We start from the raw sequence: 72,089 nt of genomic DNA, 5'->3' as shown, positions 1-72,089 counted from the left end.
GTGAAATATAGCCTAAGAGACCCACACGGTGCACACACTGTCACCTTTACACACGTGGGACAAGGAGTCTCCGGAGATCACATAAGTAAAATCCACTTGACTAGCATAATGACATCTAGATTACAAGCATCATCATATGAATCTCAATCATGTAAGGCAGCTCATGAGATTATTATATTGAAGTACATAGGAGAGAGATGAACCACATGCTACCGGTACAGCCCCGAGCCTCGATGGAGAACTACTCCCTCCTCATGGGAGACAGCAGCGTTGATGGAGATGGCGGTGGTGTCGATGGAGGAGCCTTCCGGGGGCACTTCCCCGTCCCGGCGGCGTGCCGGAACAGAGACTCCTGTCCCCCAGATCTTGGCTTCGCGATGGCGGCGGCTCTGGATGGTTTCTCGTACCGTGGCTTTTCCGTATCGAAGTTTTAGGTCGAGGGGGCTTAAATAGGCGAAGAGGCGGCGTCAGAAGGTCAACGAGGTGACGACACCATAGGGGGGCGCGGGCCACCCCCAGGCCGCGCCGGCCTATGGTCTGGTGGGCCTGTGGCCCCCCCTCTGACGACTCTCGGGTGTTCTGGATGCTTCCGGGCAAAATAGGACCCTGGGCGTTGATTTCGTCCAATTCCGAGAATATTTCCTTACTAGGATTTCTGAAACCAAAAACAGCAGAAAACAGCAACTGGCACTTCGGCATCTTGTTAATAGGTTAGTTCCAGAAAATGCACGAATATGACATAAAGTGTGCATAAAACATGTAGATATCATCAATAATGTGGCATGGAACATAAGAAATTATCGATACGTCGGAGATGTATCAGTCCACCATCTCGAGATCCTCCGCGTAAGACAGCGTCCGTTAAGCGGAACGGTACGCCGCCTAGGAAGAAAGCTAGAAAGGAGAAACAACTGCCGCCTACTGAGAAGTTACCTTGGGAAAAAACTCCCGAGGAAAACGCGGAGGCCGTTCAGGCCGAGTTGAAATTTTTTTTTGCACCGAAAGTGCCAGAGATACCTTTCGAGAAGACACTAGATCCGGTGAAAGTTGTGCGTACCGTTGAGAATCTATATGACCCTGTACCATCGCCGCCATCTGACTATGCGCGTTCTATTGAAAGGTCGTATGACAAGATGATCGAGGCGACAAAACCCATTCAATCGGGTATCAGGGAGATAAAAGGGATACACCAAGTCTACCAGCTCGGACAACAACCCATTCAATCGGTCGCCCCTCTCAAGGTGTTTGACGGGAAGACCGTTCAAAGTTCTCGACAAGACACAACTGATTACGCCTTCGCTGAACGAGCATATCAATTTGTTCAAGGGAAAGATTTGGTCGAGAATCTCAGGAAGGTACCAACATGTATGCGTAACTTGCATTCGTGGTACCTTAATGCCTCAAAGGAAGGGATCGAGACTATCATGGTGCGAGTTAGGGAAGAGCACTACTTCCAGGAGTACTGTGTGAACGTTGACTTCGGCGAACTCTTTCAGTTATACAATCTCCAGGCCCTCGACAAATCAATCATCAGTTGCTATTGTCTGTAAGTGATTTATTTATTTAATCTGAGAAGTATTTAGCTCAGCTCGTTCATTGTCTGCAGATTATAATCTTTTGTGCGCTATATTATGCAGATCGAAGATGCTCGAATGCAAAAGGGACAAAATCACAGACATTGGGTTCATTGACCCGCACACAATGCATGTTAAAACCATAGAAGATCCCCTCTATAACAAGGATACACCGGAGACTTTGCTAAGGTTTTTGAAGAGACAACGTGACAAAAAGCTAATAATTTGGCCTTACAACTTCGAGTGAGTCTTACTGTCTTATAACACATTATATTTTGCTCACCGTATGTCAAAATTTTAACTAATGACTTATATATATGACACTACATATTGAAACGTGCGTAGGTTTCACTTTATTCTTCTCGTCATCAATATGGAAATTGGAGAAGTTGAAGTCTTTGACTCACTAAGCAAAAAATCGGAACTATACGTGTCTTGTTATTTAATGCTTAGAAGGTAATTTTAATTCTTATCAGTTTGTTTCGTTAATTTCCTGCTATGAACTAATTGATGACTCTTTTATGCATTTTCTTTTGTCGAGCAGCGTATGGCAAACTTTCATCAAGGAAGATAAGTCCCATGAATGGACACCGAAGCTGCGATGGCGTGCAAAAGTAAGTAGTACTACCTAGGTCCACACACCTTTAATTATCATACTTGACTATTGTTTGATTGAATTATATTCTTGTAAAGAAATACCCGCAACAACCACAAGGGACCGATCTTTGTGGATTCTTCGTTTGCGAGTACATCCGCAGAATTGTCAGCGAGAGAACGAATAATGAAAGAAATAAAGAGGTACAAAAACAATCTTCACAAATTTGTTTTCTTATCATAAGTTGTGCTGAGTTTCAGTAATAGTTGTTTCATGTATTCATTTGTATCTTATTCTTTTATAGTTGGCAAGAAAGCGGAACAAGCTCTCAATCGATGACCGCTTCATAGCAATAGGCGAGGAATTGGCGGGATTTTTCCTTCGGGACGTCATACCACCATTCGCAGAGTACCACTATGAATGAAGATGTACATGTTACATATATAGTTGACTCGAAGAGTACCACTATGCTACATGTAATAGACATATATAGAGTACGCCTCGGAGAGTACCACTATGCATGAAGATCGATCTTCATGCATAGTGCTACTTAATTTGCGATCTTATGCAATTACATGTGTGTTATATTATATGCACCAACTTGCTATGCATCATCTTGATCTTCATGTACTACCTAAACCCAAACGCGTTTCTGGTGCATCGACGCGATATGAAACAAACCGATATCCCTAAACCCCTCCAAAAACCCTAAAAATTCAATTCTCTGCCGCGGCAGAGATTTGGGCAAATTCCCTGCCGCGGGTGGGAACCTTTGGTACCGGTTCGTATTACCAACCGGTACCAAAGCTCCTTGGCCCTGAGCTCTCCTGGTGGCCCACGTGGAGGCCCCTTTTATACCGGTTTGTAAGCAACCGGTACGGAAGGGGGGGGGGGGGCTTTAGTGCCGGATAATTTATACCGGTTGCTCAACCGGTACGAATGCCCCTCTGGAACCGGTATAGATGAGCGTTTTTCTACCAGTGGTTTTCTCGAGGCGCTGCTTCTATGGAGGAGACTGCGCCACATCGAAATAATTTGCTTCTGCTCTTCCTCCATCTCGACGTTGATCCAACCGGTGGCGTCAGGGGGCAGATGGCCTGGTCGTCTCGCTGGTCTCCGGATCCGGTGAGATTTGTTGTCGGTGGTCGGTGTTCGATACTTTCGCGGGTGGCAGCCGCGTCGACTACTGCAATTGTGTGTGGTGTCTTGCACTTGTGCACGTGGATGATGGCATGCGACGACATTTCTCTTCTTCGGCTATGTCAAGTGTGTTAGAATATGTAATAGGTTCTCTTTTCATGTGTTCTACTCCTATACGGTTGTGTATTTGGAGCCCTTCCTTGTATAAAACTCAGTCATATTGTGACGCATATAATTAACATGAAACCGTCTAGAGACGACCCAGGCGTTCCGATCTATTTGTTGACATGGTATCAGAGCCGCCGTCTTCCTCGACAACCTAGTTGCAGCCGCCGCTGCCCGTCAGCCGCCGCCGCCAAGAAAAACCGCTGCCGCCGCAGATCTCCCGATCATCTGCCGTCGCTGCCTTACATCCAAGAAAACAGACGCTGCCGCCGCAGATGATCCCATCTTCTGCCGCCGCCAGACAACCAGAAAAAAAACCAGACACCGCCGCGCCGACCTTCTGTCGCCGCCGGTCACAACCCTACAATCAACAACAACCTCCAAAAACCCCTAGCCACCAAACAACCACCAAAACAGCCACTATATTACCAAATCCTAGATCGTCTCCGCCATGGCATCCTCGTCGACCTCAAGCTCCGGTCTTGCTGCAACTCTCGGTGCCCCGCTAGCGCAACAACTCACGCGGGGGAATTTTCTCCTATGGAAAGCCCTAGTGTTCCATGCCTTCCGCGGTGCGAACATGATGGCACTACTCGACGGTACTGACGCTGCCCCATCCAAGACCATTGAAGTGGAGGATGCTGAGAAGAAGAAGATCATTGTTGAGAACCCTGCCTATGTTGGGTGGCTTGCTCGCGATCAGTAGGTCCTAAGGTTTCTCCTCAATACGCTTTCACCTGATATTCTCTCCCATCTCCTTGATGTAAGCTCCACAGCTGAGGCCTGGTCTGCCATCAACTCCATGTTCAAGAAAGCTTCACGCACCAAAGCTCAGCATCTCCGTGAGAAATTGAATGACACGAAGAAGCTCTCCATGACAACCGATTCTTATTACACCAAGATGAAAGGGTTTGCCTCAGAATTATCCGCTCTTGGTAAGCCTGTTGGAGATGGTGAGATGCTTGGTTATCTGGCATGGTCTTGACAAAACTGAATACAATGCACTCATTACCTCTGTCAATGCAAATCCTAGTACTACACTTGATGATTTTTATGAGCAGCCGAGTTCTTATGATATGCGCAATGGAGTTGAAGAGAATGGAGAGTTTTTCTCCTCGACAAATCTTGCTCGTCGTGGTCGTGAGTAGCAACATCGTCCACGAGGTCACACTCCGCCACCCCGCGGCCACACTTCTCCACGTGGTCGGTCCCCTGATTATGCCCCTTACCGTGGTGGTGGAAGTGGCAACTATCGAGACAGAGAGGATGATCGTGGCCATTGGCGCCGTGATGAGCGCCCGCATGATCGTCGTGATGACCGTCATGACAGACACCGAGATGATGGCCGGCGGTCTGACAATGGTCGTCGCTTTGACCGCACTCCTACTTCCTATGTCGACACTGATTGCCAGATATGCACCAAGCATGGTCACCCTGCTAGCAAGTGTTGGTGGCGCTACTCAGATGACAAGAAGAACAAGGATGATGGTGAGAAGGGTGCTAATCTTGCCTCATATGGTGTTGATACAAACTGGTACACTGACACATGGGTAACGGATCATATCATGGCGAGCTGAATAAACTCCTTGTCGCCAATAAGTATCATTGACAAGACAGTCTTCGCACTGCTGAAGGTACAAGTATGAACATTACTCACATTGGTAATTCAATTTTGCGCACTCCTCATGGTTCCTTTGATCTTAAAAATATTCTCCATGTTCCTAGTGCTTCCAAAAATCTATTGTCAGTTCATCGCTTTACACTTGATAATCATGTCTTTATTGAGTTTCATCCTTTTTTCTTCTTAATCAAGGACCAAGCAACACGAAGAGTTCTGTTTAGAGGACCATGCTGGGGTGGTCTCTATCCCTTGGTGCCCATGTTCCATGAGACTGCCAAGCATGCTTTTATTTCAATAAAGCCATCATCCTCCACATGGCATCGCCGCTTAGGACATCCATCTTCATTTGTGGTTCAGCAAGTTCTTAGAAGAAATAAAATAGCTTACACTCCAGAGAGTACTCCATATATTTGTGACTCTTGTCAGTTGGCCAAGAGCCATTAGTTGCCATACACCATATCCTCTAGTGTTTCTACTGCTCCCTTGGAGCAAGTGTTCTCTGATGTATGGGGTCCTGCTCCTCTCTCTGTGGAAAAATATAAGCTTTATCGATGATTTTAGTAAATTCACCTGGATTTATTTGCTCCAAAAGAGGTCTGATGTCTATCAAGCTTTCCTTAATTATCAACAATATGTTGAACGCAAGTTCGATAGAAAAATTGTTACTATGCGAACTGATTGGGGAGGAGAGTATGAAAAATTGAATGGATTCTTTCAAAAAGTAGGCATTACCCATCATGTATCATGTCCTCATGCTCATCAACAAAATGGTTCAGCTGAAAGAAAACACCGTCATATAGTTGAAGTTGGTCTTGCTTTGCTTGCCAATGCCTCTATGCCTCTCAAGTTCTGCGATGAAGCCTTCATCACCGCTGCCTTTCTCCTAAATCTTCTCCCTAGCAAGGTTCTTGATTTTGAAACACCCACTGAACATTTACTTCATGTAACACCACACTATGATGCTCTTCGGACTTTTGGTTGTGCTTGTTGGCCTAACCTCCGTCCCTACAACAAACGAAAACTTGCGTTTCGTTCCAAACGGTGTGTGTTTCTTGGGTATAGTCCTCTACATAAAGGTGTCAAGTGTCTAGATATATCTACATGCCGCATCTACATCTCCCGTGATGTTGAGTTTGATGAAAATGTTTTCCCTTTTGCCTCCTTGCATCCAAATGCCGGTGCACTTCTTAAGAAATAATTTTTGCTCCTTCCATCTTCCTCTAATTCCCATGAGAGTGCCCATAATTGCGATGACCATATTGTGCATATTGTTTCTGTTACTAATGTGGAACAGGAGGATGCAACTGCAGAAGAAAATTCTGCTGCAAACAGTGAAGAAACCAGTGAAAACTGTGCATACAATGATGCTGAATCAGCCTCAGAAATAGACGAAAATGGCGCGGAGCACGAGGAGGATCTGGGAGAACATTCCCCTGGCCGCAGCGATCCCGAGGCGCGTCCGCCCGAGATAGATTCGCCCGCCAGGTCCTCCGCCCGTCCCGAGGTGGATCCCGCCAGTCCCGCGTCGCGCCATGCGCAGGCGCGTGCCGGCCACACGCCCGGTGGGGACCAGGTGCATGCGGCCAAGTCTTCTCCGCCACATGCCGGTGCTGGGCAGGATGAGCAGGGCTCTGCCTCCCTGTCCCCCTGCCCGTCCCCTAGTGGATCTTCTGTGAATGGTGGGGGTGAGGGTGAGTACTTGGTACAGTCTAAAAATTCTGAAAATTCCGAAAGCGACAATGATTCTAGCTCCTCACATTCTGCCCATGCTAATGCTGCTCCGCCATCATCATCACCACCTGGAGTTCACACTCGGTTACAACAAGGTATACGTTGTCCAAAGAAATATACTGATGGTACAATTCGATATGGTATGTTTTTCTCCACAGGTGAACCACATACTCTCACAGAAGCCTTGAGTGATCCAAATAGGTGTCAAGCTATAAAGGAGGAATATAATGCTCTCATGGAGAACAAAACTTGGCATCTTGTTCCCCCAAACAAAAATATAAATTTAATTGATTGCAAATGGGTGTATCGTATCAAGAAGAAGGCAGATGGTTCCATTGATAGATACAAGGCTCGACTAGTTGCAAAAGGGTTCAAGCAAAGATATGACATTGATTATGAAGATACCTTCAGTCCTGTAGTAAAGATTGCCACTATCATAATTGTTTTGTCTCTTTCTGTTTCTTGTGGCTGGAGTTTACGGCAGCTAGATGTCAAGAACGCGTTCTTACATGGTGTTCTGGAAGAGGAGGTTTATATGAGACAACCCCCTGGTTTTGAAAGTTCTCACACTCCGCTTTATGTTTGCAAGCTTGATAAAGCTTTGTATGGACTTAAGTAGGCTCCTCGAGCATGGTAATGTAGGCTTAGCTCCAAGTTATGTGAGTTTGGATTCAAACCATCAAAGGCTGACACCTCATTATTTCTTCTCAACAAGTCAGGTATCACTATATTTGTTCTGATTTATGCTGATGACATCATAGTTACTGGTTCCTCTGATCATGCCATTAATGCTCTTCTTCAAGACTTAAAAGCCAATTTTGCTATAAAATATTTGGGCAACTTACACTATTTTCTTGGTATTGAAGTAAAGAAGATACACAATGGTTTACTTCTTACACAGGAGAAATATGCTACAGATTTACTGGACAAAGTTAATATGCAGGATTGCAAGTCAGCACCTACTCCTCTGTCTTCATCTGAACAGTTATCTCTGACAGATGGTACACCTCTTGGCTCCGAGGACAGTACTCAATACAGAAGCATTGTTGGAGCTCTTCAGTATTTAACATTAACACGTCCTGATTTAGCCTTCTCAGTAAACAAGATTTGTCAATTCTTACATGCTCCAACTACAGAACATGGACAGCTGCAAAGCATATTCTCAGATATGTGAAAGATACATTATAGCTTGGTATTACCTTCACAAAGTCCTCATCAACTTTCTTAAGTGCTTTTACAGATGCAGATTGGGCTGGATCTTTGGATGACAGACGGCTATATTTATTGGACCAAACTTGGTCTCTTGGAGTGTTAGGAATCAAGATACAGTGTCTCGGTCGGCAGAGTACAAGGCATTAGCAAATGCTACAGCTGAGCTGATTTGGGTTGAAGCTCTCCTGATAGAACTTGAGTTAAATTAAAAGAAAAACCAATTCTTTGGTGTGATAATTTAGGGGCAACTTATCTGTCTGCAAATCCAGTGTTTCATGCTCGTACCAAGCATATTGAGATTTATTTTCACTTTGTCAGAGAAAGAGTTGCAAATCAGAAGTTGGCCATTCGGTTTATCTCAAGCAAAGATCAAATTGCAGATGGTTTTACCAAGGCACTTCCAGTCAAGAAACTTGATGAATTCAAACTTAATCTCAACCTTTCGAAATGTTTAGATTAAGGGAGGGTGTTAGAATATGTAATAGGTTCTCTTTTCATGTGTTCTACTTCTATGCGGTTGTGTATTTGGAGCCCTTCCTTGTATAAAACTCAACCATATTGTGACGCATATAATTAACACGAAACCGTCTGGAGACGACCCAGGCGTTCCGATCTATTCGTTGACAAAGTGAATATGACGTCGTTGGCATTTGGTGACCACGGGGAAGATCCCCGGCCGACCTGCCACAAAGTCTTGGGTTCGTCGCTTGCGATAACCCGGTTCATCGGCTCAAAAAGCATCTGTGAATGCGATGGTGCTCTCCCAGATCTAGGTGTGGCGGTTATTCGCCTCTTTTTCCGGCGCTACCATAGTGGCAGTGGAGGAAGACGGACGATGTTTCGGTGAGGCACAGATTTCTCCAATGGTGAACTTGTAGTTTTACTTCTTGTGGGTTTTCTTGTGCAAAGTTGCTTAACACAAATGTTTATCTTATGTGGTGACCATATGTGTAATCTCTGTAAATAGATTGTCTAATGAAATATATGGTTACATCAAAAAAAAGTCCTAGCGTGGCATTGCTCGCCTTAGGCCGTTCCATTAATGCGTCTACAAAAATGCTAGACTTACGGGCAAAACTTACGGGATTGAGTTACGGGATGTATGGCTTGATTTGGAGGAAAGAGAGAAAACGTGGACCACCTTCTCCTTAATCTTTGCACCAACCGGTTGCTTCCACCTAATCCCGTAACTTTTAGTGCGTAGGTTTCAGCCCAAAAGCGTAGCATTGTTCTTGCGTCTACGCGTCGAGTCCTTCACCTAGCACTACCTGCTTATCTATCTATCCATCTATTTATTACCTAATTTTTGAAAATAATCTATCTATCTATAACTTAATATCTCTATCTATCTATCGAATCGAATTTCCGTATTTATCTCTACTACTTACTATCTCTATCCCTACTTCTCTACTGCTCCATTCGATTCATATTACTTGCCACTAATATGAATATATCTAGAACTAAAATGTATCTATATACATCCTATTAATATCAAGTAATATGAAGTAGATACACTTTCTCTATGACTTAAAAAGGAGAACGGGTTCCATCGTCAAACTAATACGTCGTCTATCGTCCGCTTCGCCGCACTCGCACCCTCCCTCACCAATTTTCTTGACCCCACTACCCCACTATTTTTTTTGCGAAACACAGTACAAATTTATACGCTCACAATTATCCACATACATTCATCCCTATAAACGCATGCACGTGCACCCTATTTCTATGAACATTGATCTGACGGATCTTGATATTGACGAAGTCACCACAACCACCTCGCTATCGACGAGAACGTCGCCTCCCACTGAAGAATATTTTATCTTTATGAAACACCGAAGTGTTAAATGTGGAGTTTAAACTCTGGTGATCGGAGTCAGGAGTGAGAACTCAGAAACTCAGGATGCTAGTATGCGACGATGGGTTCGATGGCTTCCTCGCCGTCGGCTCCTCCGGAAGACAACACACTCTCTTGATTCCAGGGCAGCTGACCTCCTGGCGTCACCGCAACCTCCATGTCCGTGGTCCATCGGCTCGAGGATGAAGACCGCCAGCACACACAGCAACATGCAGATGGCCTCCGCCGGTGGCCTTTTTTAGATCAAAAGGGAAATCCGTCCCTAGTTCCATTGATAAGCTCAATGAAACCCCAACAAAAGCAGGTCCGGAGAAACCAACACATTTCGAAGCATGTTCATGATAAATAAAAGAAACTAGGGGCCTAAAGCCATACGAACTAAGTCGATAACCAAAAGCTATTGAAGAGAAAACATTCCAGCAATTAACAACTAGGTGAACGCCTCCTCATTAGTTAGCAGATGGCAAGATGAGCGCAAAGGGCTCCAGTACACAGATAGGTGTGATCTAGGTGCCCTGAATCGCCGACCTCTTGGCATCCGGAAAAGAGCAGTATCCCGTCTGTTTCTCACCACTCCAGGGCTGGAAGGGTGTGGAGCATCGATGACACCTTGTCGCATAAGATCTCCACACCGGGATCCATGTGATCCTTGAAAAGAAGCCTCCATCTCTTCACAGTATGAAGGATCAGACGCCAAACCTGATTGACATCCAACCATGGCATGCCGTTAAAAATCATATTATTTCTAGTCTTCCAAATGCACCATAAGGAAGCATCACATATAGAATTAAGCACGACATGTGATTTGTTGGCTAACCACAACTTAGCCACAGAGAAATAATCCGCCCCAATAATAATATTGAATAATAGAAAAATAATTTGCCTAATCTCCTTAGCCACAATGCAATGAAAAAAAAAGATGATGAATAGACTCTTTTTCCGAACAGAAGATACAGTCCTTTGGTTTATTCAAATGTCTTTTCTTAAGGTTGTCTCTAGTCATTAGCTTGTTATGAGACAAAAATCAAAGAAAAATGTGAACATGAGGAGGAACATAAATTTGCCAAACTGCGGGAATATAAATAGGCTGCACACCTCGAAAGTTAATGATAGTAAAGGGATGAAGTGGAGCAAACTCCACTGTTTTTAAATTGCCAAATCAAGGAGTTAGGATTATCAGTGAAAACAATAATAGTGGCTACTGCCTCAAGCTCATTCCAAAGTTGCATAAGTGAGGAATTAAAATTCCTCCTAAAAGAAACCTTAAGTTTGGATCCATCCCAAATTTATTTAATGGTTTTACCCTGCTCATTGCAAATAGCGTAGATTTCAAAAAAAATGAACAACACAAGGAGGTACCGAACCAGGTATCCTCCCAGAATCTAATTTTATCACCACCACCAACAGAACATTTGTAGCCAAATTGAATGCTCTGTACAGCCCACATCACACCTTTTCAGAATTGTGACACTCCTAAAGATAGATGTGTTGTACTTGGCATCAACCATAGCTTTCCACATCTTTCCTTCATTTGTAAAATGTCTCTTAACCTAGGAGCTAAGGAGGCAAAGGTTAATATTAGCTAAGTCTCGAATGCTTAGACCACCAAACTCCTTTTTCTTGCAGATGAGCTTTCAGCTCGCAAGATGAAGCTTTCTATGACCCTCAAAATGGGTGTTGATAAGGTCCAGCGCCCATTTTGGGAATTTAAGAAGGACAATAAATATATAGAAATAATGGCCATGCAAGCTTTGATAAGGGTAATCCTAGAAGCATAAGAGAGCAACTTTCCTCTCCAGCCAACAATCCTTTTAAGAATCTTATCAATGATAGGTTAGATATCCTTCCTTCTCGGTTTATCATAATGAAGAGGAATCCGTAGGTATTTGATGGGGAAAGTGTGAATAGCACACCCCAGAAGCAATGTCCTCCTCAGAAATCTTATAGGGATGATCTCACTCTTATTATAGTTAATTCTCATACAAGAGACTTGCTCAAAACAAGTAAAAATCCATTTAAGGTTAGTAACATATGTAGGATCATGATCTGAGAAGAGGATAGTGTCTGTTGAGTGTATATGTGGATTTCTTAGCCCTTTCCATTAGTTTGAACTTTTGGTTGCGTTGGCTATTGCATGAAGCTTGGAATGTTATGAGAGCACAGGGTCTCGAGTTCGAGCCTTGGCTTTCGCAATTTATTCTAAAAATTGTTGCTGCCCTCCGTTGCCCTCCTCGGAATCCACATATATGCATCTTGAGATATACCTCTGAGTCTCCACGTGTCCTTGTCTCCCGTCACACGTGAGGGGGAGTGTTGAGTGTATATGTGGATTTCTTAGCCCTTTCCATTAGTTCTGACTTTTGGTTGCGTTGGATATTGCATGAAGTTTGACAGTGTCATCTGCATATTGGAGGTAGATGCCACCTCCATGCATCATATCACAACCCAAGCCTTTGATGATTCCAACATGAACAACTTTAATAAGCATCATGTTTAAACTAACCATATCAAAAGCTTTTCCATCTAGCTTGAGCATAATGCCAGTAGAATCATTATGCTTTACAGAGTGAATAATCTCATGTGCAGTAAACACACCTTCTAAAATGAATCTACATTTGATAAAATAAGATTGATAAATAGTTGTACTGTCATTCATAATATTGAGCTTGTGCGCAGGTCAGCCGCGAGGATGGGTGCCGGGTCGGGGGGGGGGGGGGGGGGTTCACCAACACTCCGGACTCTGGGGCGGCAACGGTTGCTCAAACTCCCTCCATCAAAACCACTGATGCACCCCACGTATAAGAACATGTCCATTGCCCCATGTGTGGTTTTGGTAATTGATGACAATCCCTATGGACTAACGGTTGTATTGAGAATCTATCTTAGGTCGAGTCCATAGCCATGTGTTGGTCTCAAGGTTGCAAGATGGAGAAGATGGAGTACAATGACGAAGACGGTGTCGAAGAGAGACGAAAACGGTGTTGAAGATGAAGAGAGATGAAGACGGCATAGAAGATGGATGAAGACGGTGCCGTGCGTACAAGATCGAAGAAGATGGTGGCACGTACAAGATTTATGAAGATGAAGACGGAGCTTGCCGACTCGAGACGAACACGCAAAGATAAGGTTTAAGCTCGATAGGATAGTAGGTCGCATCATCGGAGAGAGCTCAAACCTTGCATGCATTGCATCGTGTTTCTTGGTTGCTCTTGGTTCTTATCCATGAGATGGGTTAGAGCTTGTGTTCATTCTCATGACAAGCTCTAGCTCATCGGAAACGGATTCCGGATGCATCGCATGTTGCATGTGCGAGGGTGATGATTTTCCCGATATACCATATTGAGAGGTTACACCTCTATGACCATGAGAAAATCATCACTCTCTCTTTTCCATATTCTCACCTTGTGTAGTGATAGCTCTCGTTGTCCTCTTTCCGGCAAAATTGGTTTCATGTCATTCCGAATTTCTTAGCTCAAGATATCACATTTTTCGTATCGTCATATTTGAAAAAGAAAAAGGAAATTGCTTTTGGGCCGGGCGGTACTACCGCTGGCGGTACCGGCCCAAGTACCGCATCAGCCTTCCAGGCTTGCTGGACTCGAAGCGGTACCAGGCCGGTACCGGCCCGGTAGTACCGTAATCTATTTACGGTACCAGGCCGGTACCGGGCCGGTACTACCGGCCGGCCCGTTTTCTCTCTCTGCCGCGCAGAGCGGTACTACCGGTCTTTTCATCTGTTATCTGCTCAGTTTGTGTGCGAGCGGTAGTACCGCTTTGACAAGCGGTAGTACCGCTCAAGTGCGAATCTGACCGTTTTTCTGCCCCAACAGCTATATTTCTGGGCCCCTATTTATACCTCTCTTCCACCTTCAACCCAACCACTTCTTCCCCTCCATTCTCTCTCCTCCATTGTTGACCTTGAGTTGTTTTATCCTCCTCTTGATCCCCCCACTATTTCTTGCATATTTTTGGGGGAAAGGAGAGAGGAGATCTGGATCTAGAGCTTCACCAATTGAATCCCTCTCCAAGTGAGGGGATCTTGCTAGATCTAGATCTTGGAGTTATTTGGTGTTTCTCCTCATATTTGTTCTTCCTCCCTTATCCCCCCAATAGCTTTTGTAGCTTTGTTGGAATTTGGGAGAGAAGAACTTGGGCATCTTAGTGGTGTTCTTAGCCGTTGCATTAGGTGCATTGGTTTGAGTTCTCTCCGGGGTTTCAGTCTCGTAGAGGGCGTGTTTGACCTTAGTGGTGTTCTTGTAGCCTTTGTGGTGTTGTAGCCTTTGTGGCCTTATCGTCTTTGTGGCGTTGTAGCCTTTGTGGCGTTGTTGCCTTTGTGGAGTGTGGTAGCCTTTGTGGTTTTGGAGCCGGTTGTGGCGCGTTGGTGTCTTGGTGGCTTTGTTGCCGGTGTGGCGTGTTGTAGCCTCTTGTGGCCTTGTACTTGAGAGCCTCCGTGTTGTAGAGTTGCCTCAAGCTTGATACTTGGGAGTTTGCCCAAGCTTGTACAGGTTCGGTGACCACCCTCAAGGGTCTCTTAGTGGATCGAGGCTTTCCTCCTTGGAGGAAAGGCTCGAGGAGAATACGGTGGCCCTAGGGGCTCATTGGAGTGCCTCGTGCCTCCACACCGCTCCAACGGAGAAGTAGCAGCCTTGGGTGTGAACTTCGGGATACATCGTCGTCTCCTCGTGCACCGGTTACTTCTCAACCCAAGCTCCTTTACCTATGCCCTTTACATTGTGATATCTATCATGCTTGATGCTATACCTAGCTTGTTATCACCTTGTTGCTCATCATGCTAGCATAGGTTGTTGGTGCTCTTAGGCAAACCCCTAGTTGATAGGCTTTGAGCTAAACTAGTAAACACTTAGTAGTTTTATTCTGCCTAGTTTAGCTCTCAAGTAGAAGTTTTTATACACCGCATATTCACCCCCCTCTAGCCGACGTCCTAGTACATTCAATTGGTATCAGAGCTAGGGATCTCTTATCTTGTTGGGCTTCACCGCCTAGAGAGTATGACATCGACTAGAGGATTAGTGCACATTTCCACCTTTACATTTGATGGCACTAATTATGATGCTTGTAAATTCTACATGCTTGATTATTTTAGGGGCATGCATCCACATGTGGAGCAAATTCTTGATATAGGTTTTTCTCCTCCTAAGGATCCACAAAATCCAACTTTTGAGGAGAAGAAAAACTCTTATCTAGATGCTCAAGCTACTAAAGTGCTTTGCCATGTTGTGAGTCATGTAGTGATTTCCTCCATCGCGCCTTTCCGGAGTGCTCATGAGTTTTGGACAAAGCTTCGAGATACATATGGTGGGTCCAAGACCATTGAGGATGATCGCACTCCTTCCACTTCACCAATGTGTGGTACGACACAAGATAATGGTATGGTGAGTGGTGATGAACATTGCATTGTTGATAGTGAGCCTTCTCTTGTTGATTCTACATCCCTATCCCATTGCAATGTTTCATCTTTGGACTTGAACACTTATAGCACTAGAAATATCTTACATGCTAGTGTTGATAGTCCTTGCATGTCTTCATCCCATGTTGATATGCTTGCCTTGTCTTGTTGCCATAATGAAAATACTTTGCTTTCCTCTAGTATTTGTGTGACTAACAATGTAGAGGAAACTGATGATACTATGGGCCAAGACAAGATCTTGGATGGAGCTTCAAGTAGTTCATCTTCTTCATCATCGCACGGTTCTTACACATGCCTTATGGCTATGGCTTCAAAGGTATGTCCTCCTTTGGAACCCTCTCTATCTAGTGATGATGAGGATGATTATATGGAAGGACTTAATGTTTCTTCCTTAAACATGTTGGGTGAGTTGGTATTCCATGCTCTCCATGATAAGAAATTTGCTTGCTCTAACTTTATGAAAATCTTGGCTTTTGCCATTGAGAGCACAAAACTTATTGAGAAAATGGAAGAGCATGAGCGAGAGTATGCAGACGAGATTGCAACTCTTAGTGAAGCTCTTGAAGAACAACAAACCACCAATGAATCTCTTGAGGAGACCTTTACTCTAGAGCTATCTAAAGTAAAGGAATCTTGTGATAGAGCTTTAGAGGTGGCACATGATTTTCGAATTAAAAATGTTGAGCTAGTAAGTGCTCATGCTAAACTCCTTGAGGATTTTGAGCTTCTCAAGAAGGGCTCTAGGGCTATTGATATTGAGCTCATCAAACTCACCGAGTCACATGAGCAATTTAAGGCTCTCAACCTAATAGAGCTTGCTAAGTTGCCTTCTCCTTGTGCTATAATTGATAATGCTTGTGCTACTAACTCTACCTCATGTGAAGCATCCATCTTGAAGGAGAATGTTGAGCTAAGGGCTCAACTTGCTTTGCTAACAAGCAATTATGAGAAATTGGAAGAAAGTCATGGAAAGCTTTCTAGCTCCCATGATGATCTTCTCTTCTCTCATGATTTGCTAAAGTTATCTCATGAGGCTATCATTTCAAAGGTAAAATCTTGTGAGCCTCATGTGAGTACTAGCACTACCTCTCAAAATGCTATTTTTCCATGTGCTAGTGCTTTTAGTTCACCCACTCATGCTATTGACTTATCTTGTGGTGAACTACCTTCTATGCCATGTTGCTCTACAATTCCTTGTGCTAGTGCTAGTAATTCACTCACCAATGCTATTGCTATATCTTGTGGTGAATTACAAACCTTGCCTTGTTGCTCTAACAGTGAAGCTTCCACTTCCTCTAATACTTGTGTTGTTACTAACCATGTAAGGGAAATCGAAGAGCTCGAGGCCCAAGTCTCTTCTTTGAACAAGGACTTGGTAAAGGGTCATGAAGGGAAACAATCCCCCAATGACAAGAGTGGACTTGGATTCAACTCCAACGACAAGAACAAGTCCACCACGCACAAGCGGAAGAAGGGCCATGGGCATGCGAAGGTGTAACGACCCGGAAAACCCAATAATAGATTTTTCTTTGCCTCTCGTTTTTCCGTGTCGTTCCGAGTCATCATGGCATCATGCATATATTTTCAATATCAAAAATATTTTATTAAACCCTATTTTATTTCTAGTATAAACCCATCTTTTATTTCAAATTATAATCCTTCTTTCTCTGCTAAATTTCATTGCTAAAATATATTTAGAAATGGGTTTTAAAAGAAACAGCAAACAATTTTTAAAATAAAAAAGGGAGATGAACCTCCCACCGGCCAGGCCTTGTTCAGCCCAGTTGGCAGCCCAATCCTGGCCTAGCCGGACCAAACCCTAGCTCCACCAATCCCTCCTCTGGCGTTTCTACAGCCGCCCCCTCCAACTCTTTTCCAAAAAGCAATCGGGTCCTCCCACCTCTCTCTCTCTCGGCCCCGCAGGAGACCGACCCCGCTCCTCTCCCCGCTCTCTCTCGACCCCGACCTCGAGCGCCTCCCTTCTCCGCTCTCCACCTGGTACAGCCGTCGGCCGGCGACCCTCCGCTACCATCCTCTGCTCCTTCTGCGGTGGAGGTGCCCTGCTAAGCCTCCTCCCCGAGCTCCGCTGCCGCCAGCCCCTCTGCCCCGCCACGCGCGCCACCTCCCTGGCTCCTCCTCACCCCGCGGCCGCGATGCCCTCTTCCCCAACCTTCCCGTGCCGTTCCTCGTCGAGCGCGCCTAGGAGCGCCTCTCTGCCCCGCCTCGCCCCTTGAACTCCGGCCGCCGCCTGGGCCCTTGCAACAGCGCGTCGCCAGGAGCTCCGTCCCCGCCGACGCCGCCAAGTTCCGCGTCGGGCTGCTCGTCCTCAACCCTGCAGTCCCGCGCGATGCAGTCGCGTCTGCCGCGATGGGCGCCTCCCCAGTTCGCCCTCGATGACCCCTTCTCAAGTTCTTCTGTGCATGTTGCCTGCCGCTGCTCCTATGCAAACTGCCCGGCCTTGTTGGACAAGGTCTCGAGATGCCTCGTCATAATCGACCTCTTTTGTTCCTGTTGATCCTCGTTGATCTCTGTGTTCAGCTCAGTGTGGCTGTTTTTCCCTGCAGGCCAATTCATCTGCAGCGCATCTAGCTATTTGCACTGTACTCTTTTCCTTCGGCTTGATGTACATGTGACTCCATCATCTGTTTGCTACTTGGCACATCTTGGATCCGCAACGCACCGCCACCTTCGCTTCGGGTTAAACCTGGAGACTAATGATGTTGATCCTTGTTCGCCACCGACAATTGGAGATGAAACCCCAAGTTCTCCTTACCCGATCCGAAGTTCGTGACCTCGTCTTCTTCATCTTCCTCTTCAATCCGGCGACCACCTTTGTTCCGTGAGACCCTGACCCTAAGCCAACCTATTTTATAAATGTTATCTAACTTGTTGCATTTGCCAAATCATCATGTGCCGCATAGCATCACATATCTGGGGTTGTTCGGGTAATAGCGATTCACCTAAATAACTAAATATGGAATTGTGCGGGATTGTTATTTCGTCCCGGTTCCATTTAATTTTTCCGTAGATCACCCATGCCATGTGTTGCCATGCTAATCAACATTTAATATGCGGGGTAGATAAATAACTTGAACCTAATAATTGTTTGTCCGGGATTCCGATTCCGCTTAAATTGGATAAGTTGCATCGCCGCATCATGTTTGCCATGCCATGCATGCATATCATCTTGCTCATGCTGATTCTTCTTTATCCATAGTAGTAAGAATTGCATATGTTGTGTGTGTTCCAGCATTTGCTTCTTCCCGGATAGGATCGCGAAGTGGTGTTGTGAGATACGACGAGTTCTCCGGATGTCCCTCGACAAGCTTTAATAGGCAAGCATTTTCCCCTATACTCCTGTCCATGCAGGAGTCGCTCACCTATTTTATTTTGCCTTCTCCCCTAGTGTCGTCGTGGTGAATGAGCAGATGCCATGGGATGGCTTAAGTTGGGGCCGAATGGGCGCTAGAGGATTCGGGGGAGGGTTTGTGATTAGATGGGATGAACTTCCGGATGCTTTCCTCAAGAACTTCAGCCAAAGGCAGTGATACAATGTAATGTCCCAGGTTTAGAGACGATCGAGGGGTAGATTTTAGAAAGGGATGTGCATTGCATGGTAAATTCTGGGGAAATTTCGCGCTTTTAAATAAAAACTGCATCGAAGGGGAACAAGTTTCTCTCTCGACACCTTACAGGGTTAGGGTTTCGAGAGTGCGACAAACTTGCATCTCACTTAACTAGTGTAGGGTTCTGAGAAGAGAGGGGAGAGTTTGCATCAAACTTAAGTTGCATGATTGAATTCTAAATTAAGTTGTATGATTGAATTCAAACCAAATTTGAATTTGAATTTCAAATTCAAACATCAAATGGATATCTCATTATTCACAATTGAGCTAATTCAATAAACAATTATAAGTAATCAAGAATATAAATAAAACAACAATTATAGAAAGCTCATTAAGGAAAATTGAGCTTTATTGATATTCACACAAGATACAATGTCAATTACAATATCCAGAATTGAGATATAAATTTACAACACATTACAAGAATTGGAGAAATAGAAAATTAAAAGAAAAAGAAAAGAAAATTACAAAATATGAATCTGTTCCAAATACTACAATGTGAATATCAACTAATCTTGAGCTTGCTGATCATCATGTCTATTTGATCAACTTTTGATCCCTGCACACAATCACAAAGAAAGCAAGTTATGCCAAGTGGCATAGCCACTTGGCAGGTTAGAAACTAAATGAAAAGGGTGTGGATATGATCAAAGCTGCCGAGCTGATCTTCTCACAGCTCAAGTCCCAAGCCTCTGGTACACACATACACACAGGCAGCACACACAGCATGTGTGCATGCACAATAGCACCACACGCACAGTGAGTCACCAAAGTGAACTGGTGGAGCTGTCGACCAGGGAAGCAAGGCAGGCTAGGTATAAAACCTTTTCACCAAGCCAAAACCCTAGCAGCTCCATCGGCAGAGTCTCCAGGGTAAGAACACAAGCACAGCAAGAACAGCTCGAACAGCCACTGCTGTTCAACACATTTCCACCACCACATCACATAACCAAGAGGCATCAAGTTCACCAGGAGGAGCAGGGCAAGTAAATCAACCACAAGAACAACACAGAAGCAATCCTCTACACCAACAAACCATCTAGGAGCTGGAGTGAGGTATAAACAAAATCAACCTGAGCAAAACCCTGTTTTGCTCATAAATAAGCATGTGCACATGCCACAGAAGCAAAGAGGGTAGAATACCCTATTTGTATCATCATTTGGCTATCAGTCATATGATGCAAGCAAAACCAGGGTAAAACTATTAGGAATGGATCCAAGGGAACACTGATCAAGCCAACTGAATTAAAAAGGACATAACCAGAGAAATCCAGCAAGGAACTAATCCCTATTTAGCTACCCAGATTCACCTAGCAACACACAGCTAGCAAAGCCATCAGAATAATGGACAGATATCTGTCCAGTATGATTTCAACATCAAATAACCTGGCAGCCTATGAAGGACTACCAGGATTAGTGCACAGAAGCATCCATGAGGTAGGAGCAACCACTACTAAGCAGACAGAGCCTGCTAGGGTCACAACAGCTACCTATCCACATAGGAAATTCACCAAAGCATCACATCATTATCCAGGAGGATTCAGTATGAGCTAGGGTACCCAACCAGTGGTTGGCATCCCTCTAGCTACATCAAATTCATCCATATGATCATTACTGATAATCAGTTCACATCATTTATCCATCTAGTAAAGCAAGGAATTACAGATAAATGAAACAGTTAAGTAACTAAAGCACCAACATCTTGCCAGTGAACCAATGGCTCACTGCAAGCATCAGATGATGCTTGAGCAAGCATTAATACACACCAGCACAAGTATAAGTGTCACACAGACACTAGGAGAAGCACCAGTAAGGCACAGGCAACAAGCAAGTGATGATCATTTGATCACCAGAGCCTGCTAGAGCATGCCAAGGCATGCTAGAATCAATCACCAGTATCACACATGAATTCTATGAATTAAACAGCCACAGATAAGCAACAATTAGATCACAGACTAGCACATAAACCATTTTTATGATTGTATCCAGAAGCATATCATCAAGGAATTGATGTATATGGACAACAATTAAGCAAAGCCAAACCTTCTGTGAGCCAGAACTCAATAATCATCACACAAATAACACTGTCTCTTGCTAAACAGCAAGAATCAACCACAGTAATGAACCAGAGGAGCTAGAGCTTATTACAGCACAAGTAAGCAAGCAATAGCGGTGGCTGGTGATGCTCAGATGAGCATCTAGCCAGATGATAGCATGTATAACCTCAAGGGTGAGCAGGGACAAGAATCAAAGGAAGCACACATCACAGCAGGACTTGCACAAGCACATAGACTAGCGCAAGCATGGCAATAGCAACACAGCAAGCAGCATACGTAGCAGCAGCGAGCTAAGCGCAGCAGAGCAGCAGCAACAGCATGGCAGACCTCCACAAGGAGGAAAGCCATGGCCAGAGCACATAGAAGAGAAGGAAGAACAAGCACAGAGGGTAAGAGAGAGGCGGTGCATGTACCTGGAGCGAGCAGACGGCAGGCGTAGCCGTGGCGGCCACGGCGGCACGCGGCGAAGGCACGGCGGCACCTGGCCAGGCCATGCCAGGCCCGACTAGCGCCACAGCACTCCACACCACGGTGGGAAGGCCCGACGGCGCCATCACGCCTGAGGCGCCGGTGAGCACCGCACCACCGTGCGGACAAACGAGAGGGGGATCGGCGAAGGGGCGGCTAGAACCAGATCGATGCCGTGGATCTGGTGCGCCGTCGCGTGGCAGTGCAGATGCGCCCCATGGCGAGGGCCATGGCGGCCGGGGATCGCCGGAATCGGCCGGCGACGATGCGGGCGACGCGGATCGCCAGAGAGAGGAGAGGGGATTAGGGTTAGGTCGAGCGGCGCGAGGAGGTGGGCGAGTGAGTGACCGCTCGGGTCGGTTGGACCCGAGCTGGTTTAGCCCAACCCACTGGGCCACCCTGACAGGTGGGCCCAGGGGCAAAAATGACTTTTCACAATTCAATAAAAACATGAAACTTTGAAATGCAATAGAAAATTAATAAAAGCTCTTAAAAATAAATTAAAAATATGAAAAAGGATCAGCATAAAATTCTCTATTTAAATAAAATATCAAAGAGAATTTTTGAAGAAAATTAAGAATAAGTCCTATTTTAAGGATTTAAACAATGATTTAAATTACACATATTATTTTCAATAATAAAAATAAGTCCATCAATGAATTGGACTTTCAAAACACCTTGACAATATTTCAAGGTTGTATTTTACTTTAAATCAAGTATCTCCAAATTATTCTTAGTATTAACCTCTTACATGAAATAATAACGACATCGGAAGGGGGGAACAAACCCTAAAATTGGAATCATGCATAACTGCTTCTTTAACCATTGCCCTTATCGGACAATGATGCTATTTTTCAGAGACAGAGGACAAGGGTCAGTCCACACCTTCCAACTGCAAAACTTTGCAGTGTTCAGGCAAGTTCATCACTTGCTCATGTCATTTGAGTATTTCTATCAAATTACTTGCAAAGTATTATGGTTATCACTACTGCATAAAAATCAAAACCACTACTTTCATAACTATGAATATGACTATGTGGTGGGCAATGGAACCATGGATTGTGTTGATATGGTGGAGGTTCCATTGCAAGGGTTTATATCCATCTAGGATTAAACAACAAATGTCGCCAGTGATTCTTGTGCCGTAATACCCGTGTTAACCATAAGATCCGGAGTGGGACGGAGTAGTCAAAAGTGTTTCCACCTCTCGTTCATCAACGGATGCGCTTTACCGTAGTACACTTGTAATCCAAGGGGGCAAGCTGGTGAGGCTGGGGAGTCCTAAGTCCCCACGGCATAGTCCGTAGTACACTTGTCGCCCGAAGGAGCAAGCTGGTGAGGCTGGGGAGTCCTAAGTCCCCACGGTATTGCAGTCTATGATGGGTTGCAGCTACCGGCGAAGGAGTTTGGTTCGATCCCAGACTGTCATCGTGGTCGGGGTCCACCCTGAAATATATGGGAATAATGGGACCGGCGAGGACCCAGGGTCGGGGCATGCAACAAAGGGTGGGTGTTCGAGGTAGCGGAGGAACATGATTGGCTAGACCTTATACCGGGCCTCACACCAAAGGAAGTGTGGACGGGAAAGCTGCCCGGTTGGCACCAAGGTTAAGATCTCTTATGGGTAAAGCAACACACCTCTGCAGAGTGTAAAGAACTGTGACCTGTCACTCCCTGTTCCGGGATGAGGAACTGCGAACGCGGCCGGAAAGGAGCTCCATGAAGTTCTAGTAAACCGGTGAAGGCTGACGGACATAGCTCTTTGAAATAAAAGCAACCTCTTGAAGAAATGTTTATCAAAACTTGCATTGGTATTAGATTTTCTGGTCTAATATCGTAGCTAGTGCATTAAACACCTCTTATCTATAATGAACTTGTTGAGTACGCTCGTACTCATACCACTCTTAAATCCCATGCTTAGATTGCCTGAATCATCTGGAGGAGGACTACAACAACAATGAAGGAGCCGAGATCATCGGCTACGAGGAACCAGACCTCTCAGGAGGTGTTGAAGGCGTAGACTACCTCATTGTCTACGGATCCAGGGAGGCTTCCGGAGGAGATCAAGCCTAGAGATACCCAGTAGTAGTAGTAACCGAGCAGCCCGAACTCTTAGTATTTAGCTGCTCGAGGAAATAAATGTTTAGCTTAATGAGACTCTTATATTGTAAGTTAAGTTGGGTTCGCCTCGAACCCAGGAGTATTCCTCTTAGGACCCAAGAGGAGCTCCAAGATGACATGTGTATGATAGTTGTAATAATAAATGAATGAGTTATGGACCTGCTATGTTCTGTTGTACTACTCTGAGGGATGTAATATTTGCGGAATGGTACTTCGTGAATGTTATATCAACGACTGGCATACTACAACATGCAGTGGTATGTAGGGTCACCACATACAAGAAGAAACACACAAGGAAGAACTCTGCTCTAGATCACTCTCTTCATTGATCTCCACAGGATACAGGTTTTTGGATACAAAGTTCCTCTAGAGATTGATCATCCCGGGTACGGGTGTGCCCCCTCTCCTTATATAGGGGAAAGGGTAGCTTACAGAGCAAGAAACCCTAATGGCATCTTTGACTGGACAAACTACTTTACAAAGTAACTTTAATCATAGATGACGCCGGGGTCTTCTTTAATCAGGGTGGCTGACGTCCTCTGGCTTCTTTCAGCGTCACCTTCCTCTTTGGCGCCAGGGCTTCGTTTAAAGCTACTTTGCTTAGCTCATCTTTGTCCTCTAGCTCTGAAGAGAATCTTTGACCAGTCTTGCCGACATGCTCTTCTTACCGGTAGCCCGGTGTCTTCTTTACCCGGTTCCGGTATACCCCTCTTGGGGATACCGGCTTAGCTTTACTTAGCCAAACATTTATCTTTGTGCTCCGGTATAAACATTAAACCGGTATCTTGATGGCTCAAACCATCCGGTTCGGCATGCCTTTGGCATACCGGGGGTCATCCCCCAACATTAGTCCCCGAAGCTGGTATAGTCTGGTGGATTCTATCCAACAGACCATGCCAGGTTCCCATATCGAAAGGTACCGGTTTAATCTTTCCGGTGGTTAGCTTAGATCCGGCATCTTTTCCCGGACTCACGTCTTCTCTCTTTGCAAGGTATTTTCCGGTGTCTTTTTCTCCGGTATCTTTGACATTAAATCTCTCCTCGGCGAAGTCGAGAATTTCTCGGGTACAGTGCCTGTCAGTGACATGCGCATTGTACCTGACGCGCCAGTGTCAGGGGTCACTTCCCTTCGGCTTCTGCGCCCGTATTAACTACAACACACCGGATCCAGGCTGCCGTTCCGGATCCGTGTGGCTTCCCTGTGGCTTTTTATTTTCTGCGCGTGTATCGTCGCGCCACGTGGCGGCCCACGGAGCGAACCGTCGCGGCCCAGCGGTTTCCAGCCCACTATCTCCTCTTCCTTTATAAGGGGAAACCGCTCCTTCTTCCTCCTTTCTCCGCATTCCCAACTTCCTCGCGCGCACAGATCTCTTCGCCCTCTCGCTCCTTCGCCGCTTCCGTTCGCCGCCCGAGCTTCGCCACCCGGCGAACTTCCGCTGCTGCTCCGCCGAACCTCGTCGAGCTTCGCCGCGCGGAGATTCCTCGAAGTACATCTGTTGCGGCTTCAGCATTTGTGCTCCGACGAGCTTTTCTTTGCCTCCTCGTCGCCGGCCTTCCTCAGCAACTGCAAGTTCGCCGCGCCACCGACAAGCTTCTCCCTCAGCATCTCCGCCGCTTCAGGTCAGTCTCGACTTGCGCCTAGCTTTCTTTTCTTTGCTTTCCAGATCTTGGGTCGGTAGGATATTTACCTCCTCTTTTCTTTTGCTTTTTCTCTTACTCGTAGATCTTCGCGCAAGGGTAGATCTTGGGGATTCTGTTTTTCCGGGTAGATTCACATGTCTAGCGAAGAGTCTCTTTCCGCGTCTTCCTCTAGTAGTCATCAAAGCGAAGCTTCCGACGGGCTAACCGCAGATCTTGCCCGGATGGATGCCGATGCCAGCAACGATCAAGAGGCCGGCAGCACTAGTCAAGCCCCCGGAATAGATCTTTCCGGTATCACACGCGGAGCCTGGAAAGGCTCCGACGTCACACAACATGAGATCGACTGGCTCTACCGGTCTAGGAGGATACCGGAAGGAGTATCCTGCCGGCTTCCCGGCGACGAGATCGAACCGGTACTCCGGCCCGGTGAGTTCGTCGTCTTTCTCGCTCACTTCGAGCGCGGCTTCGGCCTTCCTGCTTCTGACTTCTTCCGCAGCTTTCTGGATTTTTACCAACTCCAGCCTCACCACCTTCTCGGCAACGCCGTTTTCTATCTTTCTTGTTATGCCACCTTCATGGAGGCCTACATCGGCATCCGTCCCACTCGTGAGACTTTTGCCCGCTTCTTTGCTCTTCGGATTAACTCCGTTCAGGGCAAGGAAATTCCTAAACCCAAACCCCCCATACAATGCGGGTCTTGTATCATCGGCTCCCGCCAAGGGAGCCCCTTCTTCAAATTCTCTGGTCTCGAGTCATGCCGGTTATGGCAAGGGACCTTCTTCTACGTGAAGAATGACGGCGCCGCAGATCTCATCAATCTGCCGGCCTTTAATCCGGCGCCGCCCAGAAAGGTCAACTGGAGCTTCTATCCTGGGATGAATCACATCGAAACGAACCGGGTAGTACGCTTCATGGAGAAGCTGATGAAGGAGACCAACATCTGCTCTGATGACATCATCCGTGCCTTCATCTCTCGCCGGGTGCTTCCTCTTAAGCGCTGGGCTCACAAAATGAGCGAGATGTACGGTCCTGGCGATCCTACCAAGATCACCGGCCTCCCTCTAAGCAAGGAGGGCATAGTCCTCAAGGCTAGGCAGATCTGCCAAACTACCATGCCGGATGACTGGGAGTGGGGCTTCCTGCCTCTTAGCTCCACTAACCCTCCAACTCAAGAAGTAAGAGATTGTGCAACCCGGGTTGTTCTACCGGTAACTTTTATGCTTTGGCTAACCTTCTTTTCATTTGTTTTCAGGCCAAAGACCGCTTCCCCCGCATCGAAGCGGATCGGCGAGGCCCTTGCCGGAAGCGCCCTCTGGACGCGGTGGACCCAGATCCCTACATCCACTAGACTGATCTGAAGATGGGCCGGACGCACACCTCGCGCCCCGGTAACTCCTCATCTGAAGCTCCCGGTTCCACCGACGATATCACTGTGCTTGAGGTAGCTCTCTTTTCTGGTCTCTCATACTTTACTGTTATTCCTCCTCTGTAGATGCTCCCTCAGCCAGCACCCAACCGCAGGTCCACGAGCACGCGGTCCCTTTGCAGGCCGAGGCCGGTCGCGAGTTTCTGGAGAAGTTCGTTCCCCAGGGCCAGAAAAACAAAGCTCCGGCATCTGATGCCGGCTCGAGCCAAGCTCCTTCCGCCAAACGCTTCCGGATGGAAGCCTTTGCGGGGAAAGTAGCAGGCAAGAGGCGCTACAAGGGAAAGACCATGCCGGTCTCTTCTGGGTAAGCTTTTGTTCCTCTTTGTTTTTTCAGACTCTTGCCTTTGGTTGCTTTTTCCAATCTTTTCTCTTTTCTTGTTCAGTTCTGCGCTCAAGCTCAGCCCAAAACCTGAGAGCTCTCAGGGAACCGCAAGGACCTCATGTTGGAGATATGCCCAAGAGGCAATAATAAAAGTGGTTATTATATATATCTTTATGTTTATGATAAATGTTTATATACCATGCTATAATTGTATTAACCGAAACATTGATACATGTGTGATATGTAAACGATAAAGAGTCCCTAGTATGCCTCTTAACTAGCTTGTTGATTAATGGATGATTAGTTTCATAATCATGAACATTGGATGTTATTAATAACAAGGTTATATCATTGCATGAATGATGTAATGGACACACCCAATTAAGCGTAGCATAAGATCACGTCATTAAGTTATTTGCTATAAGCTTTCGATACATAGTTACCTAGTCCTTATGACCATGAGATCATGTAAATCACTTATACCGGAAAGGTACTTTGATTACATCAAATGCCACTGCGTAAATGGGTGGTTATAAAGGTGGGATTAAGTATCCGGAAAGTATGAGTTGAGGCATATGGATCAACAGTGGGATTTGTCCATCCCGATGACGGATAGATATACTCTGGGCCCTCTCGGTGGAATGTCGTCTAATGTCTTGCAAGCATATGAACAAGTTCATAAGAGACAACATACCACGGTACAGGTAAAGAGTACTTGTCAGGAGACAAGGTTGAACAAGGTATAGAGTGATATCGATGATCAAACCTCGGACAAGTAAAATATCGCGTGACAAAGGGAATTGGTATCGTATGTGAATGGTTCATTCGATCACTAAAGTCATCGTTGAATATGTGGGAGCCATTATGGATCTCCAGATCCCGCTATTGGTTATTGGTCGTAGAGAGTACTCAACCATGTCCGCATAGTTCGCGAACCGTAGGGTGACACACTTAAGGTTTGATGTTGAAATGGTAGAACTTGAATATGGAATGGAGTTCAAATATTTGTTCGAAGTCCCGGATGAGATCCCGGACATTACGAGGAGTTCCGGAATGGTCCGGAGAATAAGATTCATATATAGGAAGTCATTTTATAAGATTTAAAAATGATCCGGAAGGTTCTATGGAAGGTTCTAGAAGGTTCTAGAAAAGTCCGGAAGAAACCACTTTGGAAGGCGGAGTCCCAAAGGGACTCCACCACCATGGTTGGCCAACCCTAAGAGGGGAGGAGTCCCAAGTGGACTCCCCTAAGGGGGCCGGCCACCCCCTCCCAAGGAAGGGTGGGAATCCCACCTATAGTGGGAGTCCTAGCTTGGGTAGGTTTCATGTGATATGGAAGGTTTTGGTTTGGGGTCTTATTCGAAGACTTGTAGACCAACTCTTGGGTGTTCCACCTATATAATGAGGGCCAAGGGGAGGGGGCCGGCCACCCCCAAGACCACAAGGTGGCCGCACCCCTAGTGGCCGGCGCCCCCTCTCCCAAACCCTAGCGGCCCTCTCTCCTCCACCACATCCCGCACGCTTAGCGAAGCTCCACCGGGTTTCTCCACCACCACCGACACCACGCCGTCGTGCTTCCGGATTCAAGAGGAGCTACTACTTCCGCTGCCCGCTGGAACGGGGAGGTGGACGTCGTCTTCATCAACAACCGAACGTGTGACCGAGTACGGAGGTGCTGCCCGTTCGTGGCACCGTGATCAAGATCTTCTACGCGCTTTTGCAAGCGGCAAGTGAACGTCTACCGCAGCAAGAAGAGCCTCATCTTGTAGGCTTTGGAATCTCTTCAAGGGTGAGACTCGATAATCCCCTCGTTGCTACCGTCTTCTAGATTGCATCTTGGCTTGGATTGCGTGTTCGCGGTAGGAATTTTTTTGTTTTCTATGCAATGAATCCCTACAGTGGTATCAGAGCTGTGTCTATGCATAGATGGTTGCACGAGTAGAACACAATGGTTTTGTGGGCGTTGATGCTCTTGTTATCTTTAGTTTGAGTACTTTGCATCTTTGTGGCATAGTGGGATGAAGCGGCTCGGACTAACTTTACATGACCGCGTTCATGAGACTTGTTCCTCGTTCGACATGCAACTTGTATTGCATAAGAGGCTTTGCGAGTGTCTGTTTCTCCTACTATAGTGAAGATTCAATTTACTCTTCTATTGACAACATTAGTATCAACGTTGTGTTTCATGTTCGTAGGTAGATTAGATCTCTCTCGAAAACCCTAAACCACGTAAAATATGCAAACCAAATTAGAGACGTCTAACTTGTTTTTGCAGGGTTTGGTGATGTGATATGGCCATAATGTGATGATGAATATGTATGAGATGATCATTATTGTATTGTGGCAACCGGCAGGAGCCTTATGGTTGTCTTTAAATTTCATGTTGAGTAGTATTTCAAAGTAGTTGTAATAGTTGCTACATGGAGGACAATCATGAAGACGGCGCCATTGACCTTGACGCTACGCCGACGATGATGGAGATCATGCCCGAAGATGATGGAGATCATGTCCGTGCTTTGGAGATGAAGATCAAAGGCGCAAAGACAAAAAAGGGCCATATCATATCACATATGAACTGCATGTGATGTTAATCCTTTTATGCATCTTATTTTGCTTAGATCGCGACGGTAGCATTATAAGATGATCCCTCACTAAAATCTCAAGATAATAAAGTGTTCATCCTTAGTAGCACCGTTGCCAAGACTTGTCGTTTCGAAGCATCTCGTGATGATCGGGTGTGATAGAATCAACAAGTGCATACAATGGGTGCAAGCCAGTTTTGCACATGCGGATACTAAGGTGGCCTTGACGAGCCTAGCATGTACAGACATGGTCTCGGAACACGTGATACCAAAAGGTAGAGCATGAATCATATGGTTGATATGATGAACACTTTGAGTGTTCGCCATTGAAATTACACCTTGTCTCGTGATGATCGGACTTAGGTGTGGTGGATTTGGTTCGTGTGATCACTAAGACAATGCGAGGGATATTGTTTTGAGTGGGAGTTCACCTAGATTTTTCATTATGTTGAATTAAAATTTGAACTCAATTTGTCATAAACTTAGTCTAAACTTTTGAAAATATATGTTGTAGAGATGGCGTCCCCAATCAATTTTAACCAGTTCCTAGAGAAAGAAAAGCTTAAAAGCAACGGTAGCAACTTCACCGACTGGTTCCATCATGTGAGGATCTTCCTCTCTGGCGGAAATCTGCAATTTGTGCTTGATGCACCGCTAGGTGACCCTCCTGCAGAAACTGAAACCGATGAAGTAAAGAGTGTGTACGCAACTCGGAAAACTCGGTACTCTCAAGTTCAGTGTGCCCTCCTGTGCAGTCTGGAAGCCGATCTTCAAAAACGTTTTGAGCACCACGATCCTCATGAGTTGGTCAATGAGCTGAAAGCTATATTTGAGACACATGCGGCCGTGGAATGCTATGAAGCATCGAAACACTTCTTCCGCTGCATGATGGAAGAAGGCAACTCTGTTAGTGAGCACATGCTCGCCATGACCGAGCATGCGAAGAAACTCAGTGACTTGGGAATAGTGATTCCTAACAGACTGGGGATTAATCTTGTCCTTCAATCACTGCCACCAAGTTACAAGAACTTTGTGATGAACTACAATATGCAGAACATGAACAAGGAGTTACCTGAACTCTTTGGCATGCTAAAAGCTGCTGAGATTGAGATCAAGAAAGAGCACCAAGTGTTGATGGTCAACAAGACCACCAGTTTCAAGAAATAGGGCAAGTCTAAGGGAAAATTCAAGAAGGGTGGCAAGAAAGCTGCCACGCCTCCTATGAAACCTAAGAACGGCCCTAAGCCTGATGCTGAGTGCTATTACTGCAAGGAGAAGGGACACTGGAAGCGTAATTGCTCCAAGTATCTGGCTGATCTAAAGAGCGGCCTTGTCAAGAAGAAGAAAGAAGGTATATCTGATATACATGTTATAGATGTTTATCTCACTGGTTCTCGTTCTAGTACCTTGGTATTTGATACTGGTTCGGTTGCTCGTATTTGTAACTCGAAACAGGAACTAAAGAATAAATGAAGACTACTGAAAGATGAAGTGACGATGCGCGTTGGAAACGGATCCAAAGTCGATGTGATCGCTGTCGGCACACTTCCTCTACATCTACCTTCGGGATTAGTTTTAAGCCTAAATAATTGTTATTTTGTACCCGCGTTGAGCATGAACATTATATCTGGATCTTGTTTAATGCAAGACGGTTATTCATTCAAGTCTGAGAATAATGGTTGTTCTATTTTTATGAATAATATCTTTTATGGTCGAGCACTTGAAACGAATGGCTTATTTCTGTTAGATCTCGATAGTAGTGATACGCATATACATAACATTGATGCTAAGCGAATTAAATTGAATGATAATTCTACTTATATGTGGCACTGTCGTCTTGGTCATATTGGAGTGAAACGCATGAAGAAACTCCATACCGATGGATTACTTGAATCACTTGACTTTGAGTCACTTGATAGATGTGAAGCATGTCTAATGGGAAAAATGACTAAGACTCCATTTTCTGGTATAATGGAGCGAGCTACTGACTTATTGGAAATCATACATACCGATGTGTGCGGACCAATGAGCGTAGCATCGCGCGGTGGTTATCGTTATGTTCTAACCTTCACAGATGATCTGAGTAGATATGGGTATATCTATTTCATGAAACATAAATCCGAAACTTTCGAGAAGTTTAAGGAATTCCAAAGTGAAGTAGAAAATCAACGTAACAAGAAGATTAAATTTCTACGATCTGATCGCGGAGGTGAATATCTAAGTTATGAGTTTGGCATGTATTTAAAGAAATGCGGAATACTTTCACAATTGACACCGCCGGGAACACCACAACGAAACGGTGTGTCCGAACGTCGTAATCGAACTCTCTTAGATATGGTTCGTTCTATGATGTCTCTTACTGATTTACCATTATCATTTTGGAGTTATGCATTAGAGACAGCCGCATTCACTTTAAATAGAGCACCATCAAAATCCGTAGAAACGACACCGTATGAATTATGGTTTAATAAAAAACCTAAGCTGTCGTTCCTTAAAGTTTGGGATTGCGAAGCCTATGTAAAAAAGTTACAACCGGACAAGCTAGAACCCAAAGCTGAGAAATGCGTCTTCATAGGATACCCTAAGGAAACTATAGGGTATACTTTCTATCACAGATCCGAAGGCAAAATCTTTCTTGCTAAGAACAGAACCTTTCTTGAGAAAGAATTTCTCACTAAAGAAGTGACTGGAAGAAAAGTAGAACTCGATGAGATTGATGAATCTATACTCGTTGATCAGAGTAGCGCAGTACCGGAAGCTGTTCCTGTACCGCCTACACCGGCAACAGAGGAAGCTAATGATAATGATCATGAAACTTTGAACGAGGAAACTACTGAACCTCGCAGATCGACAAGGGAATGTGCCACTCCTGATTGGTATGATCCTTATCTAAATGTCATGATTGTGGACAACAATGATGAGGACCCTGCGACGTATGAAGAAGCGATGATGAGCCCAGATTCCAACAAATGGCAAGAAGCCATGAAATCCGAAATGGGATCCATGTATGATAACAAAGTATGGACTTTGGTAGACTTACCTGATAGCCGCAAGGCTGTCGAAAATAAATGGATCTTCAAGAGAAAAACAGATGCTGATGGTAATATTACTGTCTATAAAGCTCGACTTGTCGCAAAGGGTTTCCGACAAATTCAAGGAGTTGACTACGATGAGACTTTCTCACCTGTAGCGAAGCTATCTGTGAGGATTTTGTTAGCAATAGCTGCATTTTTCGATTATGAGATGATGGATGTCAAAACAGCGTTCCTTAATGGAGACATTGAGGAAGAGTTGTATATGGTACAACCCAAAGGTTTTGTCGATCCTAAAAATGCTGACAAAGTATGCAAACTTCAGCGTTCAATCTATGGACTGAAGCAAGCATCGAAGTTGGAACCGACGCTTTGATAAGGTGATCAAAGACTTCGGGTTTATACAGTGTCATGGAGAGGCCTGTATTTACAAGAAAGTGAGTGGGAGCTCTGTAGCATTCCTGATATTATATGTAGATGACATATTATTGATCGGGAATGATATAGAACTATTAAGCAGTGTAAAAGGTTATTTGAATAATAGTTTTTCAATGAAAGACCTTGGTGAAGCATCGTATATATTAGGCATCAAGATTTATAGAGATAGATCAAGACGCCTAATAGGGCTATCACAGAGTACATACCTGGACAAGATTCTAAAGAAGTTTAGAATGGACGAAAGTAAGAAAGGGTTCTTACCTATGTTACCAGGCAAGGCCTTGAGTAAGACTCAAGGACCGGCTACGGCAGAAGAAAGAGAAAGGATGAGTAATATCCCCTATGCCTCGGCAGTAGGATCTATCATGTATGCCATGCTATGTACTAGACCGGATATAGCACATGCTGTTAGTTTGACTAGCAGATATCAAAGTGATCCAGGAATGGAACACTGGACAGCGGTCAAGAATATCCTGAAGTACTTGAAAAGAACTAAGGATATGTTTCTTTGTTATGGAGGTGACCAAGAGCTCGTTGTAAGCGGTTACACCGATGCAAGTTGGAACACTGATCCTGATGACTCTAAGTCACAGTATGGGTACATGTTTATATTGAATGGTGCTGCAGTAAGCTGGGCAAGCTCGAAGCAGTGCACGGTGGCGAAGTCTTCAACAGAATCAGAGTACATAGCGGCTTCAGAGGCTTCATCAGAAGCGGTATGGATGAAGAGGTTCATTGTAGAGCTCGGTGTGGTTCCTAGTGCATTGGACCCACTAGTCATATACTGTGACAACATGGGTGCCATCACCAATGCACAAGAACCAAGGTCACACAAGAGGCTGAAGCATATCAAGCTACGTTACCACTCGATTCGCGAGTACATCAAAGATGGAGAAGTAAAGATTTGCAAAGTACACACTGATCTGAATGTAGCAGATCCGTTGACTAAAGCTCTCCCTAGGGCAAAGCATGACCAACACCAGAATGCCATGGGTGTTAGGTACCTTAAAATGTAATCTAGATTATTGACTCTAGTGCAAGTGGGAGACTGTTGGAGATATGCCCAAGAGGCAATAATAAAAGTGGTTATTATATATCTTTATGTTTATGATAAATGTTTATATACCATGCTATAATTGTATTAACCGAAACATTGATACATGTGTGATATGTAAACGACAAAGAGTCCCTATTATGCCTCTTAACTAGCTTGTTGATTAATGGATGATTAGTTTCATAATCATGAACATTGGATGTTATTAATAACAAGGTTATATCATTGTATGAATGATGTAATGGACACACCCAATTAAGCGTAGCATAAGATCACGTCATTAAGTTATTTGCTATAAGCTTTCGATACAAAGTTACCTAGTCCTTATGACCATGAGATCATGTAAATCACTTATACCGGAAAGGTACTTTGATTACATCAAACGCCACTGCGTAAATGGGTGGTTATAAAGGTGGGATTAAGTATCCGGAAAGTATGAGTTGATGCATATGGATCAACAGTGGGATTTGTCCATCCCGATGACGGATAGATATACTCTGGGCCCTCTCGGTGGAATGTCGTCTAATGTCTTGCAAGCATATGAACAAGTTCATAAGAGACCACATAACACGGTACGAGTAAAGAGTACTTGTCAGGAGACGAGGTTGAACAAGGTATAGAGTGATACCGATGATCAAACCTCGGATAAGTAAAATATCGCGTGACAAAGGGAATTGGTATCGTATGTGAATGGTTCATTCGATCACTAAAGTCATCGTTGAATATGTGGGAGCCATTATGGATCTCCAGATCCCGCTATTGGTTATTGGTCGGAGAGAGTACTCAACCATGTCCGCATAGTTCGCGAACCGTAGGGTGACACACTTAAGGTTTGATGTTGAAATGGTAGAACTTGAATATGGAATGGAGTTCGAATATTTGTTCGAAGTCCCGGATGAGATCCCGGACATCACGAGGAGTTCCGGAATGGTCCGGAGAATAAGATTCATATATAGAAAGTCATTTTATAAGATTTAAAAATGATCCGGAAGGTTCCATGGAAGGTTCTAGAAAAGTCCGGAAGAAACCACTTTGGAAGGCGGAGTCCCAAAGGGACTCCACCACCATGGCCGGCCAACCCTAAGGCCTCGTTCGGTTGGTCCCGACCCGGCCGGTTTTGGGCCGAAATCCACGTGGTTATACTGGTGTTGGGCCCCCGGGGTTTAGATACCGGCCCGCACCTGAGATGTGTTCGGTTAAACCACGCCGGTTTTTTACTCTGCCCGGTTTTGCCTGAAACCCGCCGATTTTGCCGGTTTTTAGAAACGCTCCACTAGACCCGTGGATAGGATCCCGAGCGCGACGAAGTGGCGCTCCCTTCGTGCCCTTCTCTCGCGATAGCGGCGGCGGCGGTGACTGGAACGAAGGGGCGGAGGGGACGGCGGCGGCGACTCGACGGTGGCCGGCTGGAGGAGGAGAGCTCCTCGACGACCCGGACGCCGCCCTTCCTCGACACGGACGCCGCCACGGAGCCCGACCAAATCCCTAGCCGCAGGCTCAAGATCGTGCCCTTCCCCGCCTCCGACGCCGGCCGGTAGAAGGTAAACCATCTCCTCCTCCTCCCCTCCACCTCTTCTTGTAGAGAACGCCAGCCGGTAGAAGGTAATCCGATCAGTTCGTGCTGGTTGGTTTCGATCTGGCATGGATCTTGTCCAGGAACGTCCGTGTGCTGGATGGTTCCTTGATCTGGTAGATGTGATGCTTTGCTCAACTAGTGTAGAACAATTTTCGCTGCCTCTACAAGAAATTTTGTCTGTAGGAAATCATGCCGGTTGTGGGACTCGAAAATCCTCATCAGTTTGAATGTTAGATGCATTTTTGTCTACGTCTTATGGAATTACTAGAACAATGCGCATGCATGATTTCAATTCTGAGCGCTCTCTTAAGGACTGTACTGCTGGAACAAATATAAGCAAACTCTGAATATTTCTTAATGCTCTACGAAAATTGGTAATCTGACTGTCTGGCAGGAAATTGTCATCTTCAGCAAAAGCTGGCTGAAATTTCTCGTTCAGTTCATTTTCAAGAAAATGTTGATTGCAAAATGTTCAGTTTCAGCACGAGGCAACCATATATATTAATTGAATAGTGGAATTCCTCTAGAAGAAAAATCCCGATAGTTGTATTTCTGTTGTAAGCTTTCTTCCGTGTGGTAAATGATCTACTCAACTTAACTTATTTAATCCTGTTTTTATTTTACATTATGGTTATTGGCTGTAGTAATTTTAACCTGAAATTATTGGCTGCATACCAACTGTCCAGTGCATCCTTTTCAGCAAGTACCAATTATCCAGAGTACATATTAATCCTGCAGTTATACTTTGTGTGTTATTAGCTGTAGTAATTTAAACCTGAAACTTCTGCAGAGTACCAACTGTCCAGTGCATCCTTTACATGATGGTTATTGGCTGTAGTAATTTAAACCTGAAACTACTGCAACTATCCTAGATAGAGCAAGCAAACTATCGCAACCTGCTCTATATAGGACTAGTCATCAACCCGTGCTGCCGCACGGTGCAAGAATTCTATTTTTATTGAAATAAACTTGTATGCATATATTCTTAAGTGTTAAAATTTTCTTCTGAGAAAACAATCTATTCTTATATGTGTAATAGTTTTCCACTGAAAACCGTGTGATTTTTTTTTACCACGGTTGAATATTCTTTGTCGCACTTATATTATACTACTCCCTCCGTTCCTATATATAAGCCATATAGTTTTTTGAATTTTTTTCCAGAATATAAGGTTTATTGCGTTGCCCTACTTGTATGGACAATATTTTTGGAGATTTGATTAGGTTTACTTATCTTATGCAAAGTCCTCTATTAGCTCACGGCAATTACTTACGGTTAACCCTAGCCAAACATGGTGTAATTTTTCCTGAATATGCGTTTCTTAATTTCCGTGCAAAAAATTATATGGCTTATATTTAGGACGCAATTTTAACACTTGTATGCATATATTCTTAAGTGTTAAAATTGTATGTAACTCAATTAAACATATGTTTTATCTGGAACTGGTTTCCTAGTTTGTGTCTGCACGCATGTATGCTTTTCTATGACAGGCATATATGGCTATTATTCCATTTCTAACTTTCAGTAAATATAAGTTGTACATATGTAAGACATGGATGATCTTAAATCTGATTTATTTGAAAAGACAAACATGGTATATAAAATCCAAGCCATACATGACATGTACACATTGTCATGAAATTTAATATGTATCTTTTGTCACCAGTTTTTACACTTATATGGATATTTTCGACTGTGTCTATACGTATATGCACAATTATTTATTCGAAGAAAATCGCAAGAACATGGTCGTCTAGTTGAAAGTAGAACCTCACAAATAAAGCATGTTGACTACTCGTGCTTAAGATACTTAGTTAGGTGGTATAAATATTCTCTTCATCTCTTGCATCTGTGCTAGACTACATAATCACCAAGGTGTGAGGGATAGCATCATGCAATTTTCTCATATGATTTCAGATATGCTTTTTGTAAAGCATACTTTCTGGCTTCTTTCAAGAAGAAGCGAAAGAAAATTCCATTGCTAATCATCTCTAAACAAATTATGTTTATGTGTGCTTCGTGGTTCTATTATAACCGGGCGACTTGCAAAATGTGGAAATATTTGACCATAAAAGCTCCTTTGTCAGACTTCAATATTTTTTGGGTTCGTCTATCATATTTTAATGATCCGACTCAATTAAACATGTGTTCTCTCTCGTACCTGGGCTCTAGTTTGAGCATGTATTCAGTGCTTTAAAATATATGTTTTTCTATGATAGATATATATGGCTATTTTTTAGATTTCAAATATTGTATATGTACATCATACATATGTAAGACATGGATAATCCTAAATACTACTCATGTAGATATATAGCATATGTATAAATTCCAAGCCATGTACTTAAATTTTCTAGATTGCTTAAAGTAATTTTTTATCACAATGGCATTTTTAATAATACCACATCTGCACATAAATACATGACTTTTTGGATATTGGTACAGACTGCAATATGTCTATTTGATAGATAATTTTGCACATATTCTTTTAATTAATAGAATTTTATATGTGCAAAAAACGCAATTAATAAATTATATTATGTTTGCCTCACTAATCTAAATAACTTTTGCACATATTAGTAGTTAAGATTATCAAAGTTGGAGTAAATAATTTTGAGCAAGTCATGATTATGGATTAATAATCCAGAGGCAAGAACTCTTGCTGTTATTAAATAATTAAACTACTGTATATGGATGTCTTTAAGTGTATCTGTGGGATTCAACCAATACTAATCTTTAAGAAAACGGCAACAACACTTCTTTTACGTATAAATAGGATTTACAAAGTTTACTTTTCCAACCATATATACCTCTTGTCTTAATATAAAACTAGGAAATTTGCCCGTGCGTTGCGACGGGTGACGAAAAAGCGATGTAAGCAGCCACAAAAATTAAGTTATCGTTAGTTTTTGCATAGACAACTATTTAAATTTTGCTGTTTCATTCAAATTGACATATTATAATATATGTATACAAATGCAAAAAAAACTAATTCTCCTGTATGTAAATAAAAAAGTAAACAAATGTCTTATGTACAAATGCAAAACATACCGAAATCTTCTTGTATATAATCTATTATATGCATAGCTAGTGCCATATTCCATCTGTCTTAAATATATAAGTAAGGATGAAAATGGAGAAACCAAACCTCCTTTATGAATAAAATGAGAAGCTAAACTTGTCAAATAAGATCCTTTGCAACCTAAAGAGCACAAATTCTAAATAAAAATCTTATATTGATAATATCTTCTAATGCTTATTAATTGAACATTCATGCCATTATTCTTGCCTCGCTGTAAGGCTGTGAAGTATTGAAGTTTCACAAAGAAAAAATGTTGCAGAGAAATTGTATCATCATAAATACAGATATATGATATTTATGGGCAGTCAAGATCCTAGAAAGGTGCAACCAAATAAAAGCAATCATAGGCTGACTAAAGGCTCATGGCTATCTATATTGCAAATCGTTTATCTTAGCTACACATTTAGACATGTAGTACAGAGAAGCAACACCAAATTATATTATTCTCATCTAAAAAAAAAATTATATTATCCTCCAATCTGCATAGCTTTTATTGAATTGCATTGAAACAAATATTTTATGAATGGATTGAGGATCATCACCAAACATAACTAATTAAGCACTACCTACTATCGATGATTCTTTTGGTTAGAACGTCCGCTCTTTGTCAATGATCAACCAAGTGGACGTACTACCTCAAAAAAAAACCAAGTGGACGTGCTCTGAACCAGGGCAGCTACCTGAACCAGAACTTGCGTCGTTACCCCTGCTGCTATCTGAACCTGCGCCCCTAGAGATGGATCTCGGGCTCGAGAACCGGGATGCCGAGAGTCACCGACGCACGATCGTTTCCCTTTGACCGTGTATGCCGCTGGCAGAGCCGACCGCTTCGCCAGGAACTGCTGCTTGTGCTACATCTGAACGTGCTGCTGCTCGCCGCTGGCCGCTCGGTGCCGACCCAGCCAAGCCGTGACCAGCTAGCAGTGCAGACCGCACCTTGCCATCGGCCAAGCCGTGACCAGCTAGCCGTGTGCAGGCTGCACCTTGCCATCGAGTTCCCCGTGCGCATCTGCTCGCTGCCCAAACGTGCCCATGCCTGAGCGCTTCTGTCAGCTATCCTGCGTGTCTGCGAAGTGCGAACTCCTCGCTCCTGAGCTGCCGCGCGCTGCTGCTGCCGCCCACGCGAGCGGCTCGCACGGCCTAGTTGTCGGCCGCCATGGCCGGGCTCCCGCTGGTCACACGCCGCTTCTGATCGCTGCACTGCCAAGTCGATCCTCGGGCATCGTCCGCACTCCACACGCTGAGAGAAACTTGCAGGATAGCGAGAGGCGATCCAAGGGGCGTTGGGGATATATCTGAGATGTGCCGTCACCGTTGCAGAACATCAGTACGTGGCTTGCAGATGGCAGTAATGGAAAAACGGACATCATCGAGCAAGCGCGGTTGGTTTCCTGGCTTGCAGAACCACTCGTCTACTCCACAAGACACTTCTCGTTCCTGCCATTGACGTAGTGGTACTGGAAGCTTAATTTGCTGGTCGACGCCCCTCCCCGTCCACGAGACCACAACCTTGTTCAGAACGTCACCGAGAAGGAGTCATCATTAATTTTTCGTGTCTGCTTAGATCGATAAGGCAATGGATCCCATATTTATTGGCTCACGGAAGGCAAGGATAGGCTGGGTCGGGTATGATCAGGATTCTAAGGGGATTCTAAAGGTTTCATCTGTATCTTCTCTGAGTGGATCAAACATCTCAGATTCAGTACTACACGATGCGTATCCATCCGGTTCTTTTCTCGCAGGACTCTGCTAGCCAAACCGCGTACATAGGATACCATGCAGGAAGCCAGAACGAGCAGTCTGATCCGGAACTCCGGATTGAACTCTCCATCATCAACCGACTTGTGCGGCAGGAAATCAGCTGCCCGCAATACGGAAGTAAACTTGACGTACGAAACCAAAAGCGACGGACCAAAACGGACCGAACCAAGGAAACAGTTCTTCCTTTATTATTATTATTATTAGGTAAGATAGGAAACAAGCCCATGCTTTGCACCGGGAGATAAAAATCCACAACACAAGAAAACACAAAATCATCATCCTTGAATTTGCTTCCTCTTGCTCGGCTTTCCGGTCATACCACCACTACAATTTAAACATACCTCTCAGCTTAAAGTTACCAAAAAAATTATAGCAAAAGAATTTTGAGGACAATAGATTTTTATTCAATTCATCAGGATGTGTCAAAAAATCTTGACACTACTCTTTGATTCTGCAGCTTGATTTTACTTCTTTATTAGTGTAACCCAACACCGTACATAAGTTTAACTTTTTTATTTTGTCCAAACAATAAAATGCTTAAACTTCTTTGTAGGTGAAGGGGACAATAGATCATGAATTTGTGAAAAACAATGTTTATTTTTGTGCAGTGTAAATACGTAAAAAAAATATTTTATACCGAAAATATCATTATCTATTTACCTGGTGAAAAAACCCATTTTTTGTTGATTATCTATAAACCTGTGTGGTTGGGTGAATGACCCACTTTCCCTTTTCAGCACGAACAATTACTCCTATATTCATCCTATCAAGCACAAAAGAGTCGATCTGTTTGAAGAATGACAAGCAATCTAGTAGTTCGGGTCAAGTTCTAAGTGAACCGCACTATGTAGAGTTATATGTTGTCATGAGGCAGGGAAGCAAAATATTCACCAGCAGATGTACTAATTGGGATATTGGGAGTCCATTTAGATATCCATTAAAGAAAGCACATAGCATAGATTCTTTCGAAGCAGACACATCTTCGGATATTATGAAACTGACCACACTATACTTATATCTGATATACTTGTTTAACATCCTCCACATGACACTTTTTCTTCAGCAAATCTCTAATGGAAAAGCAGGCTCGAGTGTTAGACTTGTATGGCTCAAGACATCACTAATGGAGAAGCAGGCTACACTTGTAAGGCACCCAGAGGCACACATTGTCGAGGTCCGGCGGCCAGATGTGCGCACAGGACGGTGTAACGAAGCTGAGAGTAGTTGCAAAGTGGCCTAGAAGGTCTTCCGTAATTGATCCCCTACACCCCACCGCCACCGCCTACCTGACCACGCTCTTCTCCTAGGAAAAGAGCGTGTCGACATCATCTTCCTCTTTCCCTTCCCGAATCAGGGAGCGCCGAAAGTCAACCGCCCATAGTGTCGGCTGATGTTGCTCATCCCAGCAAGGCTGCAGCCATGCCTAAGTTTCGTCTGCATGATCGATCAATCGATCAGTTGTCTATGGCCGGCTCTCTTGGACTCCTCAGTAGCCAGCACAATACAACTCCTATTAGATTTTGATGGGCAGACGACAACGAAGTGCTGGATGCATCTGAAGATCAGTAAGGTACCAGGAAGCTGGCATGGCAATACGGACGAGAGGGCTCAGGCATTTTTTTTGCTCGTCAACACCTTGTTGCACTGATGCCTGCAAACTAAGGCGGGCTCCGGTGTAATTAGCCGCTGATTAGCTCCGGCATAATTTACTTTTTTTGCTTTGATTTGTCACCGCACCACTCAACCTCCACTCTCCGCCCCTCCACATTGCTACTCTTACCTGCGAGTCTCAGCAATCGATCTCACGCCCATCCACCCCCTAGGAACACGCTCCAGGGTCGCGTGCAGCCGAACGAGACCGCGGACTTCTTACTTGGACGCACCCCGACCCCGCAGGTCCGCTCTCCTGTGTCGCCTGCAGCCGCACGAGGTCGTCTCCAGCTTCCTGGAACGACTGCGCCAAGCTCCACTTCTGGTTGCCGGAGCTCGTCCTGCCTCGGCTGCGCAAGCACTTCGTCCAACCAACGCCGGCCTCTGGCCCTCCTCGACACCTCCTTGAGCTCCATGAGGTACCTGTTCCATCGAGGCGAGGTCAGAGCATCGCCTTGTCTTTATATATGGGAGGAGTCCTAGACGCGTTGGGTAGTAGGAACCAGAAATCAGGGGCGAGAGTTAGGAAACGTGTCCGCTAGGAAAGCTTAAACCTAGTCGATCTGGACTCGACGTTGTTCACGGGAGCCTAAACGTGCTGTCACTATGACATACGACGCGGTGCGTTCTACACGGGATTGTGCACACGATGGACGGGCGGACGGACGAACGGACGGACGAAAACGACGGAAACGCTTCTCCCTTTATTATTAGGTATAGATAGATAGAGTATTAATGAATGTGGTCATTGGCTCGTGTACGTATAGGACTCCAGGAGAGAGGCTCCATCAGGCCATTAGGAAATTATACGTGCATACACGCATGGCCAAAACATTGTACATCTGCCAGGCAACGGAAGTGAAATCATAGTCGACTGTAGTATAATATATATAGTTGCTAATTTGATAGTTTAGTGGTGTGTTAGCAAAAAAATACAACGCTGATTTAATTAGCTGGATGAAACAAACCGTAATACTTACAGATACTGCTCCATCTGCCCATGTATGCATAGACGTTCCTAATTGGCTCTCTCCAGATTTTGGAATAAAATACGTCAGGTCCTTGGATCTGGATGGAGACTTTAGGCAGCACCTAGAAGAGGTCACACGGCCAGTGCTACGTATGTACATATACAGCCAGATTGCTCTCTGCGATCTTTGCATCTGGATTATCTGAACCTGAGATGCACGATATGCATCGGGCAATAGGAAGGAGATCAGACGCGTTCTAGCTGCCAGAGACACCGATGAAGAGAGACGCCGCGGCGGCAGCGAAAACACCTGGAAACTGCTGAAACTATGCATCAATCCTTATATTGTAGACTTAAACTATGTGCTACCAAATTTACACGTATGTAAATACTACTTCTAAATCTGGAGATCAGGAAACATTACCGATCCGATGCCTATAACCGAAGTAATCAAGGCACTGTCGAAAGAAAACCATCTTTCACGGGCACAGGCTGCATGCTGGGATGATTTATTGATGTTCCCTGGTGGAGAGACGGAGGGATTGGTGGCCGGTCGTGTGGTATCAGAGAAAGGGAGGAATCTATGAGGATCGCTGGTGTTTTAATCAATCGCTGGAAGCAATTCTAGCAGAACAGCCTAATCGAGAGTTCTAGAGTTCTAGCGGCCAAAGACAGCGAGAAAAGCGTGGCGGTGTACAGCTAATTAAGCGATTTTTTTTCCACGATGTATCTAGCCTTAGGGTTAAAGTGGTTGAGACGTGCGGCAAGGCTAGCAATCCAATGGTCCGGATCCTGAAATAATAAAATCGGACGGTTACTCTCTGTTTTCATGTGAGGGTTAACGTGGTGACTATATGGGAGTCTCCAATTAGTAAATATAAGATAGTATGTATAACAGCAGTACTTATAAGTTTTAAATTAAAAGCAAATTCTGTTCATTAAATAACTGGTGGCCTTTTTATCTTTAGTTTTTGAATGGCTTTGAGAATTACGGATCGGATTAGGAAGAGAGAGGAGGAGGAAGAGGAGGAAGAGGAGGATGATGATGATATGATTCTATTTCTTTTACCAATGCTGCATCTGCTGGGTGAACCAAGGGAAAAAAAGCCCCGCCATACATCGACGATAAGAGGCGAGGAGGTTGTAAGGGACTTGCTGGAAGGGCACGTACAAAATTGCCGGGTAGCATTTAGGATGGAGCCCCACATCTTCAGGGCTTTGGCTAGCTTCCTTCGACGCGAGAGTTTGGTGCGTGATACCAGACTTAGCGTCGAAGAGAAACTTGCAGTCTTTCTGTGGATGCTGTCCCATAATTTCTCATACCAGGATCTCCAAGTACAGTTCAAGCATAGTAATGACACTTTCCATACCATCATGAATAACTTCTTCAACATCGTTCCTGCACTATCCAAGCACTTTCTGAAGCCTCCCAATCCAGCTCAAGTACACCCAAAGATCCGGAACAACCCAAGATTCTTTCCTTATTTTCAGGTTTTTGCTAAACTACTTCAGTCTAAATCATATAACCATGGAAATATATTCTTTTTCACATAGCAAATGATACCTTGTTGGTGTTCTTTGCAGAATTGTCTTGGAGCTATTGATGGGACTCATGTTCCCATGAACATTAATGGTGACATAGCCACACCATTTAGAAATAGGAAGGGAACACTCAGCCAGAACGTGATGGTGGTGTGTGACTTTGACCTGAACTTCACATTCATTTCTTGTGGTTGGGAGGGCTCTGCGACTGATGCTAGGGTTCTTAGGTCAGCAATTCGCAAAGGGTTTAGAGTACCTGAGGGCAAGTTCTATCTTGTGGACGGTGGGTACGCAAATACTAAATTCTTTCTTGCTCCGTATCGTGGTGTTCGATACCATTTGAAGGAGTTTGGCCGTGGTCACCGAGCACCCCAAAACTACCAAGAACTGTTCAATCATCGCCATGCCGTGATACGGAATCATATTGAACGGGATTTGGGAATCTTAAAGAAGCGCTTCCCCATTCTCAAGGTTGGAACACATCACACAATACAAAACCAAGTCAAGCTACCATTCTGTCGTGTTGTTGCATAACATCATCCGTATGCACAAGGGGGATGAGAGTTGGTTAGATAACCAAAGAGAACTCATACCTGCAGCAAACTATGTTGACCTACCTGATGGTGACCCCCCACAAAATCATCAAGTCAACCATGAAGGCGACCACCTTAGAGATACCATTGCGCAACAAATGTGGGCAGATTACCGACGTTAAGTAGTGATGTAATAAAGTAGTGACATCTGAACTTATTTGATGTAATAGGGTACCAGACTTTAACTTCTTCTGTTTTGCATCTTGTTTGATGTAATAAAGTACCAGACTTTAACTTCTTCTGTTTTGCATCTTGTTTGATGTAATAAAGTACCAGACTTGAACTTCTTCTGTTTTGCATCTTGTTTGATGTAATAAAGTACCAGACTTGTTTGATGTGAGATTTTTAAATTCTTATATGGTGAATAAATGTCTGGCTGCTTGTATCAATAATATTTGCAGGGGTCGCCATGTCTACCATGACGAATGTAAGACGATCTCCAAGGACGGGAACGCAAGGCAGTGGTGGGGTAACAAAAAAGAGGGGAACATCATCTAAAGGTGAGTGCATGTGTTCCTTTAATGTGATTGATGCTACTTGACTTCTTTATAATGTGTAGCTTACTGTGAACTTGACTTTTTCCTCAAACAGCTAGGGCCTCTTGGAATGCAGACCTAGAGAAGGCTCTTGTGGATTTGCTCCATGAGCACAATACTCCACAATATCGTGGGCAGAATGGATGGTCCACCGATGTTTGGAACAGGATTACCAAGAAATTCCATGATAACCATCCATACAAGAATTAAACAAAGGGTCAGATCCAAGACAAGGAGAAGGAGTTGAAGAGAGAGTACAAGATGCTCAAGGAGGCTAGACAGCAGAGTGGGGTTTCGTGGAATGAGAAACGGTGTATGATTGAAGCTGATCCAGAGTTGTGGGACAACCTCATCATTGTAAGATAGTTTGTATTACTCCTTTCATGCTTATATTCATTCCTTCTAACAATATGCATCACTCATGTGTTCCTTTATATTGTGCAGTCATTTCCTAAGATCGGGAAGTTCCGTAGCAACAAGGCTTTTCCCCTCTTTGATGCCTTGGGAGAGCTATATGATGGACATCTTGCCGAGGGAAACTACAACTTCACTTCCACTGAACCAACACAGCACACACAAGTGGAGGTCAATCCCGAGGTCAGTTCTGTAGAGGCGACACATTCCCATCATGATATTGCAGAGACCGTGGTGGATGATACACAAGGAGGGATGCAAGAGGCTAGTATGATGGAGAACTTTGTTGGGAACGGGGAGGCTCAGCCCACGGTGCCTGCTGCACCATCAACAAGTACTGAAAATGAACCCAAGAAGCGCCGGTCAAATGGAGATATTGCTGCTATGATGGAGAAGTACATTGAGATGAAGATGAAGCAGGTCGAGAGCAAGCAAATCGCGAACATGGATGAGTACTCAATCAAGAACTGTGTGGCTCGGCTAAACACAATGGGATTATCACAAGAGGATAAGGTCAAAGCCCTAAAAGTCTTTACGAATGCTGACAATCGCGAGCTCTTCCTTTGCGTTGATATGGATACAGCTCTCATGTGGCTGCAAGGCGAAATGGCTTAGGAAAGGTAAACTCTCTTCTTGTCTGCATTCTCTACACTGATATGCTAGCTTACCTTGGACTTTAGCTCATATTAATGCTTTTCTACACTGATATGCTAGCTTGCATTAGTTACTTTGATAATAATACCTAATTTTATGTAATATCATGATGAATTGTTGTCCAGTAGCTAATTTTATGTAATAGCACGATGAATTGTTGTCCAGTAGCTAATATCAATAATTGGTAGAGGCTCAATTTTTTCTCAATAATTGTCTTAGGTTTGCATGAGAACTTTTCTTCTTTCTAATTGCAAGGTTCTCTGTTTTAGATTATCCAAAACGTCATCATTCTGTAGATGATAGATGTTACTTGTAGCAGATCAGTTGTTAACTACTGTACAAAGGAATAGTTGCGTGCATATGCCATATATACACACTTGCACTAAGATATTTGGTGATAGATAGTGGTGGGTGTTTGTTAGTGCTGCACACGCCCCTGTTGTTTCAGGTAAGACGGTAGAATTTATAAAGTGTATCTGCAAGTAGTAAGAAAGATTGAATCTGGATTGAATCTGGGTTCATGTTTAAGCTAGGGTAAAGGAATAGCTGGTGGTGCTGAAGAACCTTATTTCCAGTCATGTACATTGTTTCAGTTTTCAGCTTATAGAAATTGCTGGTCTCTACCAACTTGCTGAATGTTGATCTGCATGTTAGGTTTGACGTCGCGGGAGGCATAGAGCTCTTCAACGGCAAGCGGAGCGGCGGACGGAGATGGAGGCGACAATATTTGAGTTTAAATTTCGAATTTACAAGTCTAATTTAAAATATTTTCAATGTGTTATGAAGTTTATAGCAAAATATTGCTTCTGTTGTCGCCGCGGCCATGTCAGTTAAATCAGGACCGAGGGAGTATATCGTATCTACAAGAGTGTATTCCGTTTGTATATTGTTTTGTGAATTGTGAGCATTTTTTATTACAGCTTTCAGCCATGCTTGATATTGTCTGGTGAAACGTAGGTTTCTATTTTTGTATTTAATACGTGCTGCTGTGCTATCTAGAGATTGTTGTCACCTGTATTTCTTGCTATGCTCTCCGGGAGAAAGGGCCGGTTTTAACCGAATGGAAGTTAGCAACAGGGAATACGGGGAGAGGAATTAGTGGGGGTTGGGGTAATGATTTGGGATCACCCAAATCCCGTGGAGGTCAGTCCCACGTGGGTTTTCATACCCTCGGAGCCGAACGAGGCCTAAGAGGGGAGGAGTCCCAAGTGGACTCCCCTAAGGGGGCCGGCCACCCCCTCCCAAGGAGGAACCCGAAGTATTTTCCTGATACAAGCAATGCCTACGGGTTGTAGACTAGGGTTTCGGGAGAGAGCGACGATGGATATTCCGGGAGCGAGATTAGGCACACGACGTACCCAGCTTCGGGTCCCCTCGGTGGAGGATCCCTACGTGCTGCTAGCAATCCAGTATATGATCATAGATGTGTTTACAGGGTGCCGCCATAAGTGGAGCTACGTTGTTTATCTGCTATCTATCTGTTGGCCTCCCTATTTCGGGTGCCCTGGCTAGCTTTATATATGCAACCAGCCTAGGGTTTTACAAGAGTCCTAGTCGACTACTTCTTCGGGTTGCCTTGTTGGGCCTTCTCCATATTTGGTCTTCTCCATATTGGGCCGAGCCAGGTATACTAATAATGGGTACCCGAAGGGTATGCCCATGTCACAAGGAAGGGTGGGAATCCCACCTCTAGTGGGAGTCCTAGCTTGGGTAGGTTTCATGTGATATGGAAGGTTTTGGTTTGGGGTCTTATTCGAAGACTTGTAGACCAACTCTTGGGTGTTCCACCTATATAATGAGGGCCAAGGGGAGGGGGCCACACCCCTAGTGGCCGGCGCCCCCCTCTCCCAAACCCTAGCGGCCCTCTCTCCTCCACCACATTCCGCACGCTTAGCGAAGCTCCGCCGGGTTCCTCCACCACCACCGACACCACGCCGTCGTGTTGCCGGATTCAAGAGGAGCTACTACTTCCGATGCCCGCTGGAACGGGGAGGTGGACATCGTCTTCATCAACAACCGAACGTGTGACCGAGTACGGATGTGCTGCCCGTTCGTGGCGCCGTGATCAAGATCTTCTACGCGCTTTTGCAAGCGGCAAGTGAACGTCTACCGCAGCAACAAGAGCCTCATCTTGTAGGCTTTGGAATCTCTTCAAGGGTGAGACTCGATAATCCCCTCGTTGCTACCGTCTTCTAGATTGCATCTTGGCTTGGATTGCGTGTTCGCGGTAGGAAATTTTTTGTTTTCTATGTAACGAATCCCTACACCTCATCTCCTCCTCCTCAGTCAAGCCCGGTGCCAACTGGTACCGGCAACCCTTCTGCCTCCCCTCTGGGAGGCACTTCAAGTTCGGGGCGTGCGGCCCCTACACCTCCTGATCACCGCGTGGAGGAGGAACTCATCTCCCCTTCAGAGAAACAAGATGTCGGCGCCATCAACATCGGCGCCGATGAAGAAGCTGCCGGGCGGGCGGAACCTCTGGTTCCTCCCGTCCCGAAAAGAAAGAAGAAGAAGACCAAGGAGTCTTCCCCCTCCAAAGCCGCGCCGGACTCTTCCGCGCCGGCAAGCTCTAACTTGGGTCAGGACACGCCTGACGCTCCTTCCTCGCCCAAGACCACGCCTGCGCCACCGCCGGAAGCTCCCAGCGCCGAGCCAACCGGGGCCACACCAACGCCGCCGCCAGTAACCCTAAAGATCGCCAAGGGGAAGGCCACGACTTCCGGCACTTCATCCGCCGGCCCGCAATCCTTGGTGCTGCACGCCGCCCGCGCCGCTGTCGTAGCCGGTGAGAAGGCCACCGGCCTGCTTGGCCGGATAACTGAGTTCAAGCGCAAAGGCCACGAGCTGGGGCATCTGCTGCCCTACGCTGAGAAGTGGAATGCTGCGGATGTGTCCGCAGCTACACGCGGCCTGGGAAAGGACCGGCTTCCGGCGCCTGACCCCGCTGGCCCTCGGTGCTCGGAGGAGCACTTCATGCGGCTGCGGCGCGCCGTGAAAGAGCTGGACGGCACCAAACTTTTTTCGATTTTTTAATTCATGCTGGTTTCTCTTTTTTCGGATCTTGTCTATCTTCCCAGTCCCCGAGTTTCGTGTTGAGAGCGCAGCTCTTAGCGCGAAACTTAGGTGAAAACGCGCAAAACCGGCATAGCCAGTTCCCGAGTTTCGTGTTGAGAGTGCAGCTCTTAGCGTGAAACTTAGGTGAAAACGCGCGAAACCGGCATAGCCAGTCCCCGAGTTTCGGGTTAAGAACATAGCTCTTAGCGCGAAACTTAGGTAGAAACACGCGAAACCGGCATGGCCAGTCCTCGAGTTTCGGGTTAAGAGCGCAGGTCTTAGCGCGAAGCTTAGTTAACACTTTTTCTTAAACAGAGCACGGCCGACGCCCGGAAGCACCTCTTTGAGGAGCTTCTCTGGGAGCACCGGGACCTTGCTGAAGCGCACAGCAAGTGCCAAGGTAAGCTTCTGTGCCTCCGGCATCTTTTTTACCGGAAGGTATTCTTTCTTAGCACTTATAACTTTCTGCTTTAACAGCTATCCCGGAAGCTTCCATCGAAGCCCTCAGGACTCAGCTCGCCGCACTCCAAGGTACCGCTCCCTCTTTTCCGGTTTACTTGCTTCCTCTTCATTTTACCAGTTGCAATTTTGGTAACACCTTCTTTCCGGGTTCTAGATGAAAAAGAGCAGCTCATCCGGCAGCACCGCGAGGCTCTGGACGCCCAAGAGACCTACTCCAAAGGGCTGAAGGACCAGCTGATCCAGCTTGGGCTCAAGCATAACGAGGCGATGAAGGCCGCCCAAGCCACCGCTGAGGCCAAGCTGAACGAGGCCCTGGAGGATGCCAACAACTCCACCGTGGTGCTGCGGGCGGAGCTAGAGGAGGGAGCCAAGGCGCGCAAAGCAGCCGAGGATCAGGCCGCGCGCTTGGAGGGAGAGCAGAAGGAGTATGACCTTTTGGTCATGCAAACCGACGCACTCGCTCTTCGTAAGTTCTTCTTTTTTCCTTGCCGGCTTCTGCTTACAAGCTTATCTCCTCCGGTAGCATGTGCTTATCTTTTTTTCTTTGTCTTGTAGGGCCCTTTCCGGATTCGCAGGCGTATGCGGTGAAGAAGGTAGCAGAGCGCCGGGTCGCGCAAGCGTACCCGAACCTGGATGCGCCCTGGGACCCCTATGACCACTTGGTCGCGCTGAATGCGCGGGTCTCCCACATGCGCGCTGTGGACCGGAACCTCTCCGACATCCCCGAGGTGGCCATCCAGCTCTTCAAGGTGCTCTGGCCTGAGGAGGAAGTGCCGGCTAACTTGTCGCTCACCAACGATCGCCTGAAAAGTGCCGGTCGGAGGATCCGGGAGTGGCAATGTTCAGCAGCTCGTGCCGGAGCGGACTCGGCGCTACGCGTCACCTGCTCCTAGTACCCGGACTTAGACCTGGACGCCCTCCTTGGCGTGCGCGAGAACGCTCCAACTAATCTGGATCCGGTCCTCACCGCGAAGCGGCAGGATCGAGCCTACCGGATCGCGGAGTACGCCTCGGTCCGCACCTTCATCCCTCCTCCTCCAGACGTCAAAGATTATCTCAGCGATGAAGAGGATGAGGAAGATGAAGATGCTGGAGCTGGTGACGCGCCTCCGGAAGGCCCTAACGCCGGTGATGCTCCTCCTGATGCTCCTATTGCCTGAACATGTTTACCTTGTTTGGTTGTGTCCTGCTTGACTTAAAACAATGCTCGTCAAATTCTACCCCGGTATGCCGGGGGTTATGGTGTAATATAAAACTTAGCCGTCCTTTTGGTTGTGCTACAACGACTTATGCCGGTATGTTATACCGGTAGCATATTAACTTATGTTTGTCTATTGTCTTAACATTTTGCTCGTTACTTGCTTTTATCCTGCACTGCAAAGATTCCGGAATTGTTTCCGCATTCAATCCGATGCACACTTGGCTCTTTTGCTTTGGCTCTGCCTGCCTTCTCTGGGCGTTCTTTGGCGTATGAGCACAAAGTTCTTTTACCAAGCAAGCACTTTCTTGAACTTAGAAATAACTCGAAATTTTCACAAAAAACCGGTTTAACCAGGGTTAGTTAAATTTTTCCGGATTGTTCGTTCGCACTCTCTCTTTTCGCAGTTCACGTGCTTAATTCCTACCGGTTTATCTTGCTTGCCATGAAGCCGGGTTGCGGACAGCAGCAGAGTCGAAGACTCCGGTAGGTTTAGCACGCTACTAAACCGAAAAGAAAAAATGTTCAACAAGCAACCGATAAACTGAAAAAATAAACATATTACATGCAATTTAGGTAGTCCCCGAGATTCATTCGAGGTTCCGACATCTTTTATTCATAACATATAAGGTACAAAAAGTAACTTCTTACACCACAACTTCAAGAGTAGAAGGGACGCAACAGGGCTACGTTCCATGGACGCTTGGTCTCCTCTCCGGACCTGTCCGCCTTTCCTTTTTTCCATTCCTGTGCATCGATCAAGTAATAGGCATCATTGTGGAGAGCTTTGCTCACAATGAAAGGTCCCTCCCATGGGGGTGAATGTTTATGCCGGCCTTCAGTGCGCTGCACTAGGCGTAGCACCAGATCTCCTTCCTGGAATACTCTCGGGTTAACCTTCCGGCTATGATAGCGTCTGAGGTTTTGCTGGTAAATGGCAGTTCTTGTCAATGCCAACTCTCTTGCTTCTTCTAGCAAGTCCACATCGTTTTCTCTGGCCTCTTTGACCTCTTGCTCGGTATAGAGCTGCACTCTTGGTGAGTCATGGAGAATGTCGGTTGGTATGACCGCTTCTGCTCCGTAAACCATAAAGAATGGAGTGTATCCGGTGGACCGGTTTGGAGTTGTTCTTATGCTCCACAGCACTGATGGTAGCTCATCGAGCCAACACCCCGGTGACTTTTCCACCGCCTCGATTAGTCTCGGTTTGATACCGGAAAGTACCAAAGCATTTGTTCTTTCCACCTGGCCATTGCCTTGTGGGTGTGCCACTGAGCACAAATCCAATCGGATATTGTTATCCTCACAAAATCTTTTGAACTCACCTTGAGCAAAGTTGGTTCCATTATCAGTGATAATGCTATGCGGGTGGCCATACCGCAAGATTACATCTTTTAAGAACTTCACCGATGTGTGCCCATCACACTTTGCGATAGGTTTCACTTCTAGCCACTTGGTGAATTTGTCCACCATAACCAAGATGTGGGTCATATTTCCCCTTGCAGTTTTGAATGGGCCAACCATATCAAGGCACCAAACAGCAAATGGCCAAGTTAGCGGTATGGTTTTTAAACCGGATGCTGGGGTATGATTTTGTTTGGCGTACCTCTGGCACCCATTGCACTTTCTTACCAAGTCCTCAGCATTTTCCAAAGCAGTGAGCCAATAGAACCCATGCCGGAACACTTTTGCTACCAACGCCCTTGAGGAAGCGTGGTGCCCACATTCTCCTTGGTGAATCTCCTCAAGCATTTCCTTTCCCTCTTCCGGTTCCACACACCTTTGAAGGACACCGGTGACACTTCTCTTGTACACCTCGCCATTGATGATGGTGTATGCTTTGGACCTCCTCTGGATCCTTCTGGACTCATTTTCGTCATCCGGCAAGGTGCCGTTGATCAGGAATTCCTTAATAGGTTTAACCCAGGATGGTGCCTCTCGAACCAGAAACACCGGTACGTCTATCTCCATGTTATCCACCAGCATTGTTTCTTCCGGTATGGCCGCAACAGTCCCCGAGCTTACCGGAACAGTCCCCGAGCTTGCCGGAACAGTTCCCGAGTTTACCGGAACAGTCCCCGAGTTCCCTTCATCGATATCCATGGGTACTACATGTGATTCCGGTACGAAAATTGATTCCGATTCCGGGCTTGGTTTGATCGATGGTACTCTTAAGTGTGCCAAGGCTATTCCGGGAGGAATTTCTTGCCTAGATGAGCCCAGCTTGGACAAAGCATCCGCGGCCTCATTTTCCGCTCGTGGCACATGGTGAAACTCACAGCCCTCAAAGAAGCCGGCAATCTTTTGCACGTGAAACCGGTACGAAGCCATGTTGGCATGTTTTGCGTCCCAATCTCCGGAACATTGTTGCACCACGGTAGCAAATGATCCGGTGCGCACCGATTTCTTTTGCGACCTTAAGCCCATGAATCAGAGCCTCGTACTCAGCGATATTGTTTGATGCCCTGAAATGTACTTGCAGAACATACCGGAGATAATCTCCCTTATGTGAGGTAAGCACCACACCGGCACCTAGACCCTCTTTGAGTTTGGATCCGTCAAAGTGCATCTTCCAGTACTCTATTTTTTGGTATGGCGGCTTGTATTGCATTTCCACCCAATCAACAAGGAAATCAGCCAAAGCTTGCGATTTTATGGCATCTCTTCTTTCATACACCGGTACGTATGGTGATATCTGGATTGCCCATTTTGCAATCCTACCGCTAGCATCTTTGTTGCACATGATATCGGAAATGGGTGCCTCGCTCACCACTTTCATGGGGTGCTCTTCAAAGTAATGCTTAAGCTTGGTGGCGGCCATGAACACGCCATAAGTCATTTTATGGAAGTGCGGGTAGTTTTGTTTTGAGAGGGAGAGCACCTCGCTCAGGTAGTATACCGGTCTCTGCACGGTTTTTCCTTCCTCTTCTCTTTCAACCACAACTACCACACTCACAACCCGGTTTGTTGCTGCTATGTATAATAGCATAGGCTCTCTTTCTAGAGGTGAGGCCAGTATAGGCGCCGTGGCCAGCATTGTTTTTAGCTCTTTAAACGCCGCGTCTGCCTGAGGGGTCCAGACGAACGTATCGGATTTTTTCATGAGAGCATAGAGCGGCAAAGCCTTCTCTCCCAACCTGCTTATGAAACGGCTTAGCGATGCTAAGCTTCCGGTAAACTTTTGCACGTCCTTGAGATCGCGTGGTATAGTCATTCTTTCGATTGCCCGGATTTTTACCAGATTAACCTCAATGCCCCGGCTTGACACGAGAAAGCCTAGCAGTTTGCCGGCAGGAACACCGAAGGTGCATTTTGCCGGATTGAGTTTCATCCGGAATGTTCTCAAGTTATCAAGTGTTTGCCGGAGGTCATCGATTAAGGTTTCTTTTACCTTAGTTTTTACTACGACATCGTCCACATAGACTTGCACATTTTTTCCGATTTGGTCAAACAAGCATTTTTGCATACAGCGCTGGTACGTTGCACGAGTGTTGCGCAAACCAAAGAGCATAGTGACATAGCAATAAGCCCCGTGCGGGGTAATGAACGCAGTTTTTATTTGATCTTCCTTTTCAGGGGGATTTGGTGGAAACCGGAATAGGCATCCAAGAAAGACAACAACTCACACCCAGCAGTGGAATCAATCACCTGATCGATCCGGGGTAAAGGGAAAGGGTCTTTCGGGCAAGCTTTGTTCAAGTTGGTGTAGTCAATGCACATGCGCCACACTTTTGGAGCTTTTGCTTCGAGGTTCTCATCTTTCTTCTTTTCGACTAGCACCGGATTGGCCAGCCACTCAGTGTGCAGTACTTCCACGATGAAACCGGCAACCAACAACTTTGTCACCTCTTCTCCAATGATCTTTCTCCTGTCTTCAGCAAACCGGCGCAACGGCTGCCTTACCGGCTTAGCATCCTTCCGGACAATTAAAGGGTGCTCAGCCAGCTCCCTCGGAACACCTACCAAGTCATCTGTAGACCAGGCAAAGATATTCCGATTCTCATGGAGGAAGCTGACGAGCGCGCTTTCCTATGCTTCATTCATGTCGGCACCGATACGAACGGTGCGCTCAAGGTAAGCCGGGTCCAGCACAATGTCCTTTGTTTCTTTTGTCGGCTTGAATGTTGGTGTGCCCAAGTTAGCAGTCATTGCCGCTAAGCTCAGCTGTGAGGACTGAGCCAGCACAACCGCAGTTTGCATCCTCTTCTTTTCCTCTGCAATCACCAGCGATTCTGCCAGGTTTGATCCGGCGGAAGCAGTTTCCAGTGAGACTTTGTAGTTTCCCACCACAGTTAAGGGTCCACGAGGTGCCGGCATCTTCATCTTGAGATAGGCCGTGTGAGTCGAGGCCATGAAAGCTGCCAATGCCAGTCTCCCCAGCAACACATGGTAAGGACTATCTAAGTCCACCACCTCGAACTCAAGGTTTTCCACCCGGCAGTTGTCACGTCCTCCAAACGACACATCCACCCGGACTTTTCCAACCGGTGCGCAGGACTGGCCCAGAACGATTCCGTGGAAAGTTGTACGAGTTGGCTGGAGCATGTTTTCTGTTATGCCCAGCATATGCATGGTGTGCCGGTACATGATGTTTATGCTGCTTCCATTGTCTATCAGCACCTTGCTGAATTTGACTCGAGCGTTTGGCCCCTGCATGATTGGGTCCAGGACAAGAGCATACCCACCCAGGTTAGGCATTACCTTGGGGTGATCCTTGAACGACCAGGAGATCTCTTGATCTGACCACAACATGTATTTTGGCACTGCCGGCATCACAGCGTTCACCTCCATAGAACGGCGATGCAGGCTTTGTCTGTCGGTTGGCTCAGTGACGAACACAACGCAGCACATATCTGGATCATGGTAAACATTCCGGCCTAAAGGTGCCGGTGGAGGTGGTTGGCCATTGCCTTCTCCCACCTGGTTAACTTGCTGGTACTGTTGTTGCCGGTTTGGCTGTGGCTGTACCGGTAAAACATTTGCTCCGGTAAGCGGCGGTGGCGGTGGAAGTTGATGCTGACGTAGCATATCTTGAGATGGTGGTTGCATGGTGGAGCACCCTTGTGCTTGCGCATCTTTTACTGCTCCCTTGAGCATCAATTACTTGGTCCAAGAACAATCCTTCGTCAGATGATTTGACGGGTGAGCCGGATTCGGCGTGTGCCACCGGCAAGGTTGATCCATCACGGCTTCCATGGTGTACTTCACAGGTTCTTGCCAATTCTTTTTCTGGCCCCAGGGTTTCTTTTCGACCCACTATTTCTTAGGACCCGCCCATGGCTGCGATCCGGTTCTTTGCCTCTGACTGCCGCTGGCCTCAGAGTTCTCATGTACAGCAGCAACTTGCTGCGGACCGTATCTTCGATCCGGGAAAGCTTCCCTTCTTTTGTTATTCTGGTTATCCCGGTGTTGCTCTTGGCGTTGCTGAGGCGGGTTTGACTGTTCTAGTTCAGCTTGTACTGCCGGTTGCAATGGGTCTCCCAATGCATAGTTATCTGCCACACGTATCATTTCCGCCAGCGTTGCCGGCATGTTTCGCTGCAGCTTTTGCCACAACGGCGAACCTCTTCTGCACCCACTGCTAAACCAAGCAATGGCTTGCGCCTCTATCACCCCTTCATAGGAGTTCCTTGTGGTGTTCCATCGGGCCAGGTAATCTCGGTCTGTTTCATTTGGGCGATGTACGCACAAAGCGAGCTGCTGCGGCCTGTTTGGCCTCCGGTACGTGCTGCTGAAGTTACTTACAAAAGCCTCCTCAAAGTCCAACCAACCGTTTATGCTTCCTGCCGGCAAGTTGTTCAGCCAGATTCATGCCGGTCCCACCAAGAATGATGGTATGATTCTCACGGCCCAACGCCGGTTTCCTCCTCCAACTACGGTTCCTCCGCCACCAGCGACGTATACCGCGGTCACGTAATCCGCGAGCCAGTCTTCCGGCTTAGTGGTGCCATCATACGTTTTTGTGTCACGGGGCAACTGGAAGTTGCGAACCGGTGGTCCCTCTTTCATGATCCTTGGACCAAAACATTTTGGGCCCGGAGGACCTTCTGCCTCGATCATTTCTGACAAATATACTCTATCCAGACGGTGCCTCTCATCCCGTTCTGGCAGGTATCTTTCTCCCAGGCGTTCTCCCAACGGGTTCCGGTATGCTGCCGGTCTTGTTGAATCAGCCTCATCATAACAATCCGGTACCGCGGCCCTTGCCTGCCGGTACCTCGGGGGAAGCATTTCCTCCTCATCATACGCCGCCCTTGCAGCTTGATAATTTTGCCCGGTCTCATGTTTACCGACATGATTGTTTCCGGCATAGCCTCCTTTGGCATAGCCTCGATCTGCCCCTTGGCTTTTTCTACCGGCATCGTGTTGCCCGGCCTGTTGTTTTCCATCAAGAACCGGATCATACACAGTCATCTACTGCGCATTCATCTCTTTTTCTCTTCTTCTGTCCGGATGGGGGTACGATGCCTGCCCATGGGACTTGCTACCGGCATTCTTTGTTGAACGCGCGGATTTTGAAGCCACAGCTTTGTTCAGCTTAGCAAGCTGCTCAGCGTTCTGCTGCTCGATGGTTTCAAGCAGCTCCCGGACGCGCTCTTGTTGTTTTGCCAGAGCGTCCCCGGAAAGCGATTCACACAGTTCTACCGCAGCCTTAGCAGCTTTTATAGTTTTATCCGGGCTACTGTATTTAGGTTTCTCTACGATGCTCACAGATGCAGATGTACTTTTGCCGGCAAGAATTTCCTTACGCAAATCCTGATCTAGATTGCGAGCCTTAAGCCGGTTTTCTGGTATCCTAGCAGCATGAGCGCTAACTGATGCAAAGCCATGGGCAGCGTTATACTCACATATGGTTAGGTTCAGCTCGCGCTGCGCCCTGACGACGTCCTTGCCGTTCTCGAGCAGTTTCTGGCGCTACGCCTCCAGCTCCGCCTGCACCGCTGCCGGGTCGATGTTCTGCGCGATGGGCGTGGCGAGGAGGCTCATCGCCGCTTGGAGTGGCGTCTCCGGTAGCGCGGACGATGCTCCCGCAGCGCCTGCGTTGCGCTCCAGCGGTGGCTTGGCCGCACGGGTTGATGCCGCACGCCCAACACCTTCATCCACAGCTTCCTTGCCAGCGCCGACCACGCCAGCCATCATCACCTCCACGCTGCCGGGAGCGCGGCCAGCATGTAGCCACCTTGGCGGATCCGGCGCCACCAGCACCGGCAAAAGACGCTGGCGCACAGGGATGGTGCCGAAGTAGACACGGTGGCTGCCGAACTCGATGATGCGGCCGTTCTTGGGGAAGATGCCGCCGTTGGCGAAGCAGCCCGCGTTGTCGTTGATGAAGTCCATGGACTAGATGCGCTGCACCAGCGCGGACACCGTACGCTGGCCGGCAACATCGAGGATGCCCGCCCGAATGTGAACTCCAGCAAGCGCCACTTCATGCCCCACGGTGGGCGCCAACTGTCGTCGTGGTGAACGAGCAGATGTCGTGGGATGGCTTAAGTTGGGGCCGAATGGGCGCTAGAGGATTCGGGGGAGGGTTTGTGATTAGATGGGATGAACTTCCAGATGCTTTCCTCAAGAACTTCAGCCAAAGGCAGTGATACAAGAAGAAACACACAAGGAAGAACTCTGCTCTAGATCACTCTCTTCATTGATCTCCACAGGATACAGGTTTTTGGATACAAAGTTCCTCTAGAGATTGATCATCCCGGGTACGGGTGTGCCCCCTCTCCTTATATAGGGGAAAGGGTAGCTTACAGAGCAAGAAACCCTAATGGCATCTTTGACTGGACAAACTACTTTACAAAGTAACTTTAATCATAGATGACGCCGGGGTCTTCTTTAATCAGGGTGGCTGACGTCCTCCGGCTTCTTTCAGCGTCACCTTCCTCTTTGGCGCCAGGGCTTCATTTAAAGCTACTTTGCTTAGCTCATCTTTGTCCTCTAGCTCTGAAGAGAATCTTTGACCAGTCTTGTCGACATGCTCTTCTTACCGGTAGCCCGGTGTCTTCTTTACCCGGTTCCGGTATACCCCTCTTAGGGATACCGGCTTAGCTTTACTTAGCCAAACATTTATCTTTGTGCTCCGGTATAAACATTAAGCCGGTATCTTGATGGCTCAAACCATCCGGTTCGGCATGCCTTTGGCATACCGGGGGTCATCCCCCCAACACCTAGGCTATCCTTGAGTTGCGTTCTTGTCACGTGTCCCTTCCACTTGTTACCTCAAGCAGCTCATATTGCCACCACCACCTCCTATAGCTATTGTTTGGTTATCGGGTCTGCCTTGTGAGTAGTAGTGCATGCTAGTGCTGTTTTATCTCGTTACCATTATTTTTTATCTTATCGGGTTATATGTTGGAAAGAATCATGGTTACTATAGTTGTTGACATTTGTTTAGCGGAAGCATCGGTCGGTCAGCTGCTTGTTTTATGACGGCTCACTTGTGTTTCCTAAATAACCTAGGACCCCGAGTTCTTGTTATCTGTTCCGAGACTGAGCGCTCTAACCACACATGGGTATGCTTACCGGGTCTCCCCTCGACCACTGCCAGAATCTACAGCCTTGTCCAGTGGCCACAACTAGTTTGAATGTTTGTTTGTTTCTCTCGGGCGTGCAAGCTTGTTTCTTTGTGGTTAGATGATATGATGTTACTTTTGGGGAAGCCATGTGTGCCTTGTATCCCCGTTGTCTCTTGCACGTCTGTAGGCGCGGTCCGCATTGTTAAGAGGTTATCCTCTAGTGGGCTCTGATCCTCTTAGCCGTTCTCGCAATAGCTAGGTCCGCGTCGGAGTTTCGATCGGGCTCCGAAACGGGTTAACTTAGTTAGGTGGCTTCCTGGACATTGTTGTCGTGAAGGAGAGTGCGTGTCGTGATATCCACCTGTCGTAAGTGGATTGAGCGTGCGTGTGGGCACATTTGGGCACCCCTGCAGGGTTACATTCTTATCGATAAGCCGCGTCCGCGGTTATGGACGACTTGGAGCTATATGACTCGACCATAGACAACTTACACCTGTTGTTTCAATCATAATAACTTGTGTAGTAAGTTAGCACAACTTCAATAATAAATGGTTAAAACTTGACAACCGTGTGGGTGCCTTTGCCAGTACTTCTTTGCGAAGGGGGAAAACATCGGCTGTGTTATGTTTGCAGAGTATAGAACTGTTAGATTATGCGCTCTCTCATCTTCTCTGATTAGAAGAATGTTGTAGAGTGTCTCTATAGGTTTTTAGTGCTTGTGCTATCAACACCCGGATTTTTAAGTCCAGATGCCTATTATGCCATACATCGCAATCCCAGGAATATTGTTGTTGCGAGACATAACAGTTGAATACCATAAGTCATCACTCATTACATACCATATTCGTCTTACAAATAGAGATCACATGATCCAATATTACACAAATAGTTGATCTATTGATCAACAGACACAAAGTTCATAGTTTCATAGCAGAAGCGTAACGTAGAAGGGACTCTCTAGTCCACAGGCCAACGTCTGACGTCAGAAGATTTCCTAGTTGTCGTAGGCGTCCTGCTGGTCGTCATCTTGATAGTTCTGTTCCTCTTCATAGTCTGGCCATTTGAATAGCCAGGGACACAGCCGTGAGTACTTTAAAGTACTCGTAAACTAATACTAAAGTAAGTGCTAACAATTCTACTAAGGGGGTGCTAAGCTCTAGTTTATTTTGCATAAAGCCAATTTTAGTTCACAAACCTTTTAGTAAACAACTCTTCATGTACTAACTAACTCAAGTGGGAACATTAGTGTCATTCCCACAACTCTGTTGTGATTCAAAGTCAATGTCACCTTTCAAGTTCAAATTCACAAGTCACCATTCACCATTCATAGTTTTAGAAAAGTTCTGATGACGGAACAGTATGGCCTTCCTAACTGTCCATGACCGCGGACGCGGCTATTCGAATAGGTTTAACTCTGCAGAGGTTGTACACTTGTGCCACAACAATTGCAATAGCTCGTCAGGGGTAACTGGCCCTGATTTATCGTACGCAGTACGCGAACTACCAATCCTAACCTTTCATTTACATATGCTAGTATAGGCACCTCTCCCCATGAGCTTGGCCTCCCAGTGAAGACACACCGTCAGCCTGGGAACTGCACAGGGCTTGGGCCGGACATTCACCTCATTTCACGTCATTTCATATTACTTCACCAGTACGGAGGCAGCCTCGGCATAACCCCTATGACGCTTGTTCAGAGGGAACCCATACTAAAATACATAAGTTTCCATCTAAGCCTTACCCAGATTCAGGTATTGTGGGGGTACTTGTAAAATTGGAATGGTATCGCATCCGAACCCAACCATCAGTTTTTGTAAAGTTCACCAAGTCATTCACAGACCATATTCACCTTCAAAATCTTTCAAAGAGAATGACTCATCATTCCAAGGTTTTCAAAGTCATTTCATTTCACAAGTTCCCAACTAAGGTAGTCACTTTTAATTTAGCACCAGCATCTAAATATGAGGGGTGCTAAGTACTTTGCTTTGCTTCTAGGCTAACCTTGATATTTTTGTACTAATCCAATACTAATCAAGTGAATCATAAATCAAAAAGTACTTTGATAAAACAAAAGTAAATAAAGCTTGTAAAGTAAAACTGGGAAATAGGATCATAAGCATAAAGTAAATGGGGTAATGCCTTGCTCATGGTGAGCTTTGCACTTGCAAGAGTATTATCTTGCATTGGTGTTAGCTTGCAACATTATAACTTGCAATAGTCTAGCTTGCATTAGTGATAGCTTGCCTTGGTTGGTGATGTGATCAAAGTTTTCTTGCTCTTCCTCTTGGTAGAAGACCTCTTCCTCTTGATAGTCTCCGGTACTAGCGTCTAAAACACAATACGGGATATACAATCATCATACCAAACTTACATACTAAGCACACACAAGATTTACACAGCTTAAACTAGCATCACCCACTCTTAAGTGGGTGGATGTGTTCCTTTCTTATTTTAAGAAAAATAATTTCCTCTCATACTAACCTAGGTGTTACTTTCAATTACTTAGAGAAATAATTTCCTCTCATTATCTTATTAAGATTTAATTTCTCTCATGAACAATATATGACCTAGGTTGACCAAAGTCAACCTCTTCATACTCTTCATTTAAGAAAATGATTTAAATGAGGTTCCATACCTCATGCAATTTAATACTATCATGGTAGTGATTTAATGTCACCAAATAACTCAATATGAGATTATATAGACCATGGTCACTACCTCATGTTGAATGACTTGGGAACAAGATTTAAATGAGAGGAATACCTCTCATATGATTTAACACATAGTTGTAACTAAGTTAACAACTACTATTGAGGTGATTTATTATCATCAACAATTCATTTGAGACATATATGACCAGAGTCTCTACCTCATTTTGAATTGTTCATGACAAGATTTAAGTGAGAGAAAAACTCCCCTATGATTTGTTAATAGTTTTGGACAATATCTTTGACTAGAAATAGCCATATAGTCCTTTAATTAATCTAGGCCATGATCATTCAAAGTAAGCATAGTATATTTTTGCATAAACAATTAGTACAAGTGTAATGTGCTTTACAGGAGTTGGAATTAACTTAAAATCATTTGTGGTTGATTTTTAATAATTATTCTAAGGCAGAAAAGTCCCTGTCTTGTTTATTTTGCTACATTAATTCTATAAAAAATTTCAATGTGAGACCAGTGTGGTTGGATCAAGCATTTCATAAGCTTTCCAAAAATATAAAATTTGTTGAATTTGGTGCAGTAGATTTGACTCTATTAAAATTTGAAAAAGCATCTGTGAGCTATTTGAATTAAAACAAAATCTGAGATTTGAATCTAAACGGGCCGGCGGGAAAACTAACAGGCCGAAACGGTGAAGAGAGAGGTGGGCCGGCCCAGTAACGTTTCAACGCGCCACGGGCCAGCTGACAAATGGGATCCACCTGTCAGCGACTGATTTTCTTACCGAAGCGGTACACCGTGTCGACCATTGGATTAGAACGCGATCGGACGACTGAGAGGCGTCGTCACCGTCGGGGGAGAAGAGCTTGCTGCTCCGGCGAGGTAGGGGGTCGGCGGCGCGACGGAGGTTCCCGCGGGGCTCTGCTGGGTGCGAGGCGACGTTGTCGACGGTGTAGAGGCTCCTGGTAGCAGTGGCGAGGCTCGAGGCGGCGTGGATCGGCGACGATGATCTGCGGGCTCCGGCGGAGGTGATTCCGGCGGTGGAGGCAGTAATTGGACGAGCTACGGTGGTGAGGAGGATCAGTGAGGAGAGGGGAGTCGAATGGTGTGAAGGGAGCGTGCTGGGAGTGGCTCTATTTATAGTGTCGAGGTGTGCCGGCGGGTGCTGTGAAGGGTCGACAATCGCGGCGCCTCCGGCGAGGGATAGGGCTAGGCGACGGCAGGGCGAGGTAGGTGAGATCGAGGCGAAGCTATGGAGCTAGGGAACGAGGTGGGGGACGGCCAGATGGATGCGTGCAATGGCAAGCTCTGGCGGCACTGGCGCGGGAGAACGGCGAGGTGGTTGACGGCGACGGCGCTCGCGGGGACACGGGTGCGTGTCTGGCGGGTTCCTGGCGAGGTGGCGGAGCTCAACTTGTAGCCAGGGGGTCCAGGGGAGGCGTCGAGTGCTGGGGCGGCGTGTGCTCTGCGCGCGTCCACGGGCGCATGCACGACGTCCTCGGCATGGCCCTGGGCGCGCTGGGTGTGACGCGTGACAGCCTTTGTGGTGCCTCTCTCCGGCTATGGCGGGTTCTAGCAGTGGTAGTAGGTCGAGGTGGAGCTCCAGGACATCTTGGCCAAGGTTAGGGAGGAATGGGAGAGGAGATGGCACGGCATGGTTGTGACATGGCCGGCATGGCCATGTCCTTGCTTGCTAGCTTGCCCTCCTAGCGTTCCTGTACTGGTGTGAGGGTGAGAGGGGACCAGGGGACAGGTTAGAGTGAGATGGGGGTGTAGGGTTGGGTAGAGCACTATTTAGAATAGTGTTTGCATTTAGTTCTATTTGAAAAATTGCAAATTTGGCTCAAATTTGGTTGAGCTCCAAGGGTTTCCAAATTTGAATTTGGTGCATTTGTATAAGTTGTAAATGACCAGAGACAACCATGTGTGTTGGTGGAATTTTAAAAATCAAAGAATAGCAAAATTTGACAAAGTGAGATTGTTGTTTATATTAAAAAGTCTCAACTTTGCATGAGCATAGTTTTTGATCCAAGATGAATTTTGCATGGTGGTCTTTACCAAAGTTGTTCACCTTGATGTGCTCTTGGATGACATGCAAAGAATTGGGAAAGTTTAGTTTGAAAAACTTGAAATAGAGAGGCTCAAAGTAGTGACTAGAATATAATTGGCAGTTTTGACCATTATCACATGTAAGCACAATTTGAGTTTGAAAATCATTTGATTTGTGTTTCTTTGATTCCAAAAGGTGTAACAAGTGTTTAGTAACATTATTCAACTAATGGTGAAAACCAAAATGGTCTAGGGTCAAAATTTATAAAAATGGCATGAGCCATATGTGAGGGTTTTGTGATTTTCTAACTTTTATTCTTTTATTTCTCTTTGCTTCATTTTGACAAGAGTGAGGTTTATTTGGTGTTAGATTAGGTTAGGTGAAAGGTTCAAACCATTTTGAGGCAATGGAGGTGGCTAGGTCAAGATTTGATAATTTGGCTATAACACATGAGAGGGGACATGTCAATTTTTTCTTACTCTTGTAAGGTGCTCCCCTTGCTTCACTTGGGCAAGGTTGAGGGTCAATTTAGGGTTAGATTAGGTCTAGGGATGGTTTCACCATTTGGTCAAAGTAGAAGTGCATAGGACAAGAATTGGTGAAAATGGCTATGTGTCACATATGCCTCTATGCATATGTGGCATTTGATTTTTAATTTGACTAGGCTTGACCCAGTTGATGTTGTTGAGTGTTGAAAAGGGTATATAGGAGTGATCCAACCATTCACTACAAGTCTTAGGGTCAAGATCCTCAATTTCACAAATTTGATATTTTGCTCTCATATGCCTCTATGGCATTATTACTTTCTTTTAAAAATCTTTTGTTTCACTTTGGATTGTGTTTGAGAAGTACTAGATAAGGTTTATGAAGGTTTTCCAATCCTCTAAATAAAGTAGAAAGGCCTAGGGTAAAGTTTTACAAAAATAGCCATAGGCACATATGCCTCTATGCATATGTTTGATTTTATTTTGTTTCACACTTGAATTGGTTGGTAAGTGCTTTGTTGAGTGTGTTGAGGTATTTCAATTCATCTACTCAAGGTAGACAAAGCAAAGCTCATCATTTTCCAAAATTTAGTCATAGGCTTGCATATGCCTTTTTCTTAAGATCTTTTCTTTTTATTTTATTTTTCCCAGATTGATGTCAAGAGGGGTGAGGTTTAGGGTTTAGTAAGTTTTGCAATGGTTCACCACCATTTAGCCAAGTAAGAAAGGTAGGGTTTCAAAATCTCCATATTAGGGCTATATGCCCACATATGTCTTTTTCTTTATTTTAGGTTTCTCAAAATAGATCAATTTGATTTTTGGGAAGGTTAGGGTTTAGGGTTTTTCTTATTTGATTTCTTTCTCTTTTATTTTATTTGGTTTGTGATCTTCACTTGATCACTTTAGGGTTTTAGGTTTTATCACATAAGCATAATAACACTCATCATGGCAAAAACACAAGTGTTAGGTATGAGCACTAAGCATAGCACTCTATTTAAGAAAAGTTTTTGTTGGTTCTCATTTTTGGAAAAAGGAAATTCATTTTCTCTTTGTTTTGAAATTTTGGGGTGTTACAAACCCTTCCCCCTTAAACGAATCTCGTCCAGAGATTCGTAGAAAAGTTAGGTTCCTAAGAGAGATTGGGCGATATGATTTAGCAGGAAGACATACTTGGCATGGCCTGAGGTGCTTCTTGGGCTTCCGTGGCAGTCATGTTGTAGTAGCGGCCGTTGTTGTTCTTGTTCTTTCTTGCAGCAAGGCGGCGTTGGTTCTGAGCAGGTGTAGCGGTGTTGCCGGCAATCTTGGCGAGTCTCTTGGGGCACTCATTGGAGTAATGCCCAACCACTCCACACTCATAACAAGTGATGGTGGCCTTGTCCTTGTTGGCGACGGGGATGGCGTTGCTTCCAGTCCTAGGGCCAGTGTTGTTGTTGTTGTTGTTGGTGTGATTGGTGTTGTTGTGGTTGCCCCCGGGCTTCGGGGGTCCTCCGTGGTTGTTGGTGTAGTTTGGGCGGTAGTTTTGAGCAGGGGGCTTGTTGTACTTTGGAGTATATCCTCCAGATGAGTTGTTGCGGTACTTCTGGGTATTGCCGGACCCATGCTGATTCATCATCCGGCGCTTGCGGTTCTCATTGGCTTGGTGAAGCTTCCCTTCCATCTGGATGGCGGAGTCCACCAGGGCTTCTAGGTCAGCAAATGGAATGTTGACCAGTACAGTCTGCATTTCGTCGTGGAGTCCGTTCAGAAATCTTTCCTTCCGCTTCTCATTGGTGTCTGTCTCGTCCGGGGCGTACCTTGACAGAGTAAGAAATCTATCGCGGTATTCTACCACGGACATCCTGCCTTGCTTGAGTTCGCGGAACTCGTCTCTCATCATCTTGATCAGTCCTTGGGGCACATGGTACTTGCTAAACTTGAGCTTGAAATCCTCCCAAGTCATGAACTGACCTCCGTTCATGGCACGGGTGCTTGTCCACCAAGCGCTGGCTGGTCCGGCAAGATAGTGGGTTGCAAACAAGACCTTCTCATTAGCTTCCACTCCAGCTACTTCCAAGTTGTTCTCCATTGTCTGGAGCCAGTCGTCGGCATCGAGGGGCTCTTCGGTCTTGTTAAAGATAGGTGGGTTGGTGTTCTGGAAGTTCTTCAGTTTTGACCCAGGGTGGTCATGGTTTCCATGGCCTTGGTTAGCAATGTTCTGCAAGGCGGTGAGGTTGGCTTGGCGTTCAGCTCTTTCTGTTTCCCTGTCGGCAAGCAGGGTTTGCAGCAGTTGCATCATTGCGTCGTTGGTGCGATTGGGAGGGGCCATCTGAAGATATAGAAGATCATGAGATAAGAGGGAAATTTCTATGGTTTGTTTGAATTAAAGTTCACGAAGTTCAACACTTGAAAATTTGAGTAGTGTTGAGGGGGGTATAACCAACAACACTTTTTCATTCATACCAAACATCACACATTACAAATCTAACACACCATTGGTTTGAAGAACCATTCATTCGCTCTACGATACAAGGGGATCCTGATACAACTCACACCTACTTAAGTGCTGGGGTGATACTACTCTTCCGGGTGGATTCTTCGTCTTCACGGGTGGTGGGCTTGGCGAGAGGCGAGGGCGTTGTCCAAATCCCTGCGGGTTTTGTACAGCCTAAAGTCCTGGTGTGCTACATAGGGGTTCATCTCCGTGTGTGGGGGCATGGTCATCGATCGTCCCATGGAGTCATGTCTTGGGTAGTAGATGAAGCGAGTGTTCTTGATCTTGTTCTCATTTTGTCCACACAGACGGGAAATTGCTTCTTGCATAGCTCTGACTAGTCCTTCCTTCCAAGTGTTTCCCGTTACAGAAATCCAGATGGCTTCCCATACCGGGGCTCCAAGCTTTCTTCGTAGATCAGTAGAAACTTCCCACCGAGGTGTTTCTCCGGAGTGGTTGTTGAGGGGTATTCCGAAGAACTCGGGATACGGGTGTCCTAGATATTCCACTTGTTGCTTCAAATCCTTTTCGAACCTTAGGTCGCCTCCGGGACCAAGCTGATAGCACTCCCATTGGTACTCCATCTGTGAGCAATTAGGATAAGTAAGTTAAAGAAGTAGTCAAGTGTGCAAAGTTTTAGGTAGTTCTACAAGGAAAAATTAGGGCATGAATTTCTCATTTTTGAAAAAGATCTCAAGGATGAGAGGGAGAATAAGTTTTTCCAAGTATTCACTTCTTTGGTTTTTGAAACTAAGTTTTTCAGACGTCCATTCTAACTAGGGTCTTCTAAGGTCAAACAATGGCTCTGATACCAACTTGTCAACACCCGGATTTTTAAGTCCAGATGCCTGTTATGCCATACATCGCAATCCCAGGAATATTGTTGTTGCGAGACATAACAGTTGAATACCATAAGTCATCATTCATTACATACCATATTCGTCTTACAAATAGAGATCACATGATCCAATATTACACAAATAGTTGATCTATTGATCAACAGACACAAAGTTCATAGTTTCATAGCGGAAGCGTAACATAGAAGAGACTCTCTAGTCCACAGGCCAACGTCTGACGTCAGAAGATTTCCTAGTTGTCGTAGGCGTCCTGCTAGTCGTCATCTTGATAGTTTTGCTCCTCTTCATAGTCTGGCCATTTGAATAGCCAGGGACACAGCCGTGAGTACTTTAAAGTACTCGCAAACTAATACTAAAGTAAGTGCTAACAATTCTAGTAAGGGGGTGCTAAGCTCTAGTTTATTTTGCATAAAGCCAATTTTAGTTCACAAACCTTTTAGTAAACAACTCTTCATGTACTAACTAACTCAAGTGGGAACATTAGTGTCATTCCCACAACTCTGTTGTGATTCAAAGTCAATGTCACCTTTCAAGTTCAAATTCACAAGTCACCATTCACCATTCATAGTTTTAGAAAAGTTCTGATGACGAAACAGTATGGCCTTCCCAACTGTCCATGACCGCGGGCGCGGCTATTCGAATAGGTTTAACTCTGCAGAGGTTGTACACTTGTGCCACAACAATTGCAATAGCTCATCAGGGGTAACTGGCCCTGATTTATCGTACGCAGTACGCGAACTACCAATCCTAACCTTTCATTTACATATGCTAGTATAGGCACCTCTCCCCATGAGCTTGGCCTCCCAGTGAAGACACACCGTCAGCCTGGGAACTGCACAGGGCTTGGGCTGGACATTCACCTCATTTCACGTCATTTCATATTACTTCACCAGTACGGAGGCAGCCTCGGCATAACCCCTATGACGCTTGTTCAGAGGGAACCCATACTAAAATACATAAGTTTCCATCTAAGCCTTACCCAGATTCAGGTATTGTGGGGGTACTTGTAAAATTGGAATGGTATCGCATCCGAACCCAACCATCAGTTTTTGTAAAGTTCACCAAGTCATTCACAGACCATATTCACCTTCAAAATCTTTCAAAGAGAATGACTCATCATTCCAAGGTTTTCAAAGTCATTTCATTTCACAAGTTCCCAACTAAGGTAGTCACTTTTAATTTAGCACTAGCATCTAAATATGAGGGGTGCTAAGTACTTTGCTTTGCTTCTAGGCTAACCTTGATATTTTTTTACTAATCCAATACTAATCAAGTGAATCATAAATCAAAAAGTACTTTGATAAAACAAAAGTAAATAAAGATTGTAAAGTAAAACTGGGAAATAGGATCATAAGCATAAAGTAAATGGGGTAATGCCTTGCTCATGGTGAGCTTTGCACTTGCAAGAGTATTATCTTGCATTGGTGTTAGCTTGCAACATTATAACTTGCAATAGTCTAGCTTGCATTAGTGATAGCTTGCCTTGGTTGGTGATGTGATCAAAGTTTTCTTGCTCTTCCTCTTGGTAGAAGACCTCTTCCTCTTGATAGTCTCCGGTACTAGCGTCTAAAATACAATACGGGATATACAATCATCATACCAAACTTACATACTAAGCACACACAAGATTTACACAGCTTAAACTAGCATCACCCACTCTTAAGTGGGTGGATGTGTTCCTTTCTTATTTTAAGAAAAATAATTTCCTCTCATACTAACTTAGGTGTTACTTTCAATTACTTAGAGAAATAATTTCCTCTCATTATCTTATTAAGATTTAATTTCTCTCATGAACAATATATGACCTAGGTTGACCAAAGTCAACCTCTTCATACTCTTCATTTAAGAAAATGATTTAAATGAGGTTCCATACCTCATGCAATTTAATACTATCATGGTAGTGATTTAATGTCACCAAATAACTCAATATGAGATTATATAGACCATGATCACTACCTCATGTTGAATGACTTGGGAACAAGATTTAAATGAGAGGAATACCTCTCATATGATTTAACACATAGTTGTAACTAAGTTAACAACTACTATTGAGGTGATTTATTATCATCAACAATTCATTTGAGACATATATGACCAGAGTCTCTACCTCATTTTGAATTGTTCATGACAAGATTTAAGTGAGAGAAAAACTCCCCTATGATTTGTTAATAGTTTTGGACAATATCTTTGACTAGAAATAACCATATAGTCCTTTAATTAATCTAGGCCATGATCATTCAAAGTAAGCATAGTATATTTTTGCATAAACAATTAGTACAAGTGTAATGTGCTTTACAGGAGTTGGAATTAACTTAAAATCATTTGTGGTTGATTTTTAATAATTATTCTAAGGCAGAAAAGTCCATGTCTTGTTTATTTTGCTACATTAATTCTATAAAGAATTTCAATGTGACACCAGTGTGGTTGGATCAAGCATTTCATAAGCTTTCCAAAAATATAAAATTTGTTGAATTTGGTGCAGTAGATTTGACTCTATTAAAATTTGAAAAAGCATCTGTGAGCTATTTGAATTAAAACAAAATCTGAGATTTGAATCTAAACGGGCCGGCGGGAAAACTAACAGGCCGAAACGGTGAAGAGAGAGGTGGGCCGGCCCAGTAACGTTTCAACGCGCCACGGGCCAGTTGACAAATGGGATCCACCTGTCAGCGACTGATTTTCTTACCGAAGCGGTACGCCGTGTCGACCGATGGATTAGGACGCGATCGGACGACTGAGAGGCGTCGTCACCGTCGGGGGAGAAGAGCTTGCTGCTCCGGTGAGGTAGGGGGTCGGCGGCGCGACGGAGGTTCCCGCGGGGCTCTGCTGGGTGCGAGGCGACGTTGTCGACGGTGTAGAGGCTCCTGGTAGCAGTGGCGAGGCTCGAGGCGGCGTGGATCGGCGACGATGATTTGCGGGCTCCGGCGGAGGTGATTCCAGCGGTGGAGGCAGTAATTGGACGAGCTACGGTGGTGAGGAGGATCAGTGAGGAGAGGGGAGTCGAATGGTGTGAAGGGAGCGTGCTGGAAGTGGCTCTATTTATAGTGTCGAGGTGTGCCGGCGGGTGCTGTGAAGGGTCGACAATGGCGCGGCGCCTCCGGCGAGGGATAGGGCTAGGCGACGGCAGGGCGAGGTAGGTGAGATCGAGGCGAAGCTATGGAGCTAGGGAACGAGGTGGGGGACGGCCAGATGGATGCGTGCAATGGCGAGCTCTGGCGACACTGGCGCGGGAGAACGGCGAGGTGGTCGACGGCGACGGCGCTCGCGGGGACACGGGCGCATGTCTGGTGGGTTCCTGGCGAGGTGGCGGAGCTCAACTTGTAGCCAGGGGGTCCAGGGGAGGCGTCGAGTGCTGGGGCGGCGTGTGCTCTGCGCGCGTCCACGGGCGCGTGCACGACGTCCTCGGCATGGCCCTGGGTGCGCTGGGCGTGACGCGTGCCAGCCTCTGTGGTGCCTCTCTCCGGCTATG

General features: G+C 45.6%; 1 protein-coding gene and 1 pseudogene across 2 annotated transcripts; both read left to right on the top strand.

Moving 5' to 3' along the window:
- Positions 1-44,073: 44,073 nt before the first annotated feature.
- Positions 44,074-47,787, top strand: LOC127320971 (uncharacterized). 2 transcript variants are annotated; one of them, XM_071821901.1, is made up of 4 exons: positions 44,074-44,616; positions 44,710-44,809; positions 46,449-46,830; positions 47,519-47,787. In XM_071821901.1, the coding sequence occupies exons 1-3, from the start codon at positions 44,101-44,103 to the stop codon at positions 46,823-46,825; spliced, it is 993 nt and encodes a 330-aa protein (XP_071678002.1). In that variant the 5' UTR covers positions 44,074-44,100; the 3' UTR covers positions 46,826-46,830; positions 47,519-47,787. The 2 variants fall into 2 exon arrangements, with proteins under 2 accessions (XP_071678002.1, XP_051205997.1); XM_051350037.1 differs by lacking the exons at positions 44,074-44,616; positions 44,710-44,809 and adding exons at positions 45,662-45,760; positions 45,852-46,153 and having other exon boundaries at positions 46,241-46,830.
- Positions 44,812-45,602, top strand: LOC139832245 (uncharacterized; annotated as a pseudogene).
- Positions 47,788-72,089: the final 24,302 nt, after the last annotated feature.

Source organism: Lolium perenne, chromosome 6 (genome assembly GCF_019359855.2).
Source record: "Lolium perenne isolate Kyuss_39 chromosome 6, Kyuss_2.0, whole genome shotgun sequence".
In the NCBI taxonomy this organism is placed as follows: domain Eukaryota; kingdom Viridiplantae; phylum Streptophyta; class Magnoliopsida; order Poales; family Poaceae; genus Lolium; species Lolium perenne.
This window is presented reverse-complemented; position numbering and strand designations above follow the sequence as displayed.

Excerpts from the sequence above, each read along its gene's own strand:
- LOC127320971 (XM_071821901.1), top strand. The coding sequence starts at position 44,101 with ATGGCTTTGAGAATTACGGATCGGATTAGGAAGAGAGAGGAGGAGGAA. Across the intron at positions 44,617-44,709 it reads GATTCTTTCCTTATTTTCAG|AATTGTCTTGGAGCTATTGA; the intron begins GTTTTTGCTAAA and ends TGTTCTTTGCAG. Across the intron at positions 44,810-46,448 it reads GGGAACACTCAGCCAGAACG|ATGATACACAAGGAGGGATG; the intron begins TGATGGTGGTGT and ends AGACCGTGGTGG.